Below are 62,240 nucleotides of genomic sequence, written 5' to 3'. Positions count from 1 at the left end.
GGGAGGAGATGATGGATATGCGGTGGTGGTGGTGGTGGTGGTGGTGGTGGTGGGGGGGGTGAAGCGTCACAGTAAATTACACTGGGAGGATATCATGAGTGAGGCGACAGACCTGCTCCTTCAAAATTGACTGCATTACCCAGGAAAAAACCCTTAGTAGGAAGAGAATTTCTTGGCATGACAGGAGAGGAAAGAAACAGTCGGAAAATCGCGCAGTCCGAGGATAACCGACTAGGAAAAAAAATATGCAAAGATTTTGCCAGACAGGAGTTACAAAGATGAATGAGAGTATACACTGTGTTAATTTCGACAGATTAACGACCGAAACAGACTTACACACAAGACAGGTAGGGAGGCTGGGTCAGTGAATGGATGGAAATTATTTGATTCGGTCTTATCGAGGGGGGATACAAATAGCAGAGAACTCCAAATCTTGCAGCAACATTTTAAACAGCTACACAAGAAACCATAATCCAGCTTCAGTCAACGGGAGGAAAGACGCTATGACACAAAAACGTGACTTGATTTTAAAAATGAGCATTCAACACTTTGATGTTTCAAATATGAATATGAAGTAACGTGAACAACATTAGTGCTGCCAAAGATGAAATGCTGAAATGCATTTTCATCAAAGAGATTCTGAAGAACTCGACGAAAGAGGAGACAATGAACTAAGATGTTATATATTTTTTAACTGGAGACACTTGACTACGCTATGGATCCCAATAAAGGGATACCCACAAGTTTGGATATAATGGACGAAGAAAGAGCAATTCAAGATTAAATATTAACATCTGAAGAGGTCAGAGAGATGAAGGATGAAGAAGTACCGAGGACTGAATAACTGACGAAATGATGAATGGGAAAGGGCAGGAGAATGTCAGTGACAACAAGGAAACGAGCACAGGAGAGAACCGAACCTCAATTAGGATTTCCAAAATCGTGAAAGAAGCAAATGGTGTACCATCAACAACAACAGACAAAATATGTTTGGAGGAACTAAAAACAAATCATAAGCTCAGAATAAATTGACTACAGCCATGTGCCAGACTGACAAATGTCCTGAAATATCAATTGTGATACAAGATTCTCTGAAATCCGTCCCCCCACCCCAACCCCGAGAGATGACAAGGCATCAATAAGATAGGAATGAAATTCACCAGTAGATCGTATTTACACGAGGAGAATTGGATTCAAGGTTTCTGAAAAAGTGGCCAGATGCCTTGTCCTGTTTGGGTGCAAGACCTGTCCGGTCCTTAAGAGCAGGGGACGTCATAGGACCTGATAACAGCAGAGCAGGAGGATAATCAGAATCACTGGAATCCCTGACAGAAGAATTACCTAAAGCTTAAAAGTGTGGCCTGTTCACTATAGCCTGCTTAAATATTTAATAATTATTATTTTTTTAATGCAACATACGGTAAATATCCGCATTCGATACCTCTAAAGCTACTCACGGATGCGGGATTGAGACTCGTAGATGAAATGTCTGTTTACCAATATTTACCACTTAATTTTTTCATTTGTGGACTATCCAATCATTAATTAACAAAACCATATAACATAGTGATGCTGCGATGACGTTTTTGGAAATTCATCAATGTTGTATTTATTTTCTGCTACTGCATCAATCAGATGCACTTTAGAAGCTTCAGTGACATCGGCTGCTGTTACTTACAGTAAAAAAAAAAAAAAAAAAAAAAAAAACCAGACCATAGAGAGGCAAGCTTTAGATCCACCAATAAGGGTTTTTTTTTTTTTTTTTTAAGAACCAGAATTTTATTCAGTAGGAAACCGTGATCAGAAGATTAAAATTTCCTCACCTTTCTGTTGGAAGTTTCTCCAAAAATCGCATTTAAATACAGAAAGAGAGAGGGCGTAATGATTTTAGATTCGTAATCGTCCTCTTATTTGGCTGAGGGGTGAACCAAGGTGACTCGGTGAATGCTGGCAATCTCTCCACGCCCAACCACATTCCACAAGCAAGTTTTCCAGGGAAACTCAAATAGCTTTCGCGGCTTGCTGGTGTTTTGAAAAAGTAAAATTGTGACCTATCAATAGGTTGCAAGGTTGCTGCACGTAGCGCATGAAAAGACAACGGGATGCAAAACTCTGACTTCAACAATATCTGTAACGAAGAAGGATACGGAAACTGCAAAAAAAAAAAAAAAAAAAAAATTGTGAAACATAAACATATTCTAATGGAGGTTAAACAAATTGCAGTAACGTACAAAATTTTTGCAGGAAAACATTGCTTTGACTTACAATATTTCCAGATTATCAGTTTTCTGTTTCACAAACAACATCTGGCTAAAGGTGGTCTGGGGACATTGCTCATCTGTCCCTATACCTGGTCAGTCACATCCACAAGAAAAACAGAGAAACATTACTGCTGTTGCTGAAGAAAAAGTTAAGTATATCTTTAGTTTTACCAGACCACAGAGCTGATTAACAGCTCTCCTAGGGCTGGCCCGAAGGATTAGATTTATTTTTACGTGGCTAAGAACCAATTGGTTACCTAGCAACGGGACCTACAGCTTATTGTGGAATCCGAACCACATTATAGCGAGAAATGAATTTCTATCACCAGAAACAAATTCCTCTAGGGAATGCCATTGTTATAGGCAATGTTGAAGGGTCTCTACTTCTGCTGTCCACTGGTCTAGTGTGTTCGTCCTTTAATATTATTTTACAGAGGAGCTGAACTAATTGGACACTGTGGAAATTGCAGAAGCACAGTTGTAGATCCAAATCCATTGAAAAAATGAGAGCTTGGGAATCTGTACTGCAATCCAGTTTATCACTGAACAGGCTTTCCAGTGGCATGCCTATACAATATTTGTTCACTACAGGGAAGAGGCTAACTTCAAAATGTTACATCCTCTGAAATATTAACTCATCTGTAATTATTTTATTTTAAATATTACAGTATTATACTACCCTCTATCTTCGAAATAAAGGTTTGAGACAGATGAAAAATGGTTATTTTTGTCTCAGTACATCTTCCTGAAGCGGGACATTGGGAGGAGCGAGACACTTGAAAGGCCAGGACTGCATTTGAAGAGTTTTTAATTTTAAGTGGCAAAATGCTTTCTTGGATTTTCATAAAAAGGAAATTCTAGGTACTACTTTAATTATTAAAATTGGCCATGGGGACAGTTCAGTACTGTCGAGTGATTTTTTGGAGGCTGTGAAGAAGGACGAGTAATTCAGGAAAGCCTAAATAGGACGATCTCTGTAATCCTAACCGAGGAACCACGAAAAAAATGAAGTAACGTAAATTAACTCTTAAAGTAACGGATGACAAAGAAAGTTCGTCACTTCTACCCCAGGGGTCATTCACCCAGTATCAAAGTGTTTTCTAACAAGTTTTCGAGGTCACTTAATAACCTTTCATAAACTATAATTTCTCTGAACTTCTATTAACTATCTGGCATCGGAAATTGATATCTGAAATTATGGTGAAATAAGAGTTTGCGAAAAAATTGATGCCATCATGAGAGGCTCTACAAATAACGGCTTGCATGTATTCTTAATGAAGACACACTCCATTAAAGTATTAAAATGGAAAAAAAAGGACTTAGATTAAACTGGACCAGAAAGACTTTCCATGGGGCTCATAACTTGATTAAAAGAATAATCTCTAGTTTTCCCCTCTCCTGACATATAATGCAAGTAAATGCTTTCCAACAGCATTTTGCCTTGGAGAAAGGTAGATGCTGGGGAGATGGAAACCTTCTGATATTATATAACCTGATTCCTTGCTGCATAATCTACATGGTATGGCGGTGGTAAAATGGGTTAGTTTAACATAAGTGCCCTAAACTTTCAGTCACTGACGAATTACAGTTATGGATTCACCAAAGAGCAAACCTATACAAAGACAAGCATAGTCTCTAACGTACTTAAAGCAGTGGGTTCAGGGTGAACCCACATGGAGAAAGTCGAAGAATAAAGAGGAGAGAAAGCCGAAGACTGAAGGGAAGAGAAAGCCCCAAAAGCGCAGGGATTGGTGAAATAACTTTCCAAATTAGGTGACCATTCGACAATGACGGTTCGCCTTTCATCTTTGGATGTGGTGAAACTCTTCATAGGAGGTAATTTTGTGAGAGAAAAACATTCTCACCGTCAGCCAGATCTAACAATAAGTCACACAGGTGAATGATTATTTAATTAGAGTACCCTAGTGTTTGCACCTACAAATAGGAGTCTTAATACTAGGTACCTTTATGCAGCTACAGACCGATAAATTATCTATCAGACAGCAGTCACATTTCCTCCAAGCACCCCATAGGAGTGTAATGCCGTCTGTGCACCTCACGCGGTGCACTGTAGGCATTCCTTAAGATTCTTTGCAGTGTCTCTTCGGCCCCTTACTGCAACCCCTTCCATTTCTTTTACTGTACCTCCGTTCATATTCTCTTTTTTTCATCTTACTGTCCAGCCTCTCGTAACAATTGTTTCAGAGTGCGGCTGCGAGGTTTTCCTTCTGCTGCACCTTTCAAACCTTTCTACTCTCAATTTCCGTTTCAGCGCTGAATGAACCTCATAAGTTAAATATACCTTAGTTTAACCAGACCACTGAGCTGACTAACAGCTCTCCTAGGGCTGGTCCGAAGGATTAGATTTATTTTACGTGGCTAAGAACCAATTGGTTACCTAGCAACGGGACCTACAGCTTATTGTGGAATCCGAACCACATTATAGCGAGAAATGAATTTCTATCACCAGAAATAAATTCCTCTAATTCCATTGGCCGGTCGGAGAACTGAACGCAGGCCCAGCAGACTGCTAGCTGAGAACGATATCCATCCGTCCAATGAGGAACTATAATGACCTCATAGGTCCCAGTGCTTGGCTTTTGGCCTAAATTTTATATTCCATACCTTTCCATTCCCTCCAAACAAACACTGATGTAATGTAGGTGAATAATGGACTGACTTACCGTCCAACGTGAAAGGATCAATGCTAAGAAGCTTGAAAGCTAAAACATTAAACTGGAAACAATATTTTATTGAAAGATGAAACTACTACAAAAAAAACAATTATTCTTTTTAATAAAACGAAGGGCAACCGACCACAAAAGTTACGAGTAAAGATGGTCGTCAGCTGTGAGCTAAACATTGGTACACTTCTTGTAAGCGAGGCAGCTGTCCCAACAGCAGAGAGCGTTTCCACTGCAATCACTGTCAGAATGACATGGCTGAAAGAAAAAGACGGACAATATTAGCGATTGGAAATTTATATTCTTATAATATACATTATAACCCACTGATATAATGCGACAGCTAACTAGAAAATGGACAGAAACAAATAATTATGAAGAGGCTTAATTTTCTGGCAAGCTCGTGTACCAAAATGTATCAACAGCGTAGAACTGCAGAGATGTTCACTGGCAGTGTCAATATGGATTGCATTGATACGACCAGTCTTATTACTGCTAAAGAACTGCAATTATTCTCTTACCATGAAAAGATTAAACATATTATTTTCATGCAGTATCTTCGGTAGTCGCAAACAGTTAGATCTGAACGATGGAGGGCAAATCAAAACTATATACGCCTACTTACCTGGGACCAGAGATGGCGCCGCCAATGGCTGGAGAGTTTGGTCTGTTGCAGTCGAACAGCGGACGGTCGTCAATGGGGCACTTCCCTAAATAAATAAATAAATAAATAAATACATAAATAAACAAATGAATAAATAAGTAAATAAATAAATAAATAAATACATAAATAAGTGAATAAATAAATAAATAAATAAATAAATAAACAAATAAATAAATAAACAGGTGAATAAATACATAAATAGATAAATATATAAATGGTTGACAATGAATGTCAAGGATATGGAAACTCAAGTCAGTTTTTCATATGATTTAAAAAACACTTTAAAATTTCAGTCAGATGACTTAATGCCTGATTTGAATCTTGAGACTAATAATTGCGACAAGATTTGATGTTGAAGTTATAATGTTGGTTAGGATATAAAGTTGTAGCCACCATCTTTTATAAGAAAGTAAAAAGAAAATCATTGTAATATTAGAAGAGTGGCTACCACACTGACTTAATTGAATATATCTTATATAAACACTCGTTATCCCGATACAGTAAATATATATATATTTTTTGCAACTCCGCGCTGTTTAAAAATAAGGTCAACTTTCTTTTTTATTTAGAAAATTTATAGAATATGTACCAATACCAAAATTGACAATTCTTTAAATAACTGATCTTTCGTTTCAAAAATAATTACAAGAAATAAAAAAAAAATAAATCTAAACTTGCATTTCTTTTAAGCCTCTTGAAACTAAACATGGAAGGGAGATGAAATCAAAATGAAATACTTTCGTTTTTGGGAAGAAAAGAAAGTAAAGTTATAATACTGGATTAAAAGGTAAAGCAAGACTACAGTTAAAAGGAGTTTATGAACAAACGAAGAAAACAAGAAAATAGTAAATTTTGGAGTAAAGACTAAAATTATAATAAAATTGAAAATGGAAAGAGATCGAGGGAAAACGAAAGGAAAAGAATGAGATCAGCGATTGGAAGGAATATTAATAATAAAAAAAACGTAAAAAAATAGGAAAACAGGTGATGTTTTAGGAAAACCAGATGGTAAAAACGAATATAATTTTAATGACTAAATTTAGTACCGGACAGAACCAGTCACTGGCAATAACGAGATAGAATGAAATTAATAATTGTTCTAATAAATAACACAAAAAGTTCCCAGTTTTAGTTTTCTGTAAAAGAAAACTATTGCGCCGGCTTTGTCTGTCTGTCCGCACTTTATTCTGTCCGCACTTATTCTATCCGCATTTTTTCTGTCCACCCTCAGATCTTAAAAACTACAGAGTCTTGAAGGCTGCAAGTTGGTATGTTGATCATCCACCCTCCAATCATCAAACATCCCATATTACAGCCCTCTAGCCTCAGTAGTTTTTATTTTATTTAAGTTTAAAGTTAGCCATAACCGTGCTTCTGGCAACGATATAGGATAGGCCACCACTGGCCCGTGGTTAAAGTTTCATGGGCCGCGGCTCAAGCAGTATTTTACCGAGACCACCGAAAGATAGATCTATTTTCGGTGGCCTTGACTATACGCTGCAGCGGCTGTACAGAAAACTCAACTGAGCCGAAGAAACTTCGGCGAATTTTTTACTTGTTTCTATTTGTTTTTATTTAATCTCGGTGCCTAACATAAACCACAGCAAAGTAATTTAGTGGGAGTTTTAAATGTAACGTAAGTTCCCTAAAGAAATAGAGAGACTAAACAGTACTCACGGTCACAACATTTAAGATTTGGTGGGACACCGCACCAGTTGTCGCAAAGTCCGACCGGTGGAGGTATGTTTGGGTAAGCGGCACTCATCACGGTGCCTACCAGCACGGCCAATAGCATCAGCTTGTAGAATACCTGTGGGTTTAGAGGTAGACAGTTAGTTGTAAATACTCACAAACTGCATAATTCCAATATTAGTGCGACTACTTTTAAATTCAGCTTAAAATTAAGGAGTCATTTACCAGAAACATGTTATTTTTTTACCAAACATTTCAGGAAATTGTAAAAAATGAGACACTGAAATATTTACAACTGGAAATGTATTAATTTTACATGAAACTTAAGAATGGTGTATCTATGGAAAAACTTAGCACTTCATCAACATATCAATCAGAGTTCCAAAATCGTTATACAAATAAAAATACTAATAATACTACTCTTCAGAAGTATTAAAAGGACTTGAAACTTTACCATAGTTGCGTCGATTTCTTTATTTCTTGAGAAGAAGGATTCAACCAGACTTGGCAAAATTTCTTTTGCTCATAGCACATGAGAGAGAGACCAACGCTTATATACGCTCAGGTGTTACGTCATCACTACGCATGCGTAAAACCTCAGCTGCTGATGACATATAAACAAGAGAATTATGACGAACTAACAGTCAGTTGCTCGGAAGCTTTATTGTTCCTTCGGGCAGCGGACTGGAAGAGAGAGTTAGGACTATAAAGAAATATGAAAAATATAAGCAAATAGCAATGGTTAATTAGGATATTTCGTAAACGTAATTGGCAACTGACTCTAGGAAAATGGCACTAACCTTTCAACCCACAAGTCTCCGCCCTAAACGCACTTTCTCTGTCTCGTTCTAACATAAAAAAAACACACAACGAATAATTATATAAAAATAAGAAAACAACCACCGAATTAGTGATGTTTAATTGTCAACAATTACAAGCAAGTAAAAAATGCGCCGAAGTTTCTTCGGCGCAATCGAGTTTTCTGTACAGCCGCTACAGCGTATAATCAAGGCCACCGAAAATAGATCTATCTTTCGGTGGTCTCGGTATAATGCTGTATGAGCCGCGGCCCATGAAACATTAACCACGGCCCGGTGGTGGCCTATCCTATATCGTTGCCAGAAGCACGATTATGGCTAATTTAACCTTAAATAGAATCAAAACAACTCAGGCTAGAGGGTTGCAATTTGGTATGTTTGGTGATTGGAGGGTGGATGAACAACATACCAATTTGCAGCCCTCTAGCCTCAGTAGTTTTTAAGCTCTGAGGGAGGAGAGAAAAAGTGCGGATAGGAAAAAGGTGCGGACAGAATAAAGTGCGGACGGACAGACAAAGCCGGCACAATAGTCTTCTTTTACAGAAAACTAAAATGATTAAATCTGGTAACAGTAGACCTTGTGAAATGATTTTTCACTTGCAGTGGGAATCAAAATAAAATAAATAGGACAAAAGAATATGATGAGAAAATAGGAACATCTCGCTAAACCAGAGAGAGAGAGAGAGAGAGAGAGAGAGAGAGAGAGAGAGAGAGAGAGAGAGAGAGAGAGAGAAGACGACGATTTTCCTAGAGAAGACTCTTCCTCGTATTTGGCCCCAGGCTACACACCAGGAAAGGTAAAAAAAAAATGCTTCAGCGAGCAATGCGGGCCAGCTCGGGTCCGTCCACACACTTATGCAATCCGGGGAAACTCGTTCATATGGTCTTCCAGTGCCTTAGAAATGACTCGATTTTCGACTTAAAAGCAGATTGCAAAACCGGTTTACTGGCTGCTTATGGTGTAGAAAAAAAAAAGTAAAAAAAAACTATTGGCTGCTTTTACGGGGAAAAAGTGAGCAAAAACAAGTAAGCGAAACGGCTGCCATCAGGAAGATTGTCGCTGCGATTAATATTAAAAAGCACTTGTGTGAAAACAATGAAATTTAATTATGGTGATATCTTTAATTATCATAAGATGTTTAAGCACAGAGGGGATACTTGCCACAATACTCGTAATAATCTTACCTGCCCCATATATAGCAATTTTAAATTATATTTGCATGTCTATCTATCTATATATATATATATTTTAAATTATATTTATATATATCAGTTATACATATATATATATACATATACATACTATATATATATATATTATATATATATATATATATATATATATATATATATATATATATATATATATATATATATATATATATATACAATTAAGCCATTTCCCCTGACAGAGGATGGGTCCAGTGAGATAGAGAGAGAGAGAGAAAAAAAAAAAAACACAAGCAATACCACATTCACACTTTGACTTGCGAATCTTGTCTAAACTCCTGTGCAGAAAGTTTCCACACCATCAGACCGCTACATAGACGTACACAGAGTTTATGTAGCGAGATGTCAGGTAATAAGTTTAAATGATGTTCATATCTGTTCTGTTTTTCCCTAAACACACTGAGCTACTCACCTCTTCTCTGCATCCACACTCATAGGTTCTCGGATTTTCAGGACCTTCCTATCTTAATAACTCTTTCACATCTTCTACCCAGCGCTTTTATGTCTTCCTCTCTTCTCCTCCCTTCTAGCACCTAAGAATTATATCATCGTCCATTCTTTCCACATGACTTAACCACCTAAAAAAAAGATTTGGTCCAGTCTTTCATCCACTCTAACATTTTCACCGTTTCCACCTTTCAGTATTTTTTATGACGTTTCTACTGCTTAAAGACTTCATCACAACAATTTCGATCATTTTTTTTTTATCTTGTTTTTGCCTTCAGCAAGCATACTCCACTTCCAGAAAGGAGAGTTGGTTCAAAATTTCTTTCATAAATTCCCACCTTGGCTTCCACAAGAGTTTCCAGTCTAATCCTATCCTTTATGCTCCACCTGATCTGTGGTTCATCTCTCCTCTTATCCTACCCCTCGATATATTTACTCCAAAATGCCTGTACAAATCAAGTGTTTCCAATCTTCCACCTGCCATATTAACATTCATTGCTCCACCTACCTGTGCCTGTTTACCTCATGCACATTTTTTCAAAACTCTTCTACTAAATTATCTAGTTTCTCTTTCCCTCTTAATGTGAATATTCAAAGCAACTCTGCTTCCATTATAAATACGTTTTATTGACCACAATAACAACTTATCTTCTATATCATATATATTCAACGCCCCTCTACTGATTATATCATAGGCGTTTTCTAAGTTCATGTATACCACATTCAAACTTCTCACTTACTTATTCATATTATACATTTTAATGTATTCCGGTGGTCAAAGGAAAAGTTATGGATGCTATGCAATTAAATATATATGTATAGAGAAAATGTAAATCACACAGACACATACATCATATATATATATATATATATATATATATATATATATATATATATATATATATATATAGAGAGAGAGAGAGAGAGAGAGAGAGAGAGAGAGAGAGAGAGAGAGAGAGAGAGAGAGAGAGATACACGCACACACACACACATATATATATATATATATATATACACACATATATATATACATATATACATATACTGTATAAAGATAATTATATTTCAGGGAAAAGGAGTCTTGGTCATAAAACGTAAGGAGTCAATTTGCAATTTTTGTTTTTCCTTTCATTTCTTCCGAGGAGGATGAAGTCTGTTAAATCTATAAGCCTTATAACTGGAGAGTAGCATTACATTTTTTAAATCTTAAGGGGCAATAGACTTTATGCTTTTAGGCAATAAAAGTAATACCTAAAAGCTCTAGGAGAACAAAAGCCTTAAGATTCTTCATACAAGTTAATGATACCGACACAGCACCTTTTTGAGAGTTGAGTTCAGTGTCTGAAACCCGTTCCTGGTTGGGAGAAATCACGGACCGCTTACCGTTGAGTTTAAAGTGTTAACGAACGAACCTGCCTTCGAGGACAATGTTCAACCAAAGTTAGAGCAGTCCGTCTCAGCTATTCCAGTTACGTTCCAGAAGTCGAACTTTAAAAGAAAAATGCATATGACATAACAACAAACCCAAAGTCATTAAGAACAGAATATGGAAATCCGGGAAGGTTCACTCCTTAATAGGATGCTGATTAACTTCTATTCTTACAGAGATTAATGCACACGAAATCTTCAGAACTAAGCTATCATATTCTGTTAAACTGTACCACAGAGAAGATGAGGTCGCTGTAAGGAATCTGCCTAACCAGCGCACTTTAAACTGTATTCATTCCAGATACTTCCTGGATCAGAAGAAGGTAGGAAGAAGGGACTTGTCATGAATAAAATCACTACAATAAGAATTTTAGAAGTAATTGGATGCTTGCAGGAACCTATTGTTAAACCGGAGAAAACACGATGAGGAGAACAGAATTATAATTGGGTGGAATGTGCTGTTCAGATCCGGTAAAACGGACAAAGTAATTTGTATCACAATCAGGTAGACGAATGGTTAAAATTATGGAATAATTGTTACACAAGGGGCTTGTACTGATTATGTTTACACGTGTGAAGGAAAAATCTTTTCGGTGCAACATGCAATGCCGTCGACAAATATATGAAAAAGGCTATATATATTATATATATATATATATATATATATATATATATATATATATATATATATATATATTATGATAATACACACACACATATATATATATTATTATTATTATAAAAAAATAATATGTACATGTCACATTTAAACACTGGGAAAATGCATCGTATATAACATTCGAAACCGGGCAGGATTTACACACACAGCTTCATTTTCCCCGTGGTTAAGTGTGATACTGTATATATATATATATATATATATATATATATATATATATATATATATATATATATATATATATATATATATATATATATATATAATATATATATACAGTATATATACATACATAAGTTTCTGACTCACATCAAGATCAGACCCAGGTCTCTCAAATGAAAGGCCAGGGCACTGCCAACTGACCCTTATAGGTCATAAAAGAAGTTGGAGCCTAAGTAACTCTGTACATAAGGTTTTTCCTGGGCAGGCTACTGCCTAACTTCCCGACCACCAGTGACCCAGTTGGTGGTTTTTCATTCGAATCATCACTGGTGTTTATAACACGGTGATCATATCCCCTTGGGCTTCTATAACCTACTGTTTTATTGTATTCTTACAACCTTTGTTCTTAATCCAATCAGTTTTTCAAAATGCCCCATCCTACTAATGTGAACTTCATTCTCTTTGCATATCTACTTTGCATTTTTAATTGAAAGCAATTTCATTCTTCAGACTTTCCAATTGCATTCCATCAACTCTCCATTCCAGCTTTTAGTTTTCTGTAAAAGAAAACTGTTGTGCCGGCTTTGTCTGTCCGTCCGCACTTTTTCCGTCCGGCCTCAGGTCTTAAAAACTACTAAGGCTAGAGGGCTGCAAATTGGTATGTTTATCATCCACCCTCAAATCATCAAACACCAAATTGCAGTCCTCTAGTCTTAGTAGTAGTTTTTATTTTATTTAAGGTTAAAGTTAGCCATAATCGTGCTTCTTGTAACGATATAGGATAGGCCACCACTGGGCATTATACCGAGACCACCGAAAGACAGTTCCATTTTCGGTGGCTTTGATTGTACGCTGTAGCGGCTGTACACAAAACTCGATTGCGCCGAAGAAATGCCGGTGCATTTTTTCACTTTTTTTTTTTTCTAAAGCCTGCTGTTTTCTCAGACCACTCAGAAGCCATCTCAGTTTCCTCTTTAATTTCCCCGTCAAGCTATCCTGATTATATTCTAACGAAAGACACATATACTCCCAAAATTAATACTCTTGTATTTTCTCTTACATCAAAGGTAGCGTGGATGACGGAGACAGCAGACAGGTAATAAGGAAGCAACCCCCTCTGTCATCTTGAGGTAAGGCCGATTTGACAGGTTCCCTTTGTATTGCGCTAACTACAACCTTGTGAAAGTTCTTACTGGGCCCAGGTATCCTCCTGGACGTAGCCCAAATCCTCCCGGGCCCCAGGTTACCTGTGAGCATTGTGCCCGTCGTGTAAAAAAAAAAAAAAATAATAATAATAACAAAATAAAATAAAATAAAAAAAAAATAAAATAAAAAACCACAACCTGAACTTTATCCCGCTTTGATTTTTATTTCAATACAATTATATTTTTCTTTAAATAAATCCTATTCCTTTAAGAATCTATCTACACTTGTTTATGTAACCATGCTCCTATTAACTCTTTAAACAGAAAATATGATTGTCATTTTACACTTTATAGCACTGGCTAGATTGTTTGCCAAGCCCCGAGTAGGCCTATTCAACTTCGGATCTCATACATTAGCTAAACTTTCTCCAACCCAAAACTTTTTACATAATAAACTATTAAGCGTCACCTAGAGTTTGCATCCATCTTTGAGATAGAAGGTCACTATCAAAACAGCTGTGATGAATCTGAACTGAAGCTTCTAAACTCCACTTCTTTAAAGAAATTTTCTGGGCTTTACAGGGCATGAAGACGGGATTAAGCTGGTAACGAGTTCTCTGTTTTGTAGTTTCTTTAAATTCCTGGAAATTCCAATTCAGGGGCTCAGTGTATGGAGTTTTCACTACAGTAAATCATTAAAACCTTGATCAAACCTCTCTCTCTCTCTCTCTGAATATGCTTCAATATATCATAATAGGCTATAAGCGTTCCTTGGAAATCCTATTCCCAACCCAAGTTAAAAGAACCCCTGTAATAATTCATTAAATTACTGGGCTATCTACACAAAAGCGTTTTACCTTGATGGAAACACGATTTGCGATAGTCATATGAATACTAGAAAAGTGAATATAATATCGATTTAATCAATATACAAAATAATTCTAGCAAAAATACTGTCAGAACATTATATAATCGAAAAAATATCACAAAGTTATAGGGGAATTGATAAACGGAGATCATGATGTAACAGAAAAACGGTTTTAAATAACTTAATGTTACTTTAGTAAACCACAAATGACAAATAAATTTAAAATACGAGGAGGCAGCATTAAAGAAAAATTTAATATTTAGTTTCCATTACGCCCATAAAAATCGTTTTCTTTGTATCCATTCTCTATGACCGACGAAACAGCGGTCACTAAAATATATGTGGACGGGGTCTTGAGCTCGCACGAACAATAAATAAACAAATATCTAGTGTATTTATCTATCTATACATACGCACACACACACACACACACACACACACACACACACACACACACACATATATATATATATATATATATATATATATATATATATATATATATATATATATATATATATATATATATATGATAGGCATCTTTTAAACTTAGCATTATATCTTTTCGACGAAGCTCTTTCCTTGAAAAGGACGAAATGTATTAAAATGTCTCTTTACGTGCACAGGACTTATTATTCTTTACATCAAATGCCTTTTATAAACTATTATTTTGCCCTTAAAACCAGCTGAGTTAAATGATGATACTTGTACAGAAGATATAAAGAACGATGAAATATATCAACATTTCTCTTTTTATTTATACGACTTACCACTATATCAGAGGGTTTTATAAGAGTATCATTCTTCTTACAAAACTTACTGAGTTAAATGTTGATACTTGTGTGTGAGTATATACACAAACATTACATATCTATATGTATATGTATGTATAAACATTTAAACATTTACATACATATATATATATATATATATATATTTATATATATATATATATATATATATATATATATTATATATTATATATATATATATATATATATATATATATATATATATATATATATATATATATATATATATATATATAAATTGGAAATTTTTAAAGATGAAAAGCTAGTCCATGGCCTTTTCAATCCAAGAAGCGATCCAATATAGTCAATCATCAAACTACAAGACACACAATTAACGGCTAAAGCCAACTCTGGCACGATGGGTTTCAACAAAACGTAACGAACTATTTCCTTCCTAGAAATCTTCATTGGCGAGGAGAATGTATTTTCATATTCAAACAATAACAATGCAACACTCACGAACTAGTTCATTGTTATATTGTTTGATTAATATGACCAGAAGAATGGCAGATTAATAGATTACCTGTTGTATATGCGATTCCAGCCTTGGTATCGATAAAGACGGGTTGGAGGTAATCGTATTCACTAAGCCGCTTATTGCATTCAAGTTGCCACAACTCCTGGGATTCGTGGCTCTCACAATAGCCAGGCTGATGCATGGTAGGAGTGAAATTGGTGTGTGTATGTATGTATTTATGTGTTTGCATACTCACATATATTTTTCATTCATACTTAGTTTCCCCTCAAGGGGTGGCTCCAGAGAAAATAAAAGGACAGTCACTGCCATGTTAATCGTTGTTCTGTTTTCAAATACAATGAATCGAACTGTCATCTTAGATCACTAATACACATTCTGCAAGATTTTGGTTCTAATCGTTCCTTAATTTAGACAGTTTCTGCTGATCTCAAAGAATCTTTTGTAACTGTCGATATCTTCAATATAGGCAGGACTTTTATTGTTTTCAGCGCAAAACAGACCTGGCTACATTTCTTTGCTTTCTTTACACCTGTCCTTATCCACCTTGTCTCTTCGCACCGAGCTGTCCAACTCCTTCAACTTCGGAATGCCCTAATTTTCATCCTTCACTTAAAAACAAAACTTTCCTGAAGATTAGCCCAGTGATCGTAAAGAGATGTAACTCTGTGATTTAATTACACAACTTTCAAATAATCTGCAATAATAAAATCCGAGTGGATCTTTCTTGTTTCTCCGCCCTGGGTAGGGGCAGGGTACGTAGAGGATAGGGAGGGTAGGGAAGACATGACACATCCACCGTCCTCCTGCAAACCTGTTTGTCCGTCCCTGGGTGGTGTGGGGTAGGTGGGAGATAGGTTAGGGTAGGGGAGACATGACACATCCACCCTCCTCCTGCAAACCTATTTGTCCGCCATGGGTGGGGGCGGGGTAGGTAGGGGAAACATGACGGGTAGCACCAGGTTCCAGCACGGCGTAGTGCGCACCATCAAGCTCATAATGATAATAATCTGGAATAGGGTGATTTTAAAAAAATTTCCTACTAATGGACTGAATGATCTAGTTGTTACCTAATTTCTAAGTTTTTATGTAACTGCTTTATATTCATAGTTTTCATTACGACTGACCTATGTTTTTCCATCACCTTCCAGCTCTCCTCTTTGTTTTTGTCATTTCTAAAAGCTCTGTCTTTTCTACTTCTCCGTTTCCTCTTTCATCTTCCATCCAATTTTCTGTCTTCTCTTCAGATAGGTTCTTTAAGTCTCTTTACTGAGCACTTACCAATATCTCTCACTTCTACCTATATTTCTTGCGTTCAGTTTATTTTAAACTTGTCTTGGAAAATTCACACACACTCACTGAAAAGCTATGCAGTCTGCTACTGAACAAAGAAGATAGGTGAGGTCTCTACAAATTTGTGCTAGGCCTTAGCATTAATGCAGTGGTTATTCCGTTAGCTACATCAAACCAGAAGGTATGTTATGCACGTCACGTGCATCATGTCTAAGCCACTTAGATCTTGGTTACCTGGTAAGCAATTTTTGAGGGAGTAGTCTTGGTTGCGCATGCTCAGTGGAACATTTGCTCCAATTTATACTAATGCGTCAGGTGGAGAGGGTTTGCACTGTTTGTCAAAGCCATTTAAAACTGTGGTGCAGCGGATTCCTGTTGTTTGTAACTAGTCTTCTGACAATCTTTTCAGTCAGCAGCAAAACATCCTTGAGTTAAACAGGTGACAATCGAAAAAGATTGTTTAAATTTGTTTTCATCAAGAAAAAGACCTTGATCTAGATGTTGGTACTAGTCAAATTTATTTTTTTCATGTTTGTTTCAAATACCCTTCCTCATCTTCTTCGACAAGGGCAGTGTCATGAATCTTTATCACACAACAGAACATAACTGAACATTTAACGACAACAGACACAAAACCCTCTTAACTTCTCGAATTCTTTACACTTTTTGCATCTTGTGTGCTAGCACATAAAAGAAGGCACAGCATGAAACACAAGTCTTCTGACGTGTGGATGACAGAAACAAAGGACAAGCCTCCGACGACTTGGGGTAGGTCCAACTTGGATACAGCTTGATCATTTATAACAGGGGTTCACAAACTGGGGTACATGTACCCCCAGGGGTACATTTGCACGTTTCAGGGGGTACATTTGGTCTGAAGAAAATAATTACTACTGTACAATTGTATGTGCTGGATCAAAATATAAATTACCTTAGTAACTGCTTTATTTCTGTTATCACCATTTAAGATACCTATGTATTCTACACATGCAGACTCCATAAATTTAAAATATCAAAATATTAAAATGTTCTTTTTTAATATTAAGCTTAATTTTTAGTGTTAGGGGTACATGGGAACCTATAAAAAAGCCCAAGGGGTACTGAGGAACAAAAAGTTTGGGAACCTCTGATTTATAAGATGGAAGAATAGCGTATGAGGACCGCCCCTGATACTAGGAAGAAAACAAAGCAGGATCCAAAGATCGCACATATATGATCCTTCAAGTGTATAAAACTACTTACCTCTAAACTTAAAACGCTAACAGAAGTGAGGGATTTAATTTCCTGTTCTCAGAGAATAGAGTACGAGCAGGTATACAATATGGTGATAGTAACAGTATTGGTCTTGGGAACATTTAAAATAAACTAAGTTGCATACCCAAACCAAAGATACTATCCGCATCCGAAACATAACTACAGACAAGATAATCGAGACTTAGGATGAACTTCTGAAGAGGGATGAGTAGAATAACTTACAAAGGAACAAATAGTACAACAGGGTACTTGAAGCAGGTAATCGAGGAATACAATAGAAAACAACAAGAGAAAGAATAGACCCTTCAAGGGGTACCACTTACATGTCAGAAATAGACCTGCCAAGAGAGAGACATTTAAATATATATATATATATATATATATATATATATATATATATATATATATATATATATATATATATATATATATATATATATATATATATACTCAGCTACTTGAAATCTTAGCTTAATGATAAATAATATTGCCAAGACCAGGAAGAACATTCTTTATTGTACAAGCTTTGTATAAAACCTCATCATCAGGCTGAAAAAACTGACAAGGATGAGAATCAATAAAATTACAATAAAATGAATTGTCATAATAAATCTTCACAAAAATACTAACGAAATATATAAAATGAACAAGTAAATACAAACTAAAAAGGGTGAGACGTAAAATAACGAAAAATTAAAAACACAAACATAAAAATATGAAAATAAAACTAAAGTGAAATGTAAACAAACTACCACTCACAAAGTAAAATATTTAACGACCTAATTGAGTACCTACTATGAAATTACGATAGCTAGTTGAATACCAGACGAGTTGTTGTTCAATTCCGGCTTCATCTTTTTAATAGTCAGCGACTCTGAAATTAAAAGGTCCAGTCTATTTGAACAAAAAGACAACCCGAAAATCCAGGTCAGTGAAAGGATGGTCCTGTGTTAAACTGTGTTCTCTAATGGCAGAAAAGGGTGGTTTGGAAAGGGAAACCTAGTTCTAATAGAAAGACCTCTGTGTTCCAAAATTCTGTGTCTGAGCCAGCGGGAACTAGATCCCACGTATCGCAGACCACACTGCGAACAAGTGAACAAGTAAACGACACAGGAATTAAGGTCCACAGGCAGAGTAGGCTTCTCTCTCAAAAGTGATCTTATTGTAAAAGGATTACAGAAAACAAACCGGAAACTGATTTGAGGGAAACAATGCTTAAGTATTTCTTGTAACTTTTTTTTCGGACCATATAGCTACTATGACCAAGGTAAGGCAATTTAATGTACTTTACATCTTTACTAGCAGTACTGTACACCAGTCTGGGACAAAACTTTTCATTTAAAAAATTTTTCAGAATAAAATACAAAAATGGGATATGAGTTTTCAGAAAAATAATTCTGGAGAAAACCATATCTTGAAATAAATTAAAATCACAACAAACATTGTAGGCTCTATTAATCAAAGTGCGTATTGAGTTCATCTTATGTTTGTGTTTTTAATTTTCGTTATTTTACGTCTCACCCTTTTAGTTTGTATTTACTTGTTCATTTTATATATTTCGTTAGTATTTTTGCTGAAGATTTATTATGACAATTCATTTTATTGTAATTTTATTGATTCTCATCCTTGTCGGTTTTTTCAGCCTGATGATGAGGTTTTATACCTGAAAGCTTGTACAATAAAGAATGTTCTTCCTGGTCTTGGCAATATTATTTATCATTAAGCTATATATATATATATATGCATATATACATACATTTATAGATGTGTGTGTGTGTGTGAATGGGCACGTTTATATGTGCACATACACATCAACATAGTTCTAGGTCATAAAGAACAAGGAACTCCACGGCTTCCTGGAGAAGTGGATCATACAGAAACCAAGAAGAAGAAGAAGAAGAAAAAAAAGCCGCTTCTTTCGGCGCAAGAGGCAATTTTGTTTTGATTGCTTCCGTTGAAACCTGAAGCACAGAAGGTTTCCTGGTAACATCAAAGACCCCCTTTTTTCATTTACCTGTGTAAGGATGTGCTTTGATGTATGCGCCCTCCGAATTTGTTTGGAAGAGAAAAGAATGTCAATTCTTGCGAGTTAAAAAATGGACATGCCACAGGCATTTCTAACACAGTAACGAGGAGTTATGAATCAAACCAGAAACGAATACCTTTGTATATGATATCAGAGATGCGATCTTATAATGCAGACGCCTCACTGTTAATATACTCTAATTATTAAAGCCCATTTTCGTTGGTTCAAGAACGGCGAAAGCTATTAAAGTTATTATAGTCTGTTAACAATTTTTCTTTCCGAGGGACGCTACAAAACTTATGCAAGGAAAAACGCTGGCGAGAAAACTGAGGATACAATGTAATTACCAACATTTTTGCGGAGTTACTTCTCCAGAACTTTCATAAAAAAAATAAAAAATTATAAGAAAATTTTGACTATGTAGAATGTTTTACTTTGGTAACTTCTACACTCTTGGATATGAAATCGCCCCGAACTTCAATTTTATCAAGAAATAAGAAGCCTGGGCGTTATTTTGAGCGCATACTTGAAAAAAAAAAATACCCAGTTAATCGTTAAAACGATGTATGTTGATGATATTTGGTCAATGAATGCAGGTTTGTGTATTTTACGAGCTTAGCCAACAACAGGAACGTTTGTTGTTTGCATGGAGTTTGGAAGATTTAAATGAATATTTCAATGGCATTTGGAATATCCCTTTAAGAATTCAAAATGTACGAGATTTTGGAAGATGTCAAAATGAAAACTGAAAACGTTTTGCCTTACAGAGAGATGATGATAACCACAATTTAAATACCACACACATAAAAGATGAAAAGTAGTGATTTTAACAGAAAAATAATTCAGTCATCTCCAGACTCTAGGTCATTATACTCGTACATCCACAAAAATGAAACCTTTTGCGTTACAGAGAAATGATGATAGCCACAACTTAAATTCTGCACATATAAGATGGAAATGAGTGAATTTAACTGAAAAACCAGTCAGTACGAAAATTAGTGAATTTAACTGAAAAACCATCCAGTAATCTCCCGGCTCTAGATCAGTACAGACAACATCCATAACACTAAAACAGACATGTAAAGAGGTGGTCAGTGAAAAGCACCCTATGTGCATTACCATCCTATAAAATGCAAATGGACTGGGAACCTAAAGCAATAATTATTTAAGGCAGGAAATGTACTTTAAATAATTGGTGGAGGAACCTTTTGCTTTCAGGTCCACGGAAATACTTTTGAAATGCATAGTACTCCGGGAGAAGGGGTGGGTGTTCAAATTAAAGACAGTTTTTAAATTCTGCCATCACTGTATTCCGCTTCTTGGAGAATTTTCATATATCACGTGTTGTTTTACTGTAAAGCTTCATTATTACATTAAAAAAAAATTATGTGTGCGTAGCTTAAATAGGAACTGAGTCTAAAAACTTATCTTATTTTTTCCTAAATGTTGATGTGACTGCCATAAGCATACTTCCGTTATCAGCAAGTATTTTGGGATAAAAATGGTATCCTTCCGTTCTTCAGAGTCTCTGGGACCAGCCACGGCAGACTAACTACAGAATATTTAAATCCACCCCTCCCCTCTTCTTAAGTCTGCGAAGGCGCTATAGATTTCAATGAGAAATAAATTCCCAAATCGTTCTAATTCTAACTTGCTGCCTCACGCTAGCCAATCAATCATTGTAGTCACTGGTCTAGAGGTCCCTTATGTATGTATGTATGTATGTATGTATGTATGTATGTATGTATATATATATATGTATATATATAATGTATATATATATATATAATATATATATATATATATATATATATATATATATATATATATATATATATATATCATCTACAGGTAAATATGTATTTGTAATAGCCTTCCTAACTTCTCGATTCCTTCACAATTTTTGAATAAGCATGTGATTACAAAGGCCTTAGATTCGAACCCTCGCCAGATGTCAGAATGAGGTTCAAGTGGTTCTCATTAGAAGGGGAGATTTCTGAACGCGCATATGCATATGCAAGTGCAACTGACAAGTAAAAAAAAAAAAAAAAAAAGTAACAAATGCGCCGAAGTTTCTCAGGCGCAATCGAGTTTTCTGTACAGCCGCTACAGCGTATAATCAAGGCCACCGAAAAAAGATCTATTTTTCGGTGGTCTCGGTATAATGCTGAATGAGCCGCGGCTCATGAAACTTTAACCACTGCCCGGTGGTGGCCTATCCTGTATCGTTGCCAGAAACACGATTATGGCTAAATTTAACCTTAAATAAAATAAAAACTACTGAGGCTAGAGGGCTGCAATTTGGTATGTTTGATGATTGGATGGTGGATAATCAACATACCAATTCGCAGCCGTCTAGCCTCGGTAGTTTCTAAGATCTGAGGGCGGACAGAAAAAAGTGCGGACAGAATAAAGTGCGGACAGACAGACAAAGCCGGCACAGTAGTTTTCTTTTACAGAGAACTAAAAACCTAATGTGGCTTGCTCTACATTTTCTCTAAAAGGACAAAGAACGGAGCTCACTCACCAAATCATCATTTTGAAATTACCATAAACCAGTTGATGCAAAGACTTTAATAAAGATCTTCATTGCTTGAATGCAAAGCACAAGAAGGAGTAATTCAAATATAAACTCATTCATTCGTAATAAGACGCAAACAAATTTATACGTGAATAAATACTAAGCCCTAATATAAACGTATGAATATGTGTATTGGAGGAGGAGGAGGAGGAGGAGGAGGAGGAGGAGGAGGAGGAGGAGGAGGAGGAGGAGGAGGAGGAGGAGGAGGAGGGCATTTTCCTTCCTTTAATATTCCTTGCTATGGCTGAGTCAGTTCTCCCAGGGGCCCTCTTCCGTAAGTTGTTTTGACTTTTCAAATAAAGGCTTTATTGGTACTTTGAATTTGATACGTCTCCCTTCTCTTTGAAGTGGGAAGTGTAAAACTGCCTTTGTAAACTGATACCTCAATATTGATGCTGGAAAAGACAGTCTATGTATATATTTATATAATATCGAAACATTAAAACTATAATAATTAGCGCTTTTATTATCCATTGATCCAATTCATAGCAAGTGCATTACACTCAAAAGCAGACCTTGCGATTGTTTTTCATATTATGTCAATAACTTATATTTCTCCTGATTTTCTGAGGTTGAAACACTCATCATCTGCTCTTACATCATGCTTACACTACGATTTTATGTAATTTATAAATCCCAGAGTCCTGAAGTATCAAATTCAATTTGTTTTCACCCTGTCCACATATATGACTGCTTTGCATATTTCTCCATTCAAATACTCTCAACTTTTTTGAAAGCAATATATTAATCGTTCTAAGCAATACTTATTGCATACAAAGCTGATTATCAGCATAATCTTTTAAATTCCATCTTATATGCACAGTGTTTGTCATCTTTTTTTCTGAGTGCACATCAAACAGCCATAAACACTGCCTTGCTTCTCTGAGCCTATAAGATTCCGGCAAACAGTTTTCACCGGCAAAATACTTTATTGTAACACATTCATTTACTGTCCAGTGATGCACCTCTGTCCTCAACGACAAGAGTATTTTGTCGAAACCCTCCTTTCTTAGCTATTAATAATAAAACACACACACGTCACCATTCCCTGCTAAGAAATATTTAATAGTGAAGTCTTGCCAATCTTGTTGCCTCTCTTGTACTACAAGACCTTCCCAAAGCCTAACCCTCAAAGTCCGCACAAAATTCATGAATCGGCAGTTGTTACAGCTTTGCAGACAATGTTCGTTCGTGGTAACATCAAGCTGCCTCATTTCCAAACCTTCAGCATGCGTAGCTTTCCCTCTGCAATGTCTGCAGTTATGCGAGTACTCAGTTCTGGCAATCTCTGTGGCATTACTATACTTGATATAATGGTGCTAGTGGTAACAGAAGTTGGTCGAAGGCTGAAAGGCGGAAAGTCTCAACATTTAGTATGTTACCCGATGAATATTGTCTCAACCAAGGACCAAGGTTCATTCTGCCTAACTGTGCAGAGAGACTGGGCTGGACGGATGCAAGTCTATTGTCTTACGCTTCCCGAGACCACATTAGCTTTTCTCTTATTATTTTGCCGACATTTTTCATGTATCTGACTTCAAAAAGTTAAAAAAGTCACTAAAAACAATCGCTTTGTATTCATGTTTTTAAAATGTAGTAATAATGAAATGGTACAAAGTCCATGGGATCCATAGATGCATAATGCTCTTTTCCTAGATGGTGCCTCATCTAGGAAAACGCAGTTACTGGGTGAAACATTCACGATAAAATCAAACTCAATCGCAAAGTCAACATCACACAAAATACCTAACTCGACTCAATATCTGTCAGATTTTCCCGGAGTCTCTAGACATGCCTAGGGACAACGCTGTAATGTAGTGAATTAATGCTATAGTTTCATTCTGAGGCTGTGTTAACAGTGCATTATGAATGCATCAAAAGATTACTACAATATAACACAGTAATGCATCATCATGATCTACGATGCTGGATTGTAAATGACGTGTCAACACGTCATCGAAATCTCTGTGCGAATACATGTTTCTTGCAGCGGAGCCGCAAGACTCTAGTTTTGGCACCCAATCGATCTGTTTACCAAAATACATCGCTTTTAAGTATGGGAAAGAAAAAATCAGAATGGGAGCATATGGTACTTGGAAACCCACCATTCCAAATCAACTACTGAGAGTTTTGATAACTCAATTTCATGCATTTATTTTATCCAACAGCCAATAATTACTGTTAAAATTAGGGAATAGTTCAGGAGCAACGTTTATTTTTGGTATCTAAATAGTTCAGGAGCAAGACAATTTCTAAAAGAAGTCAGTGTTGAATCAAGAAACTATGAATGACAATTTTCAAAAATCCAGCTGAATCAAGAACTCATTCAGTGTGGAGTTACAGAAGGTAAAGAAGAAAGGGATGATGACAGGAGAAAAAATTACTTGTTATTTCAGACTGATCATTCCACTAGTTTCCTCTTACTAAAATGGTTCGTCTCCAATGTCGCTCTTTGCACATCCACACGTGCCGCATATCTACAAAAAGAGAGAAAATAGAGGACATATCATTTTACTGTTTAAATCATGACAGCGTGCTTTATCACAAAGGTTTGTGGTACTTGGAAAAAGAGAAAATCCCTCAACCTAAAATCCACTTTGAGTGGACGTTTCAGTCGTTGAATACCAAGAATTCTTCACAGTTTAAATTTATCTTCGTCTGAAGTCTAACTCCATAAGGCCTTAGAATTTTAGCGCTAGTGGTTTGATGTTTATTAAATTTTATACAACCTGCCCACATTCAAGGACTTTTGAATTAGACTAATGTTAACTTTATTACTTGACAGAGTGTACCCTGAAGATGAAAAAGTCTTTGGGGCTTGGTTCTAAGAAAGCTTAATTTCAAAGTTTGGATGAATGATAATGGAACACAACCTTGAAGTTATTTTAAATAAATTCCTTGATGCAAGGAAATTAATGCCTTCCCTGAGCGACAGACCTCTATCATAGTTTGTGTGACTAAAATTTGGGAATGAAAATCAAATGATATTACGGCAAATTTTAAGTTACGAAAGATCTTAAAAGCTTGGTATGTAAATACAGCAAGCTAATTTATTTTTAGAACAGAATTCTTGAAAACAAAGTTAAATCTACCAGTCACGTTTTTAAGTATATTTTATAAGAAAGGCGAAACGCTGGCATGTTTGCACAAAAAATGAAGAGAATTTCAAGAGTAAGAAAACTATTGTTTCATACGAGATCACACAATGTCCGAAAAATGGATGAATTTTGATTACTTTGCTCTGCTCAAACATACAGCATACTTCGCTCGAAGGCAATGAAAAACAACCAGATTAAAATATCTTTCTGTAGAATGGTATATGGCACCAATTCTTCAACGCTGTAAAGACCAAAAATCCAAAAATAAATAAGTATTAAGGTTTTTAAATAATAAATGGTAACAAGAAAGCAAGAAAGCTGAAAATATTTCCTACATAACAGATAACAAGTGCTTCTAAACAATTTCCTTTGAGGTACAAAGAACAACACTTCAAATTTCCTCACCTGAACATGAGATCCGGTGCAGCCATTCAAATTACACAGATCAAAGTCCGGTCTCAGAGTGGGGACTTGCAGACCACCCCAAACCGATGTGTCTGGATCCATCATCCAGTCTTCAGTGCCATTTTTCAGTTCCACGAGGTTAAGCCATGTCTCCATGTACTGATTTGGATCCCCTAAAAGCATATGGAAACATTTACGTCAGTTTAATGTTTGGTTTAACGGGGTAGAAGGCAAGTTCGACGACAGAGACTTAGATTTAAGATGGTAGTTTAACAAGATATAAAGAAGAGCTTCTCTTGAAGTTAAGTAAACAAAATGAATAATTTTCTCTGCGGTACAACTGTTTTTACCCAGGTTCTTACGCGTTGCTTCAACGAAAAACATTTAGAAAAAATACTAAAATATTAATGCAACAGGTAACGCGTTTTTGCTTTTTTTTACTTTAGTTATTCAGTCATTTCCTTGATAGTACCAAGCAATGAAACATCACGGTTATTATTATTATTATTATTATTATTATTATTATTATTATTATTATTAGTAGTATTATTAGTAGTAGTAGTAGTAGTAGTAGTAGTAGTAGTAGTAGGTCTGGATTTGCCTCTGAAACGGCTCCCTTGCTTGTTTTAAGTCTCCTTTACTTCTGTTTGTTTAAGCATATTGTCGCTGCAGTACCAAATATTTTTTATAAATTCCTTCCTATTTTCACTTTCTACTTTCGACAACTACCGGCGCGCTAAGACAACTATAGAAATTCACCTGGGTCAGCGGATCAAAGTATCTAAAGTACTCCTTGTTGATTAGCCTTCTACACAGATTTTACCATTTATATGAAACTTTCCCGCCCAAGCCGCTGCTAAACTAGATGTTATGAGAGGTCTTAGAAATCAACACAAGATTACCTGGTTCTCAAATCTCATCTTGGATTATGTCGTCAAGTCAGATTTAGAAAGATTCGAATGTAAAACCTTACCAATGCTTAAAAATTGCCGATTATTATTGCTTTTTACTAGAATGCACAAGATCTGGAGCCAAGAGCAATTTTCATGTTCATCAGGTTGTCTACAACTCATGGGCTCTTTTAAATGTGCTTCGTTATTTCTGGACCCATATGACGTTTTTCATTCTTTTCTCTTGGGGGCGGTTTGGCACTTAAGCGGCATTTTGGCCTCTCAAAATTTTCTATCTTCGACAAAATTTTTCTGACCCACAGAACATAAAAAACTAATAGCATTACTAGCCTCCCATTCACAGACATGGGCTTCAGCAATAATTGTAACTATTCTACTGGATATCAATCGTAGATTCCTAAGCCCTGGATAATTTTTGTAAAGAGTGACTGACTGGCACTTAACAATCTGGGCAACTGTGTCTTACGCAGTTCGAGATCTACTGTATATCGTTAGTAGAGAGAGAGAGAGAGAGAGAGAGAGAGAGAGAGAGAGAGAGAGAGAGAGAGAGAGAGGAGAGAGAGAGGATGGTCAGTGGCAGGTTCAATCGCGTGACAAACGAGGTCACTGCAATGACAGGTATTGTCCAAATCGCCGTTCTGTTAAAAAAGTTACCTTTCTTTTTTCTTTCCCTGAGTAAATTGGCCTGGCTTAATTTCTTTTACAGCTTGAATAAAAGTTTTGTTCATGTTCTAGTTGCTGTCAATCAAAAAAAAAAAAAAAAAAAAAAAAAAATGGCACGCGTGAATATTTACTTTACGTACATTTTTTAAGATTTCACTGACCACAGACTAGATAAGCATTTAGTAAATTTCGAGAGTTCTTATAATTTATAAATCCATTCGGCAAGATGAAAAGAAAAAAAGCGGTACCTTATCAGCCAGACAACATGAAATAAGGGCGGAAAGAAGACATGACCTATAAACAATAAAAACAGACAGGAAGTGATTTCTCTTCTCTGGTGAAAGGAAAGTTTGCACGATACCAATATTGCAAAGCCCACAATCAGTGTCTAACTTACTGTCGCCAGGAAAAGGATCAGAGACCAGTTACTGAGGTTTAGTGCCTCACAGGGATTCTTGCCCTTGCAACTGACTTCAGTCCCTGGTTTGACAAACTATGATAAATTTTTAAATTTTATTTTTTCTCTAATCTAAAATGTAGGTCTGTATTCTGGCTACCAGGCTTTGTTCGATTTTATCAGATTTCATAAATGCTCAGTAATTAAAAAATAATATAATAAGACCATACTAAGGAAATTATACTTGATCATAATCATCTATGTGAAATATAGCAACATTTATGTACAAACTGATCTTTATTTCTGCATTGTATTCTTAACGTCCTTGTCAAGTTTTTGACAGAGTCACTAATACAAATATTACTACCTAAAACCAGCTATCAACTTCAAAGGGAAATAACATACCTACCAAGGAAGAATTTCTGAAGTGAATTACAGTACATACTGTAGCTTGGTTAATCTTTTCCGGGAATTAGCAAGTTTATCTTTCATTTCAATCTAAAATAAAGGTTTCTCTCTTTAGAACTGAAAAAGCTTAAGGATTTACTGTGCTTGGGTATTCTTAATTTATTTAAATTTTAGCTGGAGTGACTTGTGCTCTTAAATGAGCCAACGAGCACCAATGGGCAAAGGACAGGTTATTTTGCTGTTGGGCAGAGTTTAAAGACAGAACATACACATAAACGATTAGCACCCAAATAACCCCTTAACAACCACGGTATGACCTGGAGTAACCAGGCAGATGGCCGCTAATGGCTCAACAGGTAAACCTGTGGCCGCCCCTAACCCCTGTTCCTAGTTCACACAGACAGTGGGGCTTGACCTGGGGGCCTCCACAGTGGTGAGTGCAAACGAAACTACCATTAACCTGGCCCCTTGTGACGAATGGAATCAATATGATAAAGTGGGAAAACAAGAGATTAAACGTTGAAATTTTATCAACTGTCAGCTATTATCAGCAGCAGCTAACCAAAAACCAAGACTTCTTCCTGGTTTTACTTCAAAATCATCGATTTTTAAATACATAAATACACAGCTTGTCAAAAAAACACAGCACCAGAAACTCATGACAATAACACTGAAACGATTTCTGTATTTTTAAAAAAGGAACACTCAGCCGCAGATCACCCAGTGGATTAATTTCCTAGGGTACAACCTCCTCTGATGAAAAAAGTATTCTCTCCATCAACATTTTTTCAACAAAAAAAAAAAAAAGACTCGAACCACTCGAATATTTTACGTCATGGAATGGGGTTTTATATGTAATCTTTTATATTTGCATGAGAGGATGAAAACAGCATCGTTTAAAGGTTTTAAATCGAAAAACCTTCATAGTTCCGCTGCAAATGACGGTTTAAATAGCTGCTGGCAACTCTGTTGTTTACAAACTATAAATACAAGCCATTTTTGGTAGTGAGACTAAATGCTTATGTTAATGGAATGTTTATTTTGCGGCCAAAAGGATTTTGCTACTTTCTGATGAGCCTTTTTTTTTTTTATTTAACTGTTTAGTCATTTTATTTCCTGCTCATGCTAATGCTGTTATCACTTAAATTATATCTTAGATAAAACAATAGTAGTGAACATATCAGACACTAATGCTCGATTAAACAACCATTTTACCCTCCAACTTGACATAAAATAAAAGAAAAGAGAAGCTTAAGCATCTTTCAATATATTCAACGCTTTTGGAAGGGGGCTGGTAGTGTGCCATGGCCATTTATGGTCGATCTTAACCGATTCTGTTAAGCAGCTGTTAAGTCATTAACGATGCATGTGGCTAATACTAAAAAAAAAAAAAAAAAAAAGACACTTCTACAACAAAGATCTGTCACTTTATCATCTAAATGATAATGATATTAGTTGAGCGATGAGTTTTCCCTGGAGAATTTGCTCAAAGTTAAACACTTTCCATGGCAATTGTTGATAAATACTAGTTCGTAGTTGAAAGGCCTACTGGCTGAAAAACACAATGCCCTTTCCTAGCCCATACCCGAAGAAGAAAATAAGTAAAAAATGCGTTGGAGTTTCTTCTGCGCATTCGAGTTTTCTGTGCAGTCGCGGCCCATGAAACTCAGCCACGGTCCGGTGGAGGCCTGTGTTGCTTGGTAGCTATGGCGGTAACAGAAGTACATTATGGCTAACTTTAACCTTAAATAAAATAAAAACTACTGAGGCTGGAGGGCTGCAATTTGGTATGTTTGATGATTATAGGGTGGACGATCAACATACCAATTTGCAGCCCTCTAGCCTCACAGTTTTTAAGAGCCGAGGGCGGACAGAAAAAGTGCGGACGGACAGACAAAGCCGGCATAACAGTTTTCTTTTATAGAAAATTAAAAGAGAAAGGAAAAGGATGGAAGAAGCTAGGGACAGCTAGGAAGGAAGTGATGAACCTTCTGCTTCTCAAAGGACGAGGGTTAAAGTAGTCAAGAAAAACAAAAGTGGGAAGAGAATTCCGAAGCTAAGACAATCTTGACCAATACACATTTCATTTCTCACCAGGATTGCGGGTGTCTTCGTAATAGCAACAGGTGTTGGTACCCCCGTCGTCGTGATAGAACCCGTGGTTGGCTTTGCCCACGTATGCCACGGGGTGGGTCTCATCCCGGGTCTCGTAGTGCCCGGGGATCCTGGTGTACCAGCCGTCCTTCTGGCTAAACCTGACCTCGTGCATGCGCGGGTCAAGGTCCCAGTCACGAACCTGTTAAAAGCACCTTGGGGGAATTAGAAGACTGAAATGCATTTGGGAGTTTCTACATCTTTTCGATTTAGTTAATCTTCCATTTGCTGAATTTCATTTTACTTTATCAAAATTAATATACGCTGCCATCAAAGTGAAATAAACAAATGTAATTACACTGTATACGGCATGTCGGGCCTAAATTAAGTTAGAATTAGTAAACATTCGAACTTGGGGTCGAAATTTATCGAGAATGAAGACTCGAGCGGCCGACCCCAATGCGAGATGGCAATAGGAACGTATGAAAAAGGATGAGATTGACAAAAATATCTCTAGATATAAAAATGGTATTTTCAATCATATTGTAAACATTATGGTGATAACTTCAATAACTGTTAATGCTTTATATAACTTGTTTTCTTTTATTAGAATTACATATCACAAATGCTTTATATATCTTGTTTTCTTTATTAGAATTGTATCACAATGTACTTGAAATGGATCAGTAAATTCAAAATCTTATGTAAATGAAAAGTTACTGAAGATTTTAAACTCTCACATACATACACACACACACACACACACACACACGCACAAGACACCAACATTTTTTCACACACACACACACACACACGCAAGACACCAACATTTTTTCACACACACACACACACACGCAAGACACCAACATTTTTTCACACACACACACACACGCAAGACACCAACATTTTTTCACACACACACACACACGCAAGACACCAACATTTTTTCACACACACACACCAAGACACCAACATTTTTTCACACACACACACACACACAGCAAGACACCAACATTTTTCACACACACACACACACACACGCGAGACACCAACATTTTTTCACACACACACACACACATAAGACACCAACACTTTTCACACACACACACACACACAACGCAAGACACCAACATTTTTTTCACACACACACACACATGCAAGACACCAACATTTTTTCACACACACACACACACGCAAGACACCAACATTTCGGTTCAAGACACCAACATTTTTTCACACACACACACACACGCACGCAAGACACCAACATTTTTCACACACACACACACACACAAGACACCAACATTTTTCACACACACACACACGCAAGACACCAACATTTTTTTCACACACACACACACACACACACACGCAAGACACCAACATTTTTTCACACACACACACACACACACACACACACACACACACACACACACACATTTGACACCAACATTTTTTCACACACACACACACGCAAGACACCAACATTTTTTCACACACACACACACACACACACACACACACACGCAAGACACCAACATTTTTTCAAGTGATGACTTTCCATTTAAGCGGGGGAAAAGTGCGCTCCTGAAATAAGACTCAACTCAGAGGAAACAATTAAAGGACAAAAACATTTCGAGTTCAAAGATACCACCGAGTTTAGGAGTGTTGCTTTTTCTGTATGAGGATATGAAAAGGGAGAAGGGGAAAGGCCTGAAACCTTGTGTCTTTCATCCAAAGAATGAAATCGGGGAGTCTCTCTGCTGGCCACGCACGCACGCACGCGCACACACACACACACACACACACACACACACACACACATATATATATATATATATATATATATATATATATATATATATATATATATATATATATATATATATATATTTATAAGTGGTCCAATTGACCCATTGGTTAGGCACATGGAGGCTAGTCAACAGTATTGGGTCGCAGCCATGCACAAAAGCACTGCTGTGAAGTGGAGAATTAACACCATCGGTAACCCCCGCTTTCTAAAGGGGAAAAGGTATACGTGTATTTCTTTTTCGGCATTAGGTCTTTCATCAACCAGCTAGTGGTTCCTAAGAAATGACAAGACAACTACCACTGCCGTATTCATACTCTGACTGCTGAATCGTAGCTGAATCCCCTGAGCTGAAAAATTCTACATTAGCCTCTTCATAGACCTACCTAGACGACTCATCATCAATGTACCTGTACCTTCTACACATTCAGTGTGCCATTCAACTACATCTTGCACCGACTCTCTCGCTTTCTGGATTTTGAGGCCCAGTCTTTCCAGCGCCTTTTTCATATCATCTATCAAACTTTTTCTGCTTTCCGTTCATCTTACTTCCAACTGAACGCTCTGTTCACCAGCCTATTATCCTCCGCACTTTCCAAAAGACCGACCAATATTAAAACACTGATCAATCCTTTCACCTACACTAACCCCTTTACCATTTCTGTATAGCTCCGCATCCCACGTCCTTTCCACTTGTTAATCCACACATACTATGCTAACAAATCATCTCCGCAATTTCAACCATTCTTTGGCAGTCACCATCACACTTTACTTCCATGAAGGAGACGTCGATCAACAGACAATCCCTTTCCTTGCATAGACATTCAAAGCTTCTACCGAATCTGTTGTACGTAGCCCACCTCCTTCCTTTCTTCACCTTTTTCTCTGACCCACCTTTTCTCTCATCCAGCCATCTTCATACATATGATGCCCATAGACTCATACAATTCTCATAATCTATTTTTTCACCATCCATACCAACATCCATTGTTCCATCTTCCTAGCTTTCATTTACATTTGTAACTCTTGTTCACATTTACTTTTTACTTTCTCATCTTGTAAAGGCTTACAAATTCTTTCATTAGTCTCTGCACATACGTGCTCATAAATTTTGTTAATTTTTTTTTTCAATGTACATCTTCTTCCATTTAAAATGGGTGGCAGCTAAAGACGCTAGCCTGCCTGTTGTCAGACATTATGTATGAGAAGAGGCTGGCCACATTATGCCCAGCCCCAAAGGATGTTCGCTGGATATTTGGGTTATAATGTAGGCATATGTCTTGGATATTTATTTTTGTAACACCATACCCCAATTACCTTCGATGGGTTGTCACTAGGTAATAGCCTTCCATTTCTCAGCCATTTTTAACCATTGTGTAACTACCACGGAAATCTAACTACCACGTACTTAATTCACTGCTTAGGTCAACAATACGATTTTATCACAGCAACTCATCTACTAGTAAATTGAACCTAGTTTCTTTGTTTGGGAGGCAAGGATGCTACTGATATCTCACACATTCACAGGTGTGTGTGTGTGTGTGTGTGTGTGTGTATAAACATTACTCTCCAAGAAATAACCCCAAGAAAAACTATTAATTGAAAACTTGAAAAATGTTTCAACATTTATAATTTTTCGACTGATTTCCTCTACAACCTTTCGTTCCCCCAGTTCTTCATGAGGGTTGAACTTTGAAAAGACGGCTAATTAATTCAACAGGGCATCATCTCAAACAACAGCTTCGCCCGTTCTATCCGGGTTTCATCATGCGAGTACCGCTGCCGGGTTAAAAACAGTATGAATAAGTTTGTATAATCTAGAACACAATTTCAAATTAACTGAAAAAGTAAATGAGAGACCTGCACTTATTCTAGTCACTTGCTCATAACGGCATTAAATATTTTCAGTTTAATTAACTTTTTACCCTCGAAGTATAACCATTTGACAGACCATATCTACGTAACATGTAATCTGACGGTGCTTGCTAATTAATCTCTTTTACCATAATAAGACGTCAGAGTTGAGTTCAACGTGGGATATTTTTCCCCCTAGTATAAATTAACTTTTTCAATTCAAGTTTTCGTTTTTTTTTTTTTTAAGCTGATAGGTAACACGGGTGGAAGAAAAATGAGGGCAGTTAGCTAACTAACTATGGTAGGGAATAGTTTAGAAAGTCTTGGGTTCTGTCTCTGTGAAAGTAACAAGTAAAAAATACGTCGAATTTTCTTCGGCGCAATCGAGTTTTCTGTACAGCGTATAATGCTGTATGAAACTCTCAGCCGTGGCCCATGAAACTTTCAGCCATGGCCCGGTAGTAGCCTGTGTTGTTGTCGCCTATAGCGGTGCCCGACGCACAACCATGGCTAGCTTTAACCTTAAATAAAATAAAAACTACCGAGGCTAGAGGGCTTCAATTTGATATGCTTGATGACTGGAAGGTAGATGATCAACACACCAATTTACAGCCCACTAGCCTCAGTAGTTTTGTGAGATCTGAGGGCGGACAGAAATATTGCGGACGGACAGACAAAGTCATCTCAATAGTACTCTTTTACAGAAAACTAAAATGAAAAGGGCATTAGATTCTGTTATAGAATAGATGCCCACACACATTTGTTGAGGTATAACCGACAAAACTGAGGTTCAGGAATTTTCAATTCACTACTGAAAATGTAAATTTACATGTAAAATATACATGTAAAATTTACAAGTAACACTGGTCATCTGTACCTTTAATGAGCCTCATTACCAGAAATGACATGAGAACATTAGTAGTGCTTACGATTGTGAGAGAAACTCTCCGGTAGATATACTAAGTAATAATTCAGCTGCTGAATCGTTATCATTCTTTCGCTTCGTCCTTGAATGGAATGGAAAGGAATATGAGGTTTAGGCCTAAGGCCAAGCACTGGGACCAATGAGGTCATTCAGCGCTGTGATGATTTTACAAAACAAATAAAAACATATACATTTATACTGGAACACACAACACATTAAATGCATTTCCGGATTTTTCACACTTACAGTGAAATAATAATAATAAAATAATAATAATAATAATAATAATAATAATAATAATAATAATAATAATAATAATAATAAAAACTTATATAAAGTTGTGTACATTTTTATCTTTTAAAACCTTCATTAAATTTAAAATATTGCAACTGTCATCTAAAACTTCCCATTAAAGCTTTTTCAGGTAGCCCGGCCACGGACAAAAGGTGAGAGTGGATAGGTGGGTGAAAATGTCTGAGATTCAGCACTGATAAGAAAGGAAGAGAGAGAGAGAGAGAGAGAGAGAGAGAGAGAGAGAGAGAGAGTTCCAAATGGGTTGAAAGGATCGAAGGATTCTCTGAACCAGAAGTCCTAATAGTTGGGAAGTGTGTAAACGTGTCATATATGAGATAAGGAGTGGGATGGCTTAAGATATTTTGGATATTTTTCGTTGAAAATCAACCATATTTGGTGAAATGGATAATAGAAGATATGTACATGTATATGTATATATACATAATATATACATATATATATATATATATATATATATATATATATATATATATATAAATATATATATATATATCTGAATCACGAAAATATGGAACGTGATGAATGTATATATATATATCTATATAATCTGAATCAAAAAATATGAAACGTGATGAAAGTGCAAAACAAGTGAAACAACAAGTGGTGCTAGGCCTTTCGACTTACTGTCCTTTGCCAAGTAAAGGACAGTAAGTTGAAAGGCTTAGCACCACTCCGTTGTTACACTTTCTTTTCATTTACCTTTATTTTATATATATATATATATATATATATATATATATATATATATATATATATATATATATATATAGAGAGAGAGAGAGAGAGAGAGAGAGAGAGAGAGAGAGAGAGATTGTTACTAACCTTTATTACGAGAGACTCCCAGAATGCATCTCTTTCTCCACCTATGAGGTCACACTTGTGGTTGTAACCGTAGAAAGACCAGTAGGCTGAAAGAGAATGATGCAGTTTCAAACATTAGCATCGTCATCGTCCATTACTAACATTGTCGTCTTCATTATTTGTTTTTTTTAATAAACTTCAAATAAACATTATACAGTCTTGAGGACACTAAAGGTATTGGAAATTTTCATTGCTTGCCGTGGTTGGTCATTAACTTTGCTTATATATAATTTACATTATTAATTACTAGTCATTTTACAAATGGGATACAACGACCATTCGGTCCAACTATTTCTTATTAATATGAACACGTTCTTAGTTTGGAAGCCAAAGGCCCATTTACGCGACTAGCAAGGTTACAATATGAATAAAACACTGATATTTAAAAAAGGAAAATAATATATATATATATATATATATATATATATATATATATATATATATATATATATATATATATATATATATATATATATATATATATACACACACATATATATATATATATATATATATATATATATATACACACACATATATACATATATCTACATATGTATACATATATAAAATTTCAGTAATGTTATAGATCGACGGAGTATTAATGGGAAAATATGGCCAAAAATGTGCTCTACACTGCTTTCATATCGTCATTAGCTTTGCCCCATTTTCTCTCTCTCTCTCTCTCTCTCTCTCTCTCTCTCTCTCTCTCTCTCTCTCTCTCTCTCTCTCTCTCTCATGCAGAGAAACTAACTTCAGATCACAAACATAATGGCAGGAAAATATAATCTGAGACTAAATCTCGTTCAAGAACTCCTAATACCCACTTACGAAAATAAATCAATCAATCAATCACTCAATCAATAATTAAATATTACGAAAATAAATAAATAATTAACCACTCAATCAGTAATTAAATATTAGGAAAATCAATCAATCAATCAATCACTCAATTAATAATTAAAAATTACGAAAACAAATAAATAACCAATCACTCAATCAGTAATTAAATATTACGAAAATAAATAAATAATCACTCAATAATTAAATATTACGAAAATAAATCAATCAATCAAGTACCAATTACGAAAATAAATAAATCAATCGATAAAATGAAATAAATCAAAATCAATCATTCAATCGATAATTCAAGTAAATAAAAATCATATCGTGGTTCACACAAATCTGCGCATGCCAATCTGCGCGTGCCAATACGTGGGAACCAAACCGTCCTTCACGGACTGATAGTCGAGGTTACACTGCCTGGAGGGGTCGCCGCTCCCCCGGACGTCGTAGTAATCTGAAGCATTGTGCGGGAAGCAGTAACCATCCTCCCCTTGCTGAAATGACAGGAGAAATAAGTTATGCTCTTGTTCTCCGATAGTGACGTATTTTTGTTGACTTTGGTTTTTTCTTTGCATTATTGTCAACAGCTGTGTAGTTGAGAATCGTAATTCCTGTCTGCTGTCTTTATAATGCAAGGTGAACAATTTATCCGAAGTTAGGATGAGTCTTTCAAAAAAAAAAAAAAAAAAAAAAAAAAAAAAAAAATATATATATATATATATATATATATATATATATATATATATATATATATATATATATATAAGTTTATCACTTATACAATTGTTCTATGCATTAATACAATTACTAACAGGACCTCATTGAAACTGGATGGTATCTAGAGGAGATATTTATTAAAAAAATAGTTACAAGCTTTCCAGGGCTAACAGTCCTCATTGTCAAGAATTTGAATAAATATCTTCGCAAGATACTATCCAGTTTCAATGAGGTCCTGTTAGTAAACTATATATATATATATATATATATATATATATATATATATATATATATATATATATATATATATATATATATATATATATATATATATATATAGACTAAACAGGCACAATATCCACATTAACTATCAAGATGACATACACGACGTTAGTTCTGTGTATGACAACTTCACTTTAGACAATGGTTGAAAAGATACTTACCGTGTGGTGGAAACGCAGGTAAGGGGCATAGATTTCGGCAAATGCTTCAAAATCTTGGCATGTGCCTGCAAAGACAAAAAAAAAAAATAATAAAATGAAATCTGTATATATTATTTATCAAATGCTTATTTTGTTTACCGTTCACTTAATTAGAATTTTACTGAAAAAAAAATTCGCCATCATACAGTATTTTGAGGGGCGGGAAAGTGGCAGGAACATGAGGCTTGCAACCTCACCCGTTGCATCAATTACAAAATTAAGTGAATGCTTTCACCATTTTGGACCCACCCCTGCTATATTCCCCTAAAATGGAAAACTGCAGTATCTACAAAATTTTCGAAATTGAGATATGCCACTTACTGGGCTCGTGAAACACTAATGCACAAGTTACTGCAGTTTCAGAATGATTCTTCAATGCTTCATTTAGTGGGTCCCATTTGCAGTATCTGCAAAATCAGTAGTAAGGCAAGGGAAAACTGCAGTGTCTGCCATTTTCCTCAGTTTTGCATTTTTGCAGATCCTGCAGTCTTCCATTTTAGGGCAGCATGGAGAAACGGATGTTGGCTGAAAGAAAACCAGGATTTAGATCGTCGTATATTTCTCAGCTAACGACCGTATCCTGTACAGCGGATGAAGTGGCGGCAATGGCTGTCATCCTTCCTCCAATATTTCGTATCTTGAATAAACTATGAGGCTCCAGTTCACGGTGAAAGTGGTTGTCCTCCACTGTCAAGTCCTCTAAGGTTGGACAGTTTCTAACAACTGTCCAACCTTAGAGGACAGTTGTTAGATGAGGCACTTCACAGACATATTACTTACACGAATAAACAGTATAAGTAATTCATTTATTCATACAAACAAATTATAATTATTATATAAAATGTACAAACATGAAAGTGTCTTAAGGGATAGGCTTGTTTTCATATCTACCAAAAAGATTCAATATTGATTTTTGAGGCAACTTCTCACAGAAGTGTTATATATCCCAAAGATCGAGTATGATTTCTCAATTCTATAAAACGCACGATGAATCAGTCGAATAAAATTGCTCAGCTAACTGAGAAAATTCAATTCATTAGCTGACCTGAAATATGCAGCGAAATTTTACCCGGACGAATCCAAAAAGGATTATTAGAAAAATAAACAGAATTGCATCCAAGTACTTCCCAATACCTTCGACATGGAGGGTAAGCCCTCAACCGTGTGTGTGTGTGTAAAATTTCTCTTACAGAAAGTGACATACATTCCGAAGATCTCAATTCTATGAAACACGATGTATCAGCGGAAAAAAAAAAAAATTCCTCAGCCAACTGAGAAAATTCAATTCATTAGTTGAAATATGCAGTGCAGTTTTACCCGGAGAAAAATTCGAGGACGAACTCAAAAAGAATTATTAGAAAATTAAATAAAATTTCATCCGAGTATTTCTCAATACTTTCGAGAAAGAGGTTAGGCCCTCGCCTACCTCTGTGTGTGTGTGATAGTGCGATACTTCCAGAACGAATTTTGATGAGAGTTGGTTAAACATTTATTGCCAATGTTTTCATAAAACACCAACTACCGGAAGCCTAAGCATCCGGAAATTTCGTATATAAAGTTAGATAGTTGTGTCCCTCCCTAATTTATGGATGGAGACAATTTAGGCCTTGTCTCGTCTATTCATTGAAATATCTCGGGCTACAAAAGATCTAAACTCTAGGAACAGCCTGGCCAATTTGTCTAAATTGAAATCTTGACTTTGAGGTTAATGGAAGAGCAATAGGTCACTTGGGGTGATTCATCTAAAATGCATTTCATCGTATTATAGAACAAGTGAATGTAAGGGCGAACACTTGCTCCTGAGTAAGTGATCGGATAATAGTGGGATTATTAAAGATATAAGCAGACCTTTTGTATTGCTTTTTAGTCTGTAAAAGAAAACTATTGTGCCGGCTTTGTCTTTACGTCCTCACTTTTTCTGTCCACCCTCAGATCATAAAAACTACTGAGGCTAGAGGTCTGCAAACTGGTATGTTGATCATCCACCCTCCAGTCATCAAACATACTTAATTGCAGCCCTCTAGCCTCAGTAGTTTTTAATACATTTCAAGTTCAAGTTAGCCATAATCGTGCGTCTGGCAACGATATAGGCCACACCACCACCGGGCCGTGGTTAAAGTTTCAAAGGCAGCGGCTCATACAGCATTATACCGAGACCACCGAAAGATAGATCAATTTTCGGCGGCCTTCATTATACGCTGTACAGAAAACTCGATTGCGCCGAAGAAACTTCGGCGAATTTTTTACTAGATCATCTTCAGTATGCAAATGAACACATCATACAAAAGAGGTGACACCCAAACAACTAGGTGCAAGAATATCAAAGGAATACAGCCGAAGATTGGCTACATCACAGTTTCCCGAAACGAATCTACAAGAGGGAGAGTTTCTTAATATCCTCACGTTTTTACCATCATTCGCATAGAAAAGGAAATAACAAGATGTAAATCCGAGCATACGAGATCAGGCCGGGACCCCTCCCTCCGTCCCTCGTATGCGAGAGCGGGAAAAATCGCTGCTATTCCGGGCCACGGCACGTCCTGAAAATTTAAACCTTACACGACACACTGAGTCAATGGAAGCAAAAATTCAGGCAGCTGACGAGAAATCAATTTGAAGATGTTCAGGAGGTTAGGCTTACGGTCTGAATGCCTAAGGGAGGGAGAGACGACGACGGGGGTGGGGAACGATAGAGGATGGAGGGGTGTGTGGGTGGAGTACCTTAAAATTGGGAGAGGTGGCTAATCGAGAAGGGTGATATGAAGAAAAGCTGGGGGAGTGGCTGGTATCTTAAAGCTGACCGATGACGCGAAGAAGTTTTGCTTCGGACGATTTCTGAATGTCTTCGCGGAGGGAGGATCCTTATAGAAAGTTTTTTGTTTTTTTTTTTCTTTTCTTTTCTTTTCCTTTGTGAAGTTCCGTCACTGAGAGACCCAGAGGTCACTGAGTCAAGAAGCTTCCTAACGAAGAGGATTGAGTTTAGGCGTATGGCACAGAAGAGTTTGCACACACACACACACAGTATCTATACCCATAACTATCTATCTATCTATCTCACTATCTATCTATATACATATATGGGCGAAAAATGGGCAAGGGTTAAAAAGGTCACTGAGTCAGGAAGCTTCCTAACAGAGGTGGCTGATTTTAGGTGTACGGTACAGAACAGTTTGCACAAACACAGTACATGTACCCATAACTATCTATCTATCTATCTCACTATCTATCTATGTATCTATATACATATATGGACGAAAAATGGACAAGGGTTAAAGAGGTCACGGAGTCTGGAAGACTCCTAACGGAGGGGACTGATTTTAGGTGTACGGCACAGAACAGTTTGCACAAACACAGTATCTGTACCCATAACTATCTACCTATCTATATGCATATATGGGCGTAAAGTGGGCAAGGGTTAAAGACGCACATGTGGAAGGATTAGACGGGTATATAAAATTCTATGATGGGATCATAGGGTCACTGTCTGTGAGCATAGGAAGGTAGGAGCAGGGAATAAAAGTAAGTGGTGGGGTGATGATATTAAATGTTTAGCAATAGAAAATTAAGGCTTATATGAGAAAAGAACCACAACAGGCATATAGGAAATGGAAAGGTACAGATACTGAGGAGGATAGCTAGGATGGTCTGGGAGACATGAAAAAGAGAAAAAGGGCAAGAAATAAAAATAATGTTGGACAGATGTACTGGAAAGATACTGGAAAGGAAGGGCTTTAATATCAAGGAAATGCAAGAGTTTGTGTGCAATAAGATGTCAGTGGCACTATAGAGGTGTTCGATGCACTACTGATGAGCCTTCTGTGTAGATGTGTGAAGAGGTTATTGTTGTTGGAGTTTTCTGCAGTGGTGGATAGTCAAAATACAAGTAACAAATGCGCTGAAGTATCTTCGGCGCAATCGAGTTTCCTGTTCAGCCACTACAGCGTATAATCAAGGCCACCGAAAACAGATCTATCTTTCGGTTGTCTCGGTGTAATGCTGTATGAGCCGCGGTCCATGAAACTTTAACCATGACCCGGTGGTGGCCTATCCTATAGCGTTACCAGAAGCACGAATATGGCTGAAATTTAACCTTAAATAAAATAAAAACTAATGAGGCCAGAGGGCTGCAATTTGGTATTTTTGATGATTGGAGGGTGGATGATCAACATACCAATTTGCAGCCCTCTAGCCTCAGTAGTTTTTAAGATCTGAGGGCTGACAGGAAAAAAAAGTGCAGACAGAAAAAGTGAGGACAGACAGTCAAAGCCGGCACAATAATTTTCTTTTACAGAAAACTAAAAATGTTCGTGTCTGAGGAAATTACGTCGAGAGATGTTATATGCTGTTAATACCTGTTACTTACGTTAGCAGTGAATTGCGAAACCAGCGCATGAACTGGTTCCAAGAATAGTCGTACAAATAAATATCTTGAGTTGAAGGGCAAGGCGCTTGTCTGTATTATGAAATGTAATAATTGACGTTTGAACTGATTACGTTGAAAGAAAAAACTGTATTTGCCCTTTTTATAGTAACATGATTAAACGAGTTGCCTAATCATATTCCGTGACTCCCATGGGTCTCACAGATAGATCTACTCTTAATTTAGAGGTAAAAACTGGAGCAAATTAAAATTAAAGAAGCTGAACAGCTTAGGTGTGAAGACACCAAACCGAAGGAAAACAGCATTGCAACTGCGGTCTAAAATGTCACCTTGATTTGTAAGAAACCTTTCTGGATTAAAAGATCTCATCTTACAAACAGAAATAAAGCGAGTGTTTATATGATATTTTGTTCTCAACCTATTTTGAAAAACAGCACGCCTTCTTGCTGAATAATTTCCATACTCAAGAGTTATCGAAGGGTCATTCACATGGAAATGTGTGGATTCTGATCTACCGATTTTTAAAAAATTATTCTTTCATTCACATGACACTTTCCACAGAGAAAAAAAAGAAAAAATGAAAAAAGTAAAAAAAGAAAACTAAGGACGACTGAGTACACTGCAGTGAGGAAACATTCTGGAAAAGGTTTATTTCTCGAATGTCATTTCAATTCTCTCGGAAAAACAAATGTGAGAATAACGAAGCTACCGGGACTCAAGCGCCCTTGAGAAGACAGAAATAGCTTATTGTACAACATTCGAGCCGCCAATTAATTAATATTAAACAAAAATGGAGGTTGCTGATGTTTCTTCCATTTTCCCCCGAGACCCATCATTAAAAGACGCAACTTAATGAGTTTCTTAAAGACGCATAAAAACGCGACGTGATTACTTCGATGAGACCTCCTAATGGTCGAAGAAAACATGAAAAAGAGAGGAGGGGAAAGATGTAGAGTTTAACAATTAAGGGAGTAACCGGCCTGTCTCTTGAAGGATGAACCGGCCTGTCTCTTGAAGGATGGTAGATGGGTGAGAATTAAGGTAAACAAAGAATAGAAAGGAGGAAAAGAAACGATGAACAGTGTAATCTGCTGAATATAAATATGATATTCTTTTCAATGTAAAGGCTACACTATCAAAGAGAAGACACATTCATTTCGACTGTAATATCTGAAGTACAAAGAAATTCGTACTAACACCAACAACACCCACCTCACCCCTACGCTCGGCGTCAATAACCTAGATGTTATAACGCCAGTTTTACCAGCCATAAATCAATCAATCAATCAACGCCACCCCCCCCCCCCAAAACCCACCAACCACGCACGTAACCTCACATCCAAAGCAAATTTCCACAACTTTTTATCTTACCTTCTATACTGCGAACCAATGAGATTATCGAGCATCTTTTGCTTTCCCTAATTCATCAAGTTATTCCTCATTCGTTTTCTTTCCCATTACTTCTTTTAATCTCCCCTAGTCCTGAGGCTGGTAAGGGCAATATATTTTCTGTGTCGAAAAAGCTGCTGTTTGTTTGCGAAGTATCCATTGGGAGTTGGGTTTGAATTACGATCCCGACGGACTACAGTAGGTATTTACTAAATGCTCCTGCTCAGCGCCGTCGGCCATTTGTTGTAGTTGAATGAACGTATGATATAAACCGACTGAATCAATATACCTTTGCTCTGATCATTTATATTTTCGAAAATGCCATTAAACGAAGCAAAGGACCTTTCTCACTTGTTTCTTCATAAACCACGTGAGTAGTACCTCAAGTTTGCTGTAGAATCTTGGCTTCTTGAAAATATACAACAATCTGTCAGTTACTATCAGCTGTAATATGACATTTTATAGGTAAAATTATTGTCATGCGAATGGGTTGGGTATGTGAGTGCGTGCGTTAACAAATAACGCTGAAACAGATGACTGGATTTTGGTGGAACTTGGTGAATACTTTCACCTGGTAATCCCCTCGAAGCTGTGAAAACCGTTACACCTTTTACAAAATATGGGAATTTTAACGGTCAATCTTCATCTCTGGTCTGTGGTTACTGATGGGCGATGCAAACCTGGCAGAGGTACACTATATTGATAGTTCTTGGTATCTTCTTGATAGCTGCTGGCTTAATGTTACTGACAGTACTGAATATAACCACTTAAGTTCTGGTTACAATTCAAAGAAACTGAAAGCATTTTGTCGAGTCTTCTCTAGTTAACTGGATATCACATAACTGGATATCATATGCACATTTTCAATTGGTTGTGTTTTTGTAACTGGGAACAACTTTATTTTCTGTCAAGCATAGAGCGTCAGTGACACAAGTTAAAAAAAAAAAAAAAAAAAAAGCTATACAGACACAGCCCAAGATTTTTAACCATTTTTATGCACCCCTTTCCTTTCTCTTTCGCAAATGGCTTCTGCCCATACACTGACTGAATGAAAAAAAAATCTCTTAATTGCAATATCGAAGTTTTCCGTCTAGGCATCACTTCAAACGATGACGAGCGCGTCTATATAAAAGAGAACGAACAATAACATCATCCACTGAGCAACAATGTCACATACAGAGCAGAGAAAGGACAACAACATCCTCAATATAATATGTAGCGTCCAAGAGATATGTTGTTCTCATCTTTAGGAGAAGGAAGCTAAGCGTTTATCACTAATGAAGAACAATGAATTCTCTCTCTCTCTCTCTCTCTCTCTCTCTCTCTCTCTCTCTCTCTCTCTCTCTCTCTCTCTCTCTCGCAGTGTTAGCGGCATCGTATTTATGCAAGTTATGCTTATGAAGTAGAGCACACGTGGTTATATATTTAATAAAAGAAGAAATCCGCACCCAGTGTCCTGGCTTCTTTTCTTGTTTAAGAGACAGCTTTGTTGTCACCTAAGAGGACACTTATACTGACAACCTCTTTCTTTTTTTAGAAAGGGAGACCGATTAGGGGTTTTCTTTTTTTTACTGCCTGTTTTCTTTGTATAAGGCCTTTCCGGGCACGTGCGTACATCTTCACACACACACATATACGTATGTGTATGTATGTATGTATGTATATATATATATATATATATATATATATATATATATATATATATATATATATATATATATATATATATATATATATATATATATATATATATATATATATATATATATATATATATATATATATATATATATATATATATATATGAACTGCTTTCCCTTATATAAAGAGACAACAGCCACTGATACGTTCATCCTACAACAGTTGAATCAAGGATGAAACCCGTTCTCCAAAAACTTCCTAAACATTTGCAATTTGTTTATCCATACATATTCATTTATGGACTCATACAATGAGATACGAAATTCTGTGTTTGTTTTAACAGACTTTGATCATGCACTAGAGCCTGTGCAGAGTACTGAAACACGTTATCAAATTAAAAAATGTTTCTCTGAAGATTATATCTCATATGATACACAGATGCCAGAATTCGACAAACAAAAACGTGTGAAATTAAAGATGAGATAAACAAAAGTTGTGTCCTTGAAATGGTGTTCTTTGGAAGTTTGCCAATAAACTGGGCGATATCATTTTCTGTCAATAAAAGCTTGTTTACTTTAGCTAAACCCGATACAAAATATAAAATGGGAAGCTTGTACTTTTTGAGTTTTTTGTAAAAGGAAGCTATTGTACCTGCTTAGTCTGTCCGTCCGTACTTTTTTCTGTCAGCACTTTTGCTGTCCGCCCTCAGATCTTAAAAACTACTAAGGTTAGAGGGCTGCAAATTGGTATGTTGATCATCTGCCCTCCTATCATCAAATATACCAAATTGCAACCCTCTAGCCTTAGTAGTTTTTATTTTATTTAAGGTTAAATTTGGTCATAACCGTGCTTCTGGCAACGATTTAGGATAGGCCACCACGGGCCGTGGTTAAAGTTTCATGGGTCACGGCTCTTCCAGCATTATACCGAGACCACCGAAAGATAGATCTATTTTCGGTGGCCTTGTTTATACGATGTACTGAAAACTCGATTGCGCTGAAGTAACTTCGGCGCATTTTTTACTTATGTTTTCTTTCTCTCTTTTTTTTATGGGCTAATGACCTCACGTACCTAGACGGTCTCTCAGGCTTCTGCGTAACCCACTGCCGGTTACGCAAGACTCACAAGGACAATGGCCGTTTATCAGAAACTTTACTTTCACTTAATTATTTATTTTTTTTTACGAGATAAGGTCGTGACTCTTACGCTAAAGCCTTTCTCTTGTATCCCTGAAACCTAATAAAATGCAAATGGCAAAACTTTTGGTCCATTATATTTTATCCTACGTCACGGAAACACCTCGTATCTAAAGAACCTTCTCTTCGGCGAGACTTTTAAAGGAGATACAGCCTGGTTGATAGTCACGGTGTTTTTTTTTTTTTTTATCAAACTAGAAAGTAGTCGAAAGAAGTAAAAAATACGCCGAAGTTTCTTCAGCGCAATCGAGTTTTTCTGTACAGCGTATAAGCCACCGAAAATAGATTATTTTTCAGTGGTGTCCGTATAATGCTGTATGAGCCGCGGCCCATGAAACTTTAACCACGGCAAGGTGGTGCCCTATCCTATATCCTATATCGCTGCCAGAAGCACGATTATGGATAACTTTAACCTTAACACTACTGAGGCTAGAGGGCTGCAATTTGGTATGCTTGATGATTGGAGGGTGGATGATCAACATACCAATTTGCAACCCTCTAGCCTCAGTGGATTTTAAGATCTGAGGGCGGGCAGAAAAAGTGCGGACAGAATAATGTGCGGACGGACAGACAAAGCCGGCACAATAATTTTCTTTTACAGAAACCTAAAAAGCCAAGAAGACCTTTCCATTACCTACTGCAGATCTAGACTGCCTAATGAAAATCAATAGCCGACCAGCATAATGCGGTCCCTGACCTAAGGCCGATATTATCTCAAGGGTCAATCTTGCTCAACACCAGCGCAGACTGTCGTCGGTTACTGAATGCCTTTTCCTTCCTCACGAGTATTGTTATTGTAAATCCAGGAGTAAAGTCTACACTATGTCGAGTGCCCGAAAAAACAAACAAGTTCAGAGGTAAGCTTACCTGCAGAAAATTCATTTGCCCGATACCTTTTGTATAATCACAGAATTGAGAGAGAAAGGATCTTGTCTGCAAGTGCAGGAAAAGTTAAAGTCAGCTAACAGATGCATTTGGTATGAAGAGAAATGTTTTTGCATCACTTAATGAAATTAACAAATTAACATCTTTATTTGTGGGATGACAAAGTATTGAAATAAAATGAGAGAGAGAGAGAGAGAGAGAGAGAGAGAGAGAGAGAGAGAGAGAGAGAGAGAGAGAGAGAGAGAGAGAGAGAGAGAGAGAGAGAGAATAAGGCACATACTGAAGCTTGAAAACAGTGGGTTATAAGATCACCCCAGAAGGCGTAAAAACAACAAAATATGGCATGAGTGACCCATTTGACCCAAAGTGACCCAGTTGGCACTAAGTAACCCAGCTGGCACTAAGAGACCCAGCTAGCACAAAAATGGCATAGATACTTCAATCACTTAAAGAAGACATAACTGAAAAGAAATGACATAAAGCAAGACAAGGTGCCTGTATCAATAAACAAGCCAAATCTAACCTGGCTATTGGGAGGAAAGGTAAAAAAAAAATTAAAAAAAATAAAGATAAAAATAAAGTACTTCTCTGACTCAAGTTCCAGGTGTGACAAATTAGACCTCGGTGCACACCTGAATTACTCAAGACCATTACAGGTAAGGGAGAGAGAGAGAGAGAGAGACAATCAAGTAGAGTAGAAGAAAAATGTAGTGGCCAGACAGACACCTGGCAATTTTGGCAACAAGCTCAGCTCTTTCATGACTGATATCACTTGTTCTCTTTGCTCCAGAACAAAGGCTTGAGAATCCCTCGAGGATAAGAATGGAAGCTCTTGCCTTCACGTTTCTTAAGCTTCTGAGAAATTCGTGTCATTAGCATACTCTTACTGAGATTAGACCGGTGGGATATCTTGAGAAGCGGAATCAAAACATGTTCTTTCAGAACTGCGGAAACACTCGTGCAAAAGTTCACCTATTAATGTCCCAAGAATTTCAAGAAATTAAAAACTACAAATCTGCCATATTAAAGGTGAACAGATTCTAGGAATGACCGTGAAGCCTCACGGGAATCAGTGTCTAAGAATGATAAGAGGCAAAAAGGAAATGAAGACGATGCTTAGAAAGATTTCTAACAAAAAAGGAAAATTCCTGAAGATTCTGACTTAAGAGAGAGAGAGAGAGAGAGAGAGAGAGAGAGAGAGAGAGAGAGAGAGAGAGAGAGACGGGTGGGGGTTGGGGGGACCTGTCTAAAAGAATAAGGAAATCCTAGTCGAGATTCGTGGTATGTGAAAAATTTCTACCCCACTGTTATAAAGCGCATATCAGCATCGCTATTGAAGAAGAAAATTCTTTAAAGTTACCCGCAGAGAAAGAGAAAGAGTGGAGCAGGTAGTTCTTCTCTCTCTCTCTCTCTCTCTCTCTCTCTCTCTCTCTCTCTCTCTCTCTCTCTCTCTCGCTTTGCCGTTGAGGGGTATCTCATTCTTTACCGGTTTAATCTAGATGTTTTCAACAGCGAAATTACTTTTCCTAAAAGTGATTAATGATCTAATCAAGGTTTATGATTATAAATAAATGATAACTTCAGATGCTTCACTCTCCCGTGTATATCGATAAAACTGTCACTTCTTTACTATGAAACATGATATATCTACATAAAAACGACGCATATTGTGTCCCCTGTACCACATGAAGGTAAGTGCCCGCAGCCCAACGAAGATCAAAGATCAAAGGCCACAAAAAATATGTTCCATCTTGCTTCCAGCTACTTTCGATTTTTTCCTCTCACAAAATAGTTTGTTGGCGACGCTTCAACAATCCCCGGCAGAATAAAAAAACAAAGGAGATTGAAAGATCAATTTAAACTTTTTACACTTTTTAATTTTTTTCTGAAACTGCTGAAAATGAGCTTCCTCCTTCAGGTATTCGTGAAAGGTTCAAGATCAAATTTCGACCTAGATATGATGAAACCGGCAGAGCCCCCCCCCTCCCCCTCCCCCTTCTCTCTCTCTCTCTCTCTCTCTCTCTCTCTCTCTCTCTCTCTCTCTCTGCCATGGAATTTGCATTTCATAAGGGAAGATTTTCCATCAGGATTTCTAATATAAGATGAAAGCCGATAAGATTTCCCCACATATTCACTAACGAAGAGACCCAAATAAGTCTTCAATTTCAGAAGGAAAGCTTATGACAAATGTTTTGCTATTTTTTTCAACACTAGACACGACTCCATCTAACAAGGTTTAGATACCCTTAAAAAATAATGTCTGCCTTCCCTTAGCTTATCCGCCAGGCACGCGAGACTGCTAACAGGCGACGTTGAAAAACCGGGAAAAGACTACGAACAAAGAAGAAATGGCAGAACGTGAAACATGATACACTGAGGTAAGAGGAGCGTCAGCCCACGATTTCATCTTTGTAACGAAGCGCTTTGCTTTCCTCTTTTTTTCCCTGACATCAATCAAGGAGGTTTTCTCTAGGCTTCCCAGCACCCGACCTTTCATCACGTTCCCTTTATGCTACCAATGAAAGGTCGTCGACAGACGAACGAGGTTCGGACACCAACCTCGTTAAAGTTGCAATATTCTCACCCAACAACAATAATAATGCCTTACGATCTCGGGCGACCAAGGAGAAGGATCTGAAAAAGGGAATGGCTCTAGGTAATCATCCCAGTGCTCGCACCTATTTGGCTGTCATTCTGTCTGCCTGTCCGTCTGTTAGGGTGTCAGTTAGTGTCTCTGGCTCGAACTGGAGGAATGGGACGAGGGTATGGAAATGCTGATTTAATACCTCGAGGGAAGCGCCTCCTGATTTTTTGTTGCTGTCGGAGAAGGCTCGTTCGGTTTTTGTCATTTATGTCATCGCTTCTAATAAATAATGAGGGATGGTGCTTAGGCAACAATGGTTTATTCTCAGACTGGTTTTGGCCCAGACTACTTTTTCTAAAAGAGGTCGCTATTAAACATCTGTAGATCTATTCATGGAATCCGGAGTGTACTTAGCAAAATTCAAAACTTCATTATCACCGACAAGCTAAAAGGACAATTAAATTGCTTAACTCATAATCATTTACCCGTTTACATTGTATTTCTTTAGACAAGGAAATGAAATTTAAAAATAAGTCCAGCATTTACTTTTTTACGGAAGTAAAGTGATCACAAAACTAAAGCGTATGTATTCCTTTACGGCTTTATATCCAGGAAAGCTTTCAGCCTTGCACATTCGAATAAAGACGGAAATAAAGAAAAAAACAAGTGAAACATGCGTCGGAGTTTCTTCGGCGCAATCGAGTTTTCTGTACAGCCGCTACAGCGTATAATCAAGGCCACCGAAAACAGATCTATCTTTCGGTGGTCTAGGTACAATGCTGTATGAGCTGCGACCCATGAAACTTTAACCACGGCCCGGTGGTCTATCATGTATCGTTGCCAGAGGCACGATTATGGCTAACTTTAGCCTTAAATAAAATAGTAACTATTGAGGCTAGAGGGATGCAATTTGGTATGTTTGATAATTGGAGGGTGGATGATCAACATAGCAATTTGCAGCTCTCTAGCCTCAGTAGTTTCTGAATGCGAACAGAAAAAGTGTGGCCGGACAGACAAAGCGACCTTAATAGTTTTCATTTACAGAAAACTAAACTATTGTGGTTCAAGACATAGTCAGAGTATATGTCCTTAGCGACCCTCGCGTCTCTTTCCCCTAAACTATCATTCAGAAAATCTCCCTCCTCCTCCTCCTCCTCCTCCTCCTCCTCTGCCCTATTTCCCTTTCCTACGCCTTCAAAATTACGCGCTTTACTTTCTGCTGGGGGTAAAAAAAAAAATAAAAAACTCTTATCTCGCCCCTGAACGTATCCACGAAAGTGGAATACTAAAATTGAAAACCTCGTCATTGCATTGAGTCCTGGACTCTTCTATCTTCGCAGTTTGTCGAGTAAATACCGAATGAAACTTGATGGATGATGTGTTTGGTTTTGGCTCTCCTGGATTGGCTTTTCCCCAAGTCCGTGTGTAAGTCGGCCACTTTGTATTTCTGCATGACGCATGTCTTGAATTAACCGTTACCAGGGTTTGCAATAGAATCAATGAAGTGAGTTTACTGTTGGCCCGAATTCAATTCAGTCCGTTCTGTTTCTGAGAGAGATATTGCAAAAAAAAAAACACATCACGTGTGCTTTGTAACTTTGATCAAATACTAGCTTTCTGATACCCAGTTTCCCTGTTCTCTTGACTGCAGTGCATCTGATGCTTGCGCTCTGATTTTTCCTAAGCATACGAGTCTGGCATACGGTTCTAAGCCAAGCAAGGTCTTGTCTTGGCAAACTAATTTCTGCAAGCAATGAAAATTATCTTTAAGTTTCATTATCGTGCCCTGGCAACTCACCGTTTAAGAAATCGGACGTACCGTTGACCTGTTGAGCTACGATGACATATTCTTCGGACTAGTGGGTTGCGGCTTTGTACTTTTTCAGCCAGCGTTGATAATGATAAAGTATGTGCTCCCTTTCTCATTGGTAGAGATATTCTTCAAGGTTCTACTTTCTCCACTTTACCAATGATATTTTTCAATATATCGTTTCTCATATTAGTTTTCTGAAAATAAAACTACTGTGCCGGCTTCCTCTGTCCGTCCGCACTTTATTCCGTCCACACTTTTTTTCTGTCCGCCATCAGATCTTAAAATATACTAAGGCTAGAGGGCTGCAAATTGGTATGTTGATCATCCACCCTCGAATCATCAAGCTTATCAAATCGCAGCCCTCTAACCTTAGTAGTTTTTATTTTATTTAAGGTTAAAGTGAGCCATCATCGTGCTTCTGGCAACGCAACAATACAGGCCACCACGGCCGGCTGAGAGTTTCATGGGCCGCGGCTCATACAGCATTATACCGAGACCACCGAGAGATAAATCTATTTTCGGTGGCCTTGATTATACGCGTAGCGGCTGTACAGAAAACTCGATTGTGCAGCAGAAACTTCAGTGTATTTTTTTACTTGTTTTTCTTGCTAACGATTCAACTTCCCTTCTTCCCTTCCCTCCCAGCCAAGCCATTCATACCACGTCTCGAGTTACTCTTTCTTTAGCCACTGAAAGAGAGTATTTGAAGGGAAACCTTTGAACTTAGTCACGTTCTTCGCCTTCATGACAGATCCGATTTATGATTTATTTTTGCCTCCTTTCCAACCCACTTCTTTTATTTTTTGCCTCATGATAATGCAACGTAATCCGCTCTCTTCTCTCAAATATTTTGGGTGACCAGGTTATATGAAAGAATAAAAAATCGTTTGTTCTTGACCGACTCTTTCGCTTTGAGGAGAATGAGTCTCGTTGCCTCTTTTCTCCAGGTACTATTTCTGACAATGTTCCCTCTAGCTGGAGAGTTCCGACAGGTCCTGTTACTATAACCGGCATCTGTCCCGTGGGAGATCGGCTTTTCTCATGTGGCTCAGGTATGTGACTGTTCCTTCTCTTTCTCTAGTTTACCATGCTCTGAAATTCTCTCCCCCCCCCCACCCTGCCACTCCCTTCCCCCATAGTTAAAGTTAAATATACCTTAGTTTTACCAGACCACTGAGCTGATTAACAGGTCTCCTAGGGCTGGCCCGCAGGATTAGACTTATTTAAAGTGGCTAAGAACCAATTGCTTAGCAACAGGACCTACAGCTTATTGTGGAATCCGAACCACATTATAGCGAGAAATGAATTTCTATCACTAGAAATAAATTCCTCTAACTCTTCATTAGCCGGCCGGAGAGTCGAACTCGGGCCTAGCGAGTGCAAGGCCACAACTCTACCGACTCTCCCAATGAAGAGCTTTCCCCCATAGGGAATAATGCTATCAGTGCATCTCATGCGGTGCACTGTAAGCATTACTTACGGTTCTTTGTGGCGTCCCTTCGGCCCCTAGCTTAAACCCCCTTCATTCCTTTTACTGTACCGTCTTTCATACTCCGTTTCTTCCGTCTTTCTTTCCACTCGCCCCTGACAGTTGTTTCACAGTGCAACTGCGATGTTTTCCTCCTGTTACACCTTTACAGCCCTTTCAGCGATGAATGACCTCATAGGTCCCAGCGCTTGACCTTCTGCCTAAAATTTCATATTCTATTCTAGACTATTCAAATTCTCTCCCAACTTCCACTTCCCACGAATCTCACAACCGTCATGTTTCTGTTTAAATTACCACCGCTCATTTCGGCGTTTAATCAGTACAGTTTCTTTCCACCTCCTTCATCGCAGGTTAGAGAAGTGAAGTACGTTGCCTCTTGGTTCTGCTAAAAATATGAGCAGGCCGCGTAGGATATGAGATCCTTTTCGAAGAAAATATTGGGCTGAAATTGCAAGATTTCATTTTTCATGTGACGGTTGGTGGGTCCCAGATTCTTCACTTTCATGAGAGTAATGGAAACCGCAGAGGTATCGAACGTTTTTGAAGTTATCACTGTCGAAAAAAAAAACTTACACAGTGAAGATGACTGGAAGTTTTATTGGTGAAAATATTAGTGCAGTGGTGAAATAATATTAATAACATATAAAAATCTTTCCACAAATAATGTTAATAACAGAAAAATCTTTCTACAAATATTAATAACGTATAAAAATCTTTCTGCAAATAATATTGATAACATAAAAATCTCTCTACAAATAATATTAATAACATATAAAAATCTTTCTACAAATGATATTAATAACATAGAAATCTTTCTACAAATAATTTTAATAACATATAAAAATCTTTCTACACATAATGGCAAAGCGACTCCACAGTTTTTCATTGCATATAACTCACATTTCTACTTTGTTGAAAAAAAAAAAATTTTAAACCCTTTTAAACCAAATGGTCCCATCAACATATGGCTGTCCACTTCTGTGTTAAAATCCCCTGATGGAAACGTGCAAATTGCACATAATTAAACTTGTATAAAATGCCTGCAAATTGCTCGTGGCCATATAATTGGTTACTTTCAAACAAACGTTCTGACATGCAAGCACCCATTAACTTAATGAATCCATGCATGAAGAGTCTATGAAATGTAGAGCGTAGCTTCACCATTCATATGTACTCAACAAAACTAGTTGCAAATGGCATTTGTTCCGCTAACAACATTGAAGTATTAGCACCTCTTCCATAATGATGGTCCATTGTCGTCTACGAATGGTTTTATACTAAAACAATACCCGTTGGTCGTTGCTTTACGGACAACCTGAAGCCAGGCATACAGGCATACATATATATATAAATATATATATATATATATATATATATATATATATATATATATATATATATATATATATATATATATGTATATATATATATATATATATATATATATATATGTATATATATATATATATATATATATATATATATATATATATATATATATATATATATATATATATATATATATATATATATATATATATATATATATATATATATATATATATATATATATATATCATGTGTCATAGGCATTGGAACCTGTCGCCCCAATTGCCTGCCGGCCTAAGAAACAGATCAGAGACCCGGAGGGACTTTAACTATATATAATATATATATATATATATATATATATATATATATATATATATATCAGAGGCCGGAGGGACTTTAATATATATATATATATATATATATATATATATATATATATATATATATATATATATATATATATATATATAGCCTACATTATCCAAAAAGAAAATCATTCACACGGAACCAACTCACAGAAAAGTGGTCTCATAAGAGAAAAGAGGCAAAAAATAAACAAATAAAAATCGTCAAACAAATAAATGCATACATACAAAAACACCCACAAAACACCCACACAAGTCAGAAGACTGTTACTAATATCACGATGCAAGAAGCTTTGTAGCAATGCTAAAGTCTCCCTTGAACTTCTGAAAACCGACATGGTTAATACCGGTAGGAAGACCATGCAACATTTTACAGTAAACGAAATTAGACTGCGGGCATAGGCAGTGCGACGGCGTGCCACTTGAACAGAATGTGGATTGTGATGCTCGCTGAAGCGAGTAGCACGCACCAAGTTTTGGAGAACAGAAACAGAACTTAAGGAAAAAGGGAGGGGATAGGGTACATCACAGTTACCATTCTAACAAACCTCGGTGCATAGAAGCTTTTGTATGGTGCTAAAATGAGTTAAATTCGCATAAACTTCACCGACATTGATACCAGATAAGATCAGAGCAGTGGAAAGAGAAAAAAGATTCAGCTTTGTTTCATCGCTCTGTTAAAACTGTAAAAAGATACAATGTCGCCATTAAGGACAGGTCCCTTTTGTGTCGAATCTTAAACTGTAACTCTGAGGATTTCAATGTATTCATTTACAAACAAATTAAAAGTAATAACGCAAAGTAATTAAAAAGGTAAACGGGTTCTTCTGCAAATAATAATGGGGCATAGTTTTAAGCAGTGAACTAAGTAGTTGGTGGTGAGTCAACATTGATGAATCGCAGCCATGATAAAACAAGTAAAAAAATGGCGAAGCTTCTTCGGCGCAATCGAGTTTTCTGTACAGCGTATAATCAAGGCCACCGAAAATGGATCTATCTTTCGGGGGTCTCGATATAATGCTGTATGAGCCTCGGCCCATGAATCTTTAACCACGTCCTGGTGGTGGCCTATCATATGTCGTTGCCAGAAGCACGATTATGGCTAACTAACCTTAAATAAAATAAAAACTACTAAGGCCAGAGGGCTGTAATTTGGTCTGTCTGATGATTGGAGGGTGGATGATCAAAATACCAATTTGCAGCCCATAGCCTCAGTAGTTTTTATGATCTGAGGGCGGACAGAAAAAGTGCGGACAGAAAAACGTGCGGACAGAAAAAGGGCGGACAGAAAAAGGTGCGGACAGACGGACAAAGCCGGCACAATAATTTTCTTTTACAGAAAACGAAAAAAACACGGGGGCACGAACCTCATCCTACCAGGTCAATACCCCGCTCAGTTTGTCATGCCATACATTTTCACCCACCACTAACGTATGAATCCTTTGCACCAACCCAATTCGATTCTAGAGATAAGGCAGAGAAGTTTAGCTCAAACTCCAGCACTTCCTAAAGCCTGTTAAGTGAACGAAAAGATCCGCAGGCTAAAGAAACAAATGAAAAGCCTCAGTTCACACCAAGTGAGACAAAGAAGTAGCAATAACTGGGGTACGAAAGTTCGGAATGCACGAGAGAAAGAGCAGTGTTATTTATTTCACTTGCTGCATTAATTTACGTATTTTACTGTTACAACGTGTTTCCAATAAAAGACGAGGGTACTTTCATACACACAAACACACACACACACACAGAGAGAGAGAGAGAGAGAGAGAGAGAGAGAGAGAGAGAGAGAGAGAGAGAGAAAGCGCCTCTGACGGAAGAATCATATCAAACGGCTGAGCTCACTTTGTTCACGTGTTCAACTTGGGTGGAGACACTTATAACGAAGTATGTCATAAGAAACATCAGTAAACGTATTCGTATCACATTTTTTCTGACTTATTAATACTTCCTTTCCTAAGCAAGAGCTGTTTCTTATAACAAAGTTGAGATTAGTCTTATACACTGCAAAAAAAGAACACTTTCCTAAGCAAGAGCTGTTTCTTATAACAAAGTTGAGATTAGTCTTATACACTGCAAAAAAAGAACACTTTACTTGACATGAAGATGAATTGAAAGTGAGAATCGATTCAGGGAAAAATAATGTTTGCCTTTATATCAATTCTATATTAAGGAGAGACTGGATATATTACGGAGACTGGAAATGACAAGAGATTCTCATATTATAGCAGAGGTTTGAGTTACGGAAGGGATGTATCCAGTGTCAATAAAAGCTTCGAATCTGTCACTGAGAGGACATTTAGTCTTTGGAAAACTCGTCCCCATTGTGAGCAAAAAATGCCCAGAAGTTTCTTCGGCGCAATCTAGTTTTCTGTACAGCGTAAGAGACGCGGCCCATGAAGCTTTAACCACGGCCGGTGGTGGCCTGGCCTATATCGTTGCCAGATGCACTATTATGCCTAACTTTAACCTTACATAAAATAAAAACTACTGAGGCTAGAGGGCTGCAATTTGCTAAGTTTGATGACTGTAGGGTGGATGATCAACACATCAATTTGCAGCCCTCTAGCTTCAGTAGGTTTTAAGATCTGAGAGCGGACGGAAAAAAGTGCGGAAGGACAGACAACGCCGGAATAAAAGTTTTCTTTTACACAAAACTAAAAATGTGGAATCTCGATTACAGTGAAAGAATCCCGACTTATGTCGTAAGGAACTTTAAATTATAGCAAAGGGGGTTTTACAGTTTTTATAACCTGCTCCAGAGTGCTGAAGGAACTTATTTCCCAGAGGGAAAACTCTTCACCTGGCCCTTTTCCTCCTTCTTTCTCTCCCTCAAGGACCATCAAAGGTTCATAAGGGAAAACTCAGACTCATTTGACGTTAAAAATAAAGACCTTGATTGAAATTATCATATCTTCGGGGGAACTTTGAATACGAGATGAAGACGGCTTTCTGCTCGACGCTTTTCAAGAAAGGTAGGTGCGTACTCGGGCGGAAGGAGTGAGAATTATTGACTAGACTGCTCGGTAAAACATTTCTTGATGTGAATTAAGTACAAAGCGAGGTACTTGAGTTTGGATGATGATGATGGAAATTGTGGTTTTCATAATTATAGCACAAGCAATGGCGACAACAAATTTAGGCGTTTATGATGCAGGCAGATTATAACCCGTTTCAATTTTACATTTTGAATGGTTTCATTTGTCAACTACACCGTATAAAAGATACATAACCATAGAAAATATCTTATTATTATTATTATTATTATTATTATTATTATTATTAGTAGTAGTAGTAGTAGTAGTAGTAGTAGTAGTAGTAGTAGTAGTAGTAGTAGTAGTAGTAGATTTTTATCATTATTATTATTATTATTACTCAGAAGGTGAACCCTATTCATATGGAACAAGGCCACAGGAGCAACTGACTCTAAATTCAAGCTCCAAAGAATAAGGTGTTATTAGAAAGAAGTAACAGAAGGTAACGGGAAATACAGAAAGAACAGATCACTTATTAAATTAATAAACAAATAGAAAAAACTGCAAGTAAATTATTTAAACACAATGAAAATAATATTAGGGTAGTAATGCATTGCATCTTCGCTTGAACATCAGAGAGAGAGAGAGAGAGAGAGAGAGAGAGAGAGAGAGAGAGAGAGAGAGAGAGAGAGAGAGAATTTCCAGTCTTACCTAATGCCAAGGCAGACGCCAGGAGCGCTAGCAAAACCACCTTCATTGTCAGAGGGACGTGTCTTGTCAGACATTCCCCAGCGCTAACAGACCACTGGCAGACTTATCAGTAACACATGACCCTTTTCCCAAACATGGAGTGTCCTATCTGATATCGCCTTTTTCTTTTTTTTCTTATTTTTTTCTTATACGATTTTTTCATCTTCATGTCGGCGAATAACTCACTGGAATTGGAAATTGAAATTTAGGCCATACGTCAATCGCTGGGGCTTATGAGGTCATTCAGCACTGTAAATAATGTTGAAATAATTGTTAGAATTGGCTGGAAAAGTAAGATGGAAGAAAGAGAATGTGAATGGAGGTTTAGTAAAAGAAATGAAAGGGGTTGCAGCTAGCGGCCGAAGGGACGCTGCAAAGAACCTTGATTAAATAATGCCTACAGCGCACCGCGTGAGGTGCACTGAGGGCACTATTCCCCTACGGTGGCGGATAACTTTATGCTAAGATTTCCCTTATTCTCTATACGTAGTTTTCGCATATTCTTTATTGACATTTATCTTATCTTTTCGTGTCATGAATCCTTGAATTCTTTACACTAACTAATTTTGAAAACTAATTCGTTTCATACGATGTTCTAATTACACTTTGTCTACTCTATTTGTCCTAAAGAACTCCACTGTAAGGGATAACAAAGGCATCTTGCGTCTCTGATTCTATCAAATTGAATGTTTATCTTATCATTCTTCAAAACACCGATGCACTCTTCCACTCACGACAAGTACCATTTATTTAATTCCAGAGTGACGATATTTACGTTAATTAACTTTATTAATTATGATCGGTTAATATAATCACCTTTCTATCTCTAGCGATCGTCTGCATATTAATTCTTTTATCTCTCTCTCTCTCTCTCTCTCTCTCTCTCTCTCTCTCTCTCTCTCTCTCTCTCTCCAACGACAGTTCACCAATTTCTTTATCTATACAATGCCTCTATTTGTATCTCATCGACAATGTACTTATCTTTGCAGTTATCATATTTGCGTAATATCCATCTGTCCTTCACTCAGTAACAAGGCCCTTAATTTATTCATAATGCAACACAAAGCGCAGGTCTTCTTTAACGGTAAAATCGATCCACTAAAGTGTCAGTCATTGCCGATTGATCTACTTGAAAGTTTTACGTGCTTATTATAGTAACTAGTTCGTGCCTTGTCCCAGGATCTCGTGCACAGTGAATACAAGTTAGGCTACAAGTCCCTAATGTGTATGCTTGTTTGTCGAAAGAGGCCGGATATGTGACTGGCTCAACAGAGAGAGAGAGAGAGAGAGAGAGAGAGAGAGAGAGAGAGAGAGAGAGAGAGAGAGAGAGAGAGAGAGGTAAATTAAAGGAATGTATAGGGGACAATTTATGACAGGAAAATCTCAAAGGTTCTATTTTCTAATTCCTCATTCATTCATTTATCACCTTTTCCTGTAACTGTTTCCTTACAGGTTGATTTCTCTTTACAGCCTTATTAGGTTTACAGTCTGTTGACTCTGTCGGTAAGGGTTTTCAGGTGAAGATTTAAAGAAAGAACAAAAGAGAAGAAGAAAACTAGAAGATAAGATGGGGGACGCCAGATACCAAAGGTAGTTACGTTGGTCTAATGCACAGGAAAATTAAATGTGATCTAAAAAAAAAAAAAAAGACAGAGAACAAAGTTACAATATGGACTTTCTATAAAATGAAATGACGGGCGATGTTGAGAGAACAAAGAATGAGGTCAACACTGGAAAAAATCAGAAATTAATGGTTACATCAGTAATAACGAACATTCCCTTTTTTTCTCGAACAGATACTCGATAATCTTTTGGGATTCTTCCATGCAGATGAATTAATAAAGTCATCAAACTGAATTATACTACGATAAAATTTGCTGCAGTAACTTTAAAGGAATTATAAAACATTTTTTTTTTTGTTTTTTTCTTAGCACTGATAATATGGCACCTGTACAGTTCACGCAAAGAATCTTCTACGTCTCTAACCAGAGGCGATAAGCATGATTATGTCAAGGTTCATATTACGTATACGAAAAGGATTATTCCGTAAGTTATTGTTATTCCTTGATAAATCTGCGGCGAAGAGAATAAATATTCAGCCTCATTAGTCCCTTTTCCATGTAATGTTATTTCACCCCTTTGTGAAATATTCACCCTCATTAGCCCCTTTTCCACGTAATGTTATTTTACCTCTTGGTGCATAATGTATCATTATTACTTTTTTTTTATTTATATTGAGTGTTGCCTCCCTAGATGTATAATGCATTCTGTTAAACAAGCTTTGTAAATCTTGTGGTCTCTTCAATCAATACTTATTCCAATTTATATATATATATATATATATATATATATATATATATATATATATATAATATATATATATAATATATATATATATATACATATATATATATATATGTTGTGTGAAGGTATTTCATCAGAAATTCCTCCAGGTGTTTGGTTATAAGGACTGTGTTTGGAACTCAGTCAGAGTTTGGTTATGACATCTTCAGTTTCTCCATGGTTGTAGAATAAGACTGTTTTTGGAAGATCAGACCAATGTTCTGCAGGATTTCAGACAAACTCCATAGTGGTTTTTCTTGTATTTCGTATAAAGACTTATATACAAAGAATACAATTGGTCTGCATAGGATGATCTCCCATGTCGATCTAATCTCTAAGCTGTCACACTTTTACATAGCAAGACTAAGATGCACACACACGAACAAACATATGACCTCGTTCCCAAGAACTTCCCACGGCTACGTGACATTTGCCTCCAGCTCTGAGCAAAAGGAGAACGCTGAGTTTATGCAAACGAATGCTAATGTATGATGACGCACTGTCTTAAAGCACTACACAGGTACTTATTGATGACGTTTGCGTCTGGTTTGACCAAACGGAGATTTCACAATAGCCTTCCTTTCATGATCAGTACAGATATACAAATTGGGAATTATCTTAGATTTACTAAGAAACGTAGTTTCTTTAAATGTGGCATAAATGAAATATGACATTTGCTCGGCCGTAAAACACAATAGGAACGAAATCATCAAAACAGGCATTCACTAGCTAAGCATAAATCCTCAGAAAGCAAAAGAAAATATACGCTTCCAAATATCAGTATACTCAAAATGT

The 62,240-nt window shown here is 36.9% G+C and overlaps 2 protein-coding genes across 2 annotated transcripts; both read right to left on the bottom strand.

Annotated features, from left to right (window-relative positions):
- Positions 1-4,996: 4,996 nt before the first annotated feature.
- LOC136830971 (uncharacterized) lies at positions 4,997-7,899 on the bottom strand. Its single transcript, XM_067090926.1, has 4 exons — positions 7,756-7,899; positions 7,287-7,419; positions 5,571-5,655; positions 4,997-5,204 (listed from the first exon to the last, which is right to left on the bottom strand). Exons 1-4 carry the CDS (start codon positions 7,756-7,758, stop codon positions 5,117-5,119), a joined length of 309 nt encoding a protein of 102 aa, XP_066947027.1. The 5' UTR covers positions 7,759-7,899; the 3' UTR covers positions 4,997-5,116.
- Positions 7,900-24,717: 16,818 nt separating this feature from the next.
- On the bottom strand, positions 24,718-59,188 carry LOC136830969 (uncharacterized). The gene is made up of 8 exons (XM_067090925.1): positions 59,064-59,188; positions 38,267-38,331; positions 37,460-37,600; positions 36,795-36,816; positions 36,222-36,307; positions 30,496-30,697; positions 26,023-26,195; positions 24,718-24,996 (listed from the first exon to the last, which is right to left on the bottom strand). Exons 1-8 carry the CDS (start codon positions 59,107-59,109, stop codon positions 24,943-24,945), a joined length of 789 nt encoding a protein of 262 aa, XP_066947026.1. The 5' UTR covers positions 59,110-59,188; the 3' UTR covers positions 24,718-24,942.
- Positions 59,189-62,240: the final 3,052 nt, after the last annotated feature.

This window comes from Macrobrachium rosenbergii, chromosome 47 (assembly GCF_040412425.1).
Source record: "Macrobrachium rosenbergii isolate ZJJX-2024 chromosome 47, ASM4041242v1, whole genome shotgun sequence".
NCBI lineage: Eukaryota > Metazoa > Arthropoda > Malacostraca > Decapoda > Palaemonidae > Macrobrachium > Macrobrachium rosenbergii.
The sequence above is the reverse complement of the archived record's forward strand: the minus strand, read 5'-3'. Positions and strand labels throughout refer to the sequence as shown.

What these genes read in the sequence shown, in the direction of transcription:
- LOC136830971 (XM_067090926.1), bottom strand. An exon ending in AAATCTTAAATGTTGTGACC is followed by an intron (nt 5,656 to 7,286) that starts GTGAGTACTGTT and finishes TTATTTATTTAG; the next exon opens with GGAAGTGCCCCATTGACGAC. An exon ending in GGCGCCATCTCTGGTCCCAG is followed by an intron (nt 5,205 to 5,570) that starts GTAAGTAGGCGT and finishes CTTTTTCTTTCA; the next exon opens with GCCATGTCATTCTGACAGTG.
- LOC136830969 (XM_067090925.1), bottom strand. Translation starts at nt 59,109, where the DNA reads ATGAAGGTGGTTTTGCTAGCGCTCCTGGCGTCTGCCTTGGCATTAG. An exon ending in ACCTGCGTTTCCACCACACG is followed by an intron (nt 37,601 to 38,266) that starts GTAAGTATCTTT and finishes CTGTCATTTCAG; the next exon opens with CAAGGGGAGGATGGTTACTG. An exon ending in GGGAGTCTCTCGTAATAAAG is followed by an intron (nt 30,698 to 36,221) that starts GTTAGTAACAAT and finishes TGCTTTTAACAG; the next exon opens with GTTCGTGACTGGGACCTTGA.